Source organism: Gymnodraco acuticeps, unplaced genomic scaffold (assembly GCF_902827175.1).
Source record: "Gymnodraco acuticeps unplaced genomic scaffold, fGymAcu1.1, whole genome shotgun sequence".
NCBI lineage: Eukaryota > Metazoa > Chordata > Actinopteri > Perciformes > Bathydraconidae > Gymnodraco > Gymnodraco acuticeps.
The window spans coordinates 114,902-186,990 of record NW_022991046.1 but is presented as its reverse complement, the minus strand read 5'-3'; the positions used below and the strand labels follow the sequence as shown (position 1 = coordinate 186,990).

General features: G+C 41.1%; 1 protein-coding gene across 1 annotated transcript; it reads left to right on the top strand.

Annotated features, from left to right (window-relative positions):
- The first annotated feature begins 34,631 nt into the window (after positions 1 to 34,631).
- On the top strand, positions 34,632 to 48,706 carry LOC117559850 (uromodulin-like). Its single transcript, XM_034236556.1, has 4 exons — positions 34,632 to 34,654; positions 38,701 to 38,943; positions 39,565 to 39,724; positions 48,384 to 48,706. Exons 2-4 carry the CDS (start codon positions 38,747 to 38,749, stop codon positions 48,465 to 48,467), a joined length of 441 nt encoding a protein of 146 aa, XP_034092447.1. The 5' UTR covers positions 34,632 to 34,654; positions 38,701 to 38,746; the 3' UTR covers positions 48,468 to 48,706.
- Positions 48,707 to 72,089: the final 23,383 nt, after the last annotated feature.

The window sequence follows — 72,089 nt, the reverse complement described above, 5'->3', positions numbered from 1 at the left end:
TAATGGTGCCAATGATTGGTGACTTATCAAATAAGATAGATAGATACTTTATTAATCCCAAATTGGGAAAGGTTTTTGTTACAGGACCAATGTGTTCAACATAAAAGTAGAATAGAGTTAACAATTACAAATACAATGAAAATGAAAAATCGTATATAAAATATGAACAATATAACCACACTTCATCAGGTGCTAATCATGAGATTGTAGGTTGTCGAGTGAAATTCACTTATATAAAAAAAAGCACCTAAAGTGTGTAAAGATATTGACATAATGCTGTGGATTCAAAGGCTTACCTCCAATCTATTAGTATGGTTTAATAGCAAACACTATCTATTCTGTGACCTATAACACCAAGCATGTGCAATAGAGAGGGGGGGGGGGGGGGGTGCCCTCTGAGATAAACACCAACAGTGGAAAAACCTCAGAAGATTATTCAGCTTAGATGGCACAATATCACAGCGATAGTGAGATCTGCTTATGTGTCAATTTGTGCAGAACAAGGTATATTAACCAACATGTAGAAAAGGCACACACACACAAACACACATAGCAAACCGCACTTGGCCTGCTGAATCGAAACAACGGTTTTTGTGAGCGTGTCAACATGTTGCAGATGCTCCCGCCCGATAAGCGAATTTCGCATTATTTCTAAGAAGCGAGGACACCGCAGCACCCTGTTTTTCCGACCCTTCATCCGCTGAATGCAGAAATACAACAACAGCGGAAGCACGTGAAGGCAAGGGCGAGGGCTTCGCAAACATTAGCCGATAGAGATACGAGACCACAATGACCTGATTGAGCCGATAGCGATGTGCACAATGTTCTGCGGAAAGTCTCCGGAGGACGGAGCGCCATCCAGTCGGCAACAGTGGTGTGAAATAACTGAATACATTTAATCAAATACTGTACCTAAGTGCAATTTTAAGGTCTTTGTTCTTCACTTGAGTATTTCAAATGTTTACTAGACACTTAAATAAGACTTTAGTCACACCTGGAGTAAAATTCACATGCTACCCAGCAGTAAATTAAACAATTACAATGTGTTCAACCTACAAGCTTGATTAATGCATCAATGATTTTAGTGAAAACACATCATATATATGATTCTGAAATGGCCCAATCTGCATAGCGTGTACTTTAACTTTTGGTACGCTAAGTATGCCCATACTTTTCTACTTTTACTTGAGTAACATTTTGATTGCTGGACTTTTAATTCCTACACTCTGGTACTTCTACTTTTCCTCAAGTACACGATCTGAGTACTTCTTCCACCTCTTGTCTGCAAACACGACCCGATGTTGAGCGTGAACATCTCAGGTCACCTGGACGTTGCCACTTATTCTCACCAACAGACACCCATCACCTCACGTTGTTCCCCTCTATATATCTGCAGCCCATGTTTCAGGCACTTTGCCCTCAGCTGATGGAAAGCAAATAACAAGCCACATAAAAGGCCCTGCTACGAACACACACACAGTCACACACAAGATAACAGGGCCTCTGTGGGGGCGAGGGAGTTGAGGGTCGAGGAGGGGGGGGGGGGAATATGGCACTGCCCCACACAAAGGCAGCCCTGAAATAGCCCCCTCGCACAATGAGACCTGCCACTCTGTCTATGAGATAATGTCTAATTGAAAACACTGCAGCCATTGTGCTCCTGTCACCGGCTCTATTGTCCAGATAGCCCTCTCTCTCCCCCCCCCCCTCCACCTCTCTTTTTCCATTGACGCGGCGCGATTGTTCCTCGCCATTGTGGCAACCCTACTCTCTCCCTCTTTCTCTGTCTCTCTATCTCTCCCTCTCTCTCTGTATTGTTATAATTTCATTACTTATTTGTTTTTTGTTCCGCTTCTCCTTTCACTCCCCTGCAGACCTTTTGTTCACCATATTTAGGCACTTCATTGGGATCTGCTGCCAATGTGTGTCTCTGCCTCTGTGTGTGTGTGAGCAGGTGTCAGTTTCATGAGGAGATAAAACAGGAAGCAAGATAAAATAGTTCTCCGAGATGAAATAAGGCCCTCGGAGGCATCGCACAGATTGGTTTTACCCGTGTGTTTGCTTGGGGTAATATGAAACATGGCCCTGGTCCTCTGGGAGAAGTGGCTTTGAGGACAACAGGCATTGTCCTGAGTGAATTACAGTCTGTGTTGACATTGTCACAGCTTGCCAGTGTCCAAAAACTATGGACAAGCTGTAACCTAATGACACACCTGGCAGAGACAAGGAAAACGCAGATCATGAATCATGGCTCTGACAAGGCCGTGGACCTGAGGTGAAGTCGGGTAATGCTCCAGAGGCCTGAGGAATCTCCTGCTGCTCATCTTACCGCTGCTATTAATAAGGCTCTTCTCAACCGATACGATAGGTTGTCTGTATTAAAGGCTCTCAATTAGACATCTACTGTATCCACAAAACAACTATTAACAATGTAAAGATGTAGTAGACTCATGTCTTCCTGAGCACTACTGTACCTCTGTGAGTGTTGTAGTCTGAGCTTCTTTATGACTTATATTCTATCTAATATTTAATATTCCATTCCTGACATACTTATGTATAACATCCTGCTTTATATTTTGTTACAGTACATTTGTATTTCAACATGTATATTTTCTACTATTTTTTTAATGCTATTTTATTTATATTGAGATGTTTAGATTTTGGAATGTTTATTTCTAATCTTTTAATATTTAATGTACAATGCCATGTCTTTTTATGCTGCTGCAATGCAAACGATTCCCAAATTAGGATCAATAAAGTAATTTGTATCTTATCTTTATCTTATCTTAGTTAATATAGTCGGGCTGGCCCCTTCTGTGCATGTGAGCTCTTTCAGCACGGTTGTCGTTGTTTTCACTGTTAGCAACGTTGGCACTGTTAGCAGCTAGCTGCCAGCTTTGCCACTGCTTGTCACGCCACCCCGACCCTTGGTGTTGTTGCAGAAACGTTTCTTACCTCCCGCCGATCTACCACCATGTTAACACTGATAGCTCTTTCAGCCTGTTTGCCATTGTTTTTGCTGTTAGCACTGTTAGCTTAAGGTGACCAGATTTTCTAAATTAAAACCGGGGACATTTTGAGTTTTGCGGTCAAAATCTCATTAACATATCCAATTTTCTTCACTGTTAAAGAAAAAAGGGGGACAATTCTGGTTCAATGTAATTTGAACATTTTAACTGTTGGATACAAACAGAAGGACGATAGCCCATATATGAGATTTCAAAAGTGTTTTATTTTGAAACTCTACATCAGAATGTCTAGATTTGTTCTGATTGACTAGATGGGGTGTCCTGCTATCACCCTGAAGTGAAATAAGTATTTAATTGACTTCGAATGACTCTTTGATTATGGACAGTTTCCAATAAATAATAATCAAAATATAGATGGACAATAGATCTAGATTTTAAACAGCATACATTTTAAATTGTGCTTCAGAAAGTAATGTTATTTTAGGAGTGTTGTGAGATGGTGTCAACATCAATTGAAATTAGTCACCGAGTGGAAATATCAGTCTTCATAACTGTATACTTACATTTTACATTCACTCAGTTATAATGTGGTAGTTATACGTAGTTTGTTTTAAATTATTATTGATCACATTATTTGGTACATATTTCTTAATTTAAGCTCCAGTATATATGAATATGTTTGGTGTGTTTTTTAGGTATATGTGTTATTGACCGAGTAAACGTTTTTATTTTGAAGGCAGTTTTTACAGGCCTCTACCGTAATGCATAGGATATTCACGCACCGCAATACAATGTGCGGGCTGGCTTGACTGTGTTTTCCGAAGTGGGGGCTGGCTCGACCACAGTCTGTAGTGTTTACCCAGTGTTTCCTGACATGAAACGTATTATTTCACCTTGCTATGTGTTTTTAACGTATATGAAAAAACGGGGACATTTCCGGGGACAGTTTCAACCGGGGACAGGCCAATACAAACGGGGACTGTCCCCGGAAAACGGGGACGTCTGGTCACCCTAGCTGCTAGCCGCTAGCTCAGCCAGTGTCATGTTAAGGGTCCTCTGGGGGCAATTGCTATGCTCTTAATCCTGTATAGAGAATGTTTAAGTGTTTTGATTATGCTACTAGGATAGAAAAACCAAGTGACCAGTTCCTGATTGTTCAACCCAGTTTCACGGCATTTCGTGTTATAGTCACAAAATGTATTTGATCTATTGATTCGTGTTCACCAACACGATTTTTGCATTTCTTAAGGGTCACACAGAACGATTTAAAAAGCAATGTATTTCTACTGGTAATGTGTTTCGTGCATGCACCACGTCTTTTTGTCCGGTCTTGTCTTGGAATACCGGAAGCTGTGTAGTTCATAAAAACATGTTCTTACTCAATATCTTACCCTAACCCTTTTATTTTAAATTGTATAATGTCAGAGTTTTTTTATTGTCCGCGAGGAAAAGAAATGTGGCTCAGAGCCTCAGAATACTGAAATCTGTATTTTTTGTATCTTTTTTTTCCTTCTAATGTGTTATTATTTGGTGCAGCCACGAAACATATGACTACCAATAGAAATACATTGCTTCTAAAATCGTTCTGTGTCAGGATACTGAAATCTGTATTTTTTTTAATCTCGTGACTATAACACGAAATGCCGTGAGACTGGGTTGGATTGTTAGATGAGAAGATAGATATAATTTTAAGCTAGAGCTAGAAGACCAAAGGAAACAAAAGTCCTGTGGCTAGTGGAACACGCTCAGGTACTGCGGAGCACATAAAGCAGACTCTACACGCTAACGAAGGATCACTTCTTCTTCAGGGGAGGGAAGGTCTACGCAGTACACAGGCTACTGTCCCGCAGCTGCTGCCTCTCTGTTGGACTCCGGTACTGCACATTACTCACGAGACGTTGTAAAAAAAAAAACGAGTCGGGGGCGAACGCACTAACCACTCCGCCAAAGCCACAGTCAAGGATGAGAATGTCTGGCGGGCCGGATGTGGCTCGCGGGCCGCCAGTTGATGGTCACTGCATTATGGTGTCTGAGTAGTACAGCCTCAGAGCTTTTAGCATGGCTAAGACTGTTATTAGGGCCCGAGCACGGAGCGCTAGGACCCAACGGCGTCCTAGCACGAAGTGTAAGGAACCTATTTTTATTGGTGGAATTATTATTTTTCTGCTGGCGTTTCCTGTTTTTGAGGCTTTAGGACGCTTCAAAAGTTGTATAATTTTGCACGGAGGCCAGGACTGGTGAAAAATACAATATTCTGGAGTCAATGGGTTAAATATTCCAACCTGCTCACTAGCGCCACCTATCAAAAGCCCATTTCGGAATACATTTACAAAGTCGCACCGTAACTCCAAATGACCTGAAATTTTGCAAACATATTTGGGTGGACCTGCTCTACAAATAATCCTCTTGAAACCCTAAGCTCCGCCTACATTATTTTAATTAGCATAATGTTCAAAACAGTGAAATATTAACTTAAATTTCAATGTTCTGTTTTTCAACACCAAACTTCGTATACAGCATCGGTGGAGGGTCAGACACATTACCGTAGAAAATTAGTATGTTCCGACGATAAATATTGCCGCCATTAATCAAAACGTACTCGCAAAAAGGCGGGGCTTAGAAAGAAATGCTTATAACTCATCAAAAATGTATCCAAACATCACAGATTTTGGTGGATAGGTTCAGTCTGTCTTGGGAAATAGGCACACCAAATAATTTTCATTTTGGCCTATAGGGGGCGCCAAAAACACCACCAATTTATAACTCAAGAACGGATGGACGAATTTTTTTTTACACATACTCTGGGGTTGACTACGAACTGAGATTTAAAGTGTCGCAACAAATGCAGAATGTGGGCGTGGCCTATATATATATTTTTAAATTGTGATAGCATATGAGCTTCGGACGCAAAACTTGGAACACACGTCAGAGCCCACGACCTTTTTGAGAATGTAAAAAAAAAACGTAATCTTTCAAAAAAAACTGCTCACTAGCGCCCCCTATTGTGTGGTAGTCACATATAGTTTCTCAGACGTTCACACATTTTGGCACAGACATTCCTCATGGACTTGCGGACATATTTGGAAATAGCTTTCATTAGCCCCACCCCCCAGGAAGTCGGCCATTTTGAAAAAAGTGTGTTTTTCATGCATTTTAAGCACATTCTTGCGAAACTCCTCCTAGGGGAATATTCGGAAAAATTCCAGTCCAGGACACGTTAATTCCCTATCCAATATGATGGTAAATTGCGAAGAACATTTTTGATGGCTCAATCGTGGAGGTCGTAAGCTAACAGCGAATACACCATTTTTGACGATTTACATGTCTCAAATTACTCCAAACTACTCGCATATAGTTTTTCCGATATTCACGAAACGCTGTATATACATTGCTCTTATGATTGCGGACATATTTCAAATTTGCTTTAATTAGCCCCGCCCTCCAGAAAGTTGGCAGTTTTTTTTAATGTGCGTTTTTCATGCATTTTAAGTAGGGCCGGGACTCGATTAAAAAAATTAATCTAATTAATTAGAGGCTTTGTAATTAATTAATCGAAATTAATCGCATTTTTAATCGCATATACATATTTGACCTAAGAACAGTGAGAAGCAATTTTTTTTCACATGGATTTTAGTATACCATTAGGCGCATTCACACCGCAGTACTTTTCCCACAAAGGTTCATGAGAATTTAGTTCATGAGAACTCTTTGAACCTGGGGGAGGATTAGGCAAATGAAGCCGCTGACGTCACTTCTTCTTCTTCTTCTGCTTTGGGTTTACTGGCAGGCCGCAAACCACTTCACGGCGTATACTGCCGCCCAAAGTCCCCGGCCGGAAGTCCCCGGAGTTAGGGACTGGCTTCAGTAGAAGCTGCTGGGAGTCCCAGCAGCCTTCCGAGTAAATCGCCAGAACGCCGACACCTCCTCATCTCCACCGCTCCCATGTTTTATTTTGTGTTGCCATAAGTTAGTCTCTCTGCGTTTCTGCGCTGGGCTAATGCTAATGATGCTAATGCGAGGATAATAAAATGGCGGCTTCACAAAACTTTTTGGGAGTTTTACGGGGCGTGGTTTGCAATCAGCCCTGCCAATCAGAAATATAGCTCTTTTCTCACAAGAGAGCCGTACGAAAGTCCCTGCTCTCTAGCAGCTCTCTGCTCTCTAGCAGGGACTTTCGTGGGGGTAAAAAGGTTCTCATTAACTAATTTTAGTACCGGCTCTTTTTGGTGTGAACGCGATAAAAGAGGCTAACGTCCACGCTAGCTTCCACGCTAGCTGCTATATGTTTTGCATTGAGGTGATACTTGAGGCTTGATGTGCTGCGGTGATATGCGAATTCCTTTTTGCATAATTTGCACACAACCGTGCTCTTATCGACGCTTCCATCCGTCCGTTTTTTAAAACAACATTTCCCACTGTTGTTCACTGTGGTTTGTTGTTGTCTGAAGTCATGAACGTTAGTTGGTGCTCCAGTATAATCGGTACGCCTGAAACTCATCCAGTGAGAAACGTTCCGCTGTGCAAAAATAAGTGCGATTAAAATGCGTTAATTTTTTTAACGCGTTAATTTTTGTGTAATTAATTAATCTTAATTAACGCGTTAAAGTCCCGGCCCTAATTTTAAGCACATTTTTTCAAACTTCTCCTAGGGAAATGTTCGGAAAAATTCCAATCCAGGACAAGTTCAGCCCATATCCAATGTGATGCTAAATTGCGAAAGGAATAATCGATCGTTCAAACGATGAGCTCGTAAGCGAACTGAGAATTTTCCCTTTTTGACGATTTACTGTACATGTCACAAATTACTCCAAATTACTCCAAACTACTCGCATATAGTTTTTACGATATTCACGAACCACCGTATACACATTGCTATTATGATTGCACACATATTTCAAATGCTTTTATTAGCCCCGCCCCCGAGAAAGTCGGCCATTTTTAAAAATGTGCGTTTTTCATGCATTTTAAGCACATTTTCGCAAACTCCTCCTAGGGAAATTATTGAAAAAATTCCTTTCCAACACAAGTTCAGCCCATATGCAATGTGATGCTAAATTGTGAAGGAATAGTTGATCGCTCGAACGAGTAGCTCATAAGCTAACCGAGAATGTTCCATTTTTGATGATTTACATGCCACAAATTACTCCAAATTATTCCAAACTACTCGCATATAGTTTTTCCAATATTCACGAAACGCTGTATACACATTGCTCTTATGAATCTGGACATATTTCAGATTGCCTTCCATTAGCCCCGCCCCCCAAAAAGTCTTCAATTTTTAAAAATCTTCGTTTTTCATGCATTTTAAGCACATTTTTTAAACTCCTCCTAGGGAAATGTTCGGAAAAATTCCAATCCAGGACAAGTTAAGCGCATATCCAATGTCATGCTACATTGAGAAGGAGTAGTCCTTCGCTCAAACGGGGAGCTCGTAGGCTAACGGAGAATGTACAATTTTTGACCAATTATATGTCAGATAAGCTACTGAGACCTGCCTGTCTGCCTGGCACATCAACTCTCACACACACACACACACACACACAGACACACAAACACACACACAGACACACAAACACACACACACACACACTCACCTACTGTTAGTCCAACAACACCCTTTGCTGGCGGCATATTCATTACGACACCTATACACTCCCTAACCCTAACGTTTATTTCTAGATATCTCCTAAAGCCTACAAATGAAGTGTGAAATGTAGGCCTGTTACATTTATTATTGAACGATATATATTATACACACTGTTCTGCTTTCTGCACTGACCTCAGTAGCTGTTCTCACTGCGTCACAATGAAAGCAGTTGTATTAAAAAAAAATAGCCTAACATCCAGGGGAGATGTGATTAGTGAGTAAACAAACGGTAAAGGGCAGAAAGTCTGATGCACCTTTGATCATCTTAAATAACTTATAATCACAACGGGAACAGTTTGCAGAGCAGTGCTTCGTTGACAGAAGTCCAGCCATGCGTCACACCTCTTTTAAACATCACTGTTGGCTGAAATCGTCTCCGGAGAATACTTCAGTGTACCCTCGGTTATAGCTCCTCCAGAGAGACTCCTCTCTCCTTTCTCCTCTAAATCAGTGTATCCTCGGTTACGGCTCCTCCAGACAGCCTCCTCGATAATCGATCCTCGACGAGCCTTTAGAGAAATTTGTTTTCCTTCGAGACGGCGCGCCGACATCCGTTTCCGGGTCACGGCCGGAGGACCTGGGAGTCTGGGACGCGAAAATTCGAGAAATGACAAATGGCTAATTTCCCAGGACTCGCGCGCCATGCTGTTCTGATTAAAATGATCTGAGCTGCAAGCTGGGCTACTTTTCCTTTTAAAACTGATTATTATAAATAGTTACTGCTCTTAATGAAGCCAATATGTCAGAAAGCACACACATCTCCATTGACAATTTGTCTCCTCAGAGTGAGACAAGTGAGTTTGACAGTCAGCTGCAGAGAAGACGGATGAATCATTGTACCTGTGCTTCTCTGCTACTGGAATGTATTAAGCTCCTGTTGTGCAACAAGTCAGGCCACAAATGTCACTGATTGAAATAATTGGTCTAAACAATGGTAATTATTTTCCCCTCAGTTGAACTTCCTTACTGTCAGTAAATCAACCAGCTCACTTCAAAACCACAGTGGATATGTGAGCATTTCTCTCTGTGGAGTGACTAGACATAGGAGGCTTACCAAGTGTTGACAGACAATAGCCATAAACCTGTAACACTGAAATGAAGATTCATTGTAGACACAGCAGCCCTTACCATGTCTTCTGATTCCTCACAACGGCTATCTGAATCATGTGTGTCTCACATGGAGCTTTTTTTCAATAGCATCGGTGTTCAATAGTAAAACAATTGATGTAAATGAATAATACTGGCGTGTCGGTTGATTGTAATTACTTATAATAATGCTTAATTTGGAAATGCTTAAGAATACAGCCCACCAATCATTGAGGAATTGTTACAGTTAAGTTTCACATCCACTAAGTGTGGGTTAGTGCAGTTTGCCATAACCTTTCGAATGGTAGTGATAACAACTGATAGTGGCTATTCAGTTGTCTAATAACGTCTGAAACAAGTGGATATGATTAGAATACCTGTTGGGTACCTATATTGAACTTGCAGATATATATATGAAGAACGCTGAACATCCGTAAGCAGCAATCATTACCTCTGTATAACAGCAAAAGCTAATACATGACAAATGGCAACCGCACTGGTGAAAACAGATGAACGGCATTTTGCTGATACATGCACTAGCCAGTGTCTATTATAAACTCAGATTATAATAACAAAACACATCTGATTCCTCATACATTTCTTTATAACAACACCACACATGTTGTTGTTTTTATCTCTCCTCAAAATAAAGTAAATACTAATAAACGTATAATATACTATATATATATTTTCTAATGATAATTACATTGGGGGCTATACAATGAACCCTTACATTGTTCCTTTGTCACTGTAATTATAGTGTAGTTACAGACTATTACAGAGCTAAGAATAGCCCCTCTTTTCAGAAGATGACCAATTGGTTTGAACATCCAGATAAAGACCCGGTCACTCTGCCTGGAGAAGACAAGGATGGTTTGTTAGATTGTGTGAACTGTAAACCTGTAGTCTGTATGTAGGAGGTTGGCTTCAAAAACGGTGAATTTTAAGGTGGATTTTGTGTCTCCACTTCCAAAGTGTTGCATTGAATTTCCTTTTCATTCATTAAACCGGAGGTCACACACGAGCGACACCAGAATACGTTTTGTATGACGAAAGGTGGCGGACCATCAAAGCCAATTTCCTTTTCATCTCAGCCTAGCCTTGGGATTTTATACAACCTATACATGGTACGGACTGCATTACCTCTTCTCATCAGGGTACTTATAGCTACTCATGGTGCCACGTTTTTTCCTTGAGCGGTGATCATTCAACAGAGACGCTTTAAAGGAGATGCATGCTCAAAAGGTGTATTATTCTTTGTTTATTTGTTTATTGGGAACTTAACTTTCTTAAAAGTGTATTGTTATGAGGTTAAGCGTGTACCTCCGCTATTCACAGCTGTTTCATTGGTAAATAGTTGTGTGACAGCTGATGGATTGTGACAAATTAAGCTTAGCGCAAGTTCAACCAGGAAGACCGTCTTTCTCATTCACGTGTACGTTATTACTCTCTCTCCTCTCAATAAGTGATAGGGGGCGTCACTCTTCAGTCTAACCAATCACTTCGCTCTATTTCCAAGAGCCTATCATAGCGCTCTGTCAAACCTTTTTAATCTGCTCTTTCCCCCTCCGACAGCTGTCATTTCAGGTGACTCGACACAACCCTCCTCCACCACCTTTTCTCCTCCCGTCCCTCTGAATCCAGGTTCAAGCTAAACCACTCCTCTTCAGACCGACCCCAACTATCCATTCACCACCACCAGTGTCTAGACCCCAGGGGGGTTTCATCGGATCGGTTCTACCCTCCCGAATGATACTTCCTGCACAACGGGGCCTAATCGCCAAAATTACCATTACATTCATTTGTTCATCCGTGCAATAAATATGCATCACTCAAAACCGTCTCTCCTGATTGAAGTAAGGTGAAAGAGAGTTATACTAAGAGCCAAACAGGTTCAGTAACCTGTAGATTGTCAGCAAGTCAAACAAGGCCGAGTTATGGAGGCGGTGTTCAAAACCAACAATACATTATTAAAAGTGCTAATCACTTCACAGCTATTTGCCTTATTTGACCCGCTGTTCACATACAAAACCTGAGAAATGCAGCTTTGATAAAGGACTAGCAATCTATCAATTATCAGAATTGTTGTTGATTACGTTTCAGTGGACTAGTCAACATATAACTTTTAGAAATGAAAGGATACATACTTTAGAGAGAGAAATTCTGTTTTCACTCTGAAGTTACAGTTGAACTACACATGTGCACAAACAGGACCTGCTACATATCAGGCACACAATACATACATGCACAAACAGAAGTATTCATGGAGAGAAGTCAAAGCAAAGCGGCTGACATGGTCCAGTTTTGGGGGTTCTGTGCCTTGCTCAAGGACACCTCAGCAGTTTGGACTGGTTCCTCTCCAGCTACACATTTTGGAAACACTTTATGGTAAGGCTATGAATCATCATGAATTCATGCGTGACTTAATGCATGAAAAAGAATGAATGAATTCATGTAGTACTTCATAAACTATCAGTAATGTACAGGTATTAGTAGTATCTCATGCATGACTTAATGCAGGAACAATACCTTAATTAATGCATCAACTAAGGTATCTCAATCATCATGACTTCTGAGTTATTAATGATGTCTTCTTCATATAGATCTGCAGTTAAAGTGTCAGGCCAAACAACTGACCAGTCACAGCAATTCAAAGTGTTGTAATCACGATGAACTAATCATGATTTTGTCATTACTGTCATGTTTGTGCCCCTTCAAATAAAGTGGTGACCTGTTCCGTCGTTTACACTGATAAAGAACATTAATGGCCTATGTGAAATCAGCTTTATTAACCATTTGGTGCTCATGCATCAATCATCTTTGTGATCCCTCAAATAAAGTCAGTCCTTATGTCTATTTAGGCATCATGTATTTGGCAATATTACAAATGCAAATTAGATAATAATTTTGGACTTAATTTAAATGATCAATTATTTAGTTAGGACTTTTTTTGATGTATCATACAGTATTATCTTAAAGCTCACAAACCATTTAAGATAACTCATTCATAATATTAACAAACTTTCATTTATAATCCAAAGCCAACAAGATCACATTTTCACATATCATGTCACATAAGAAAGCAATAACATTTTTCGGCAAAGACACAAGATACATGGCAATAGTAAGTTAATAGTAAGTCATACCATGTTTATATTGTTGAATTATTTGTGATTATAACTTGACCACAACAGATGAAATGCACTGAAATTACTTGCGTATATAATGTGATCTTGCACATCTTCCAGCGCAAACTGAAAACTCATCTCTTTCGACTCCACTTCGAGCGATAGAACTATTAACAAAGCACTTATATACTAATAAAGGACTGGCTTATCTAAAGCCAGTTGAGTAGCACTTGAAATGTTTGGCTCTATGAAACCTGATGTACTTATATGATTCTGTTTTCTTCAAGGTTGTGTCTTCCTGGTCGAATGTACTTATTGTAAGTCGCTTTGGATAAAAGCGTCAGCTAAATGCAATGTAATGTAATGTAAAATGTAATGTAATGTATAGATCATCAGGGATTTATTTTTCAGAAAAAAACTCATATGTAATGATAATAGATGTGAGGCACGGACAGGGGCTATCTTGAAATGTCCATCTTCTTCATATCTGAAGTCAGTGAGCTCTTGGTGAATCAGGGAAACATGACCCGAATGTCCTTCAGTCAACGACCGAGAGGTCCTTTCTTATGCCTGTTTCCTTGCCAGTAAGTCCATTCTATAACTGCAAGATGTTCTTTCAAAAGTTTATCAGTTCGGTTTCCCCTAAACCGCCAAATTATTGATTTGTAGTTAATCGTGATTACAACACTTTGAATTGCTGTGACTGGTCAGTTGTTTGGCCTGACACTTTAACTGCAGATCTATATGAAGAACACATCATTAATAACTCAGAAGTCATGATGATTGAGATACCTTAGTTGATGCATTGATTAAGGTATTGTTCCTGCATTAAGACATGCATGAGATACTACTAATCCTTGTACATTACTGATAGTTCATGACGTTTTTTTTGCATGAATTCATGATGATTCATGTACAATTACCATAAAGTGTTACCCACATTTTTTACATTTTTTATTTTGTCCATGTAGGGACTTTAACTGGTGCTTGTCCCGTTATGAAGCCAAGCCCCTAAAGACTGAGCTACTTCTATACTGAATGTTAATCCCATTGGAGTGGTGCAGGAAGCACTAAAAGGAGTCCTGAAACCTGGAAATGAGTCAGCATTTAACAACTCCCGGTTCCCTCATCTTGAAGTGAGCAGGGTTTTTTTACGTGTTTTCGTAAGACGCCTGAAACAAGGTCTGTGGTTAACTCACGTTTTGTTCTACGACATCAAATATGTCAGATACCCCACTCATGAATGTCCGAAGCCTCTAAGTGTAAAAAAGGCGATTGCTAACAAGCACTTAATAAACTACCAAACGTCATCACACCGAACATTAGCCGCCTTTAGCTTAGCTGTGTTGATGGAGGCCAGTGCTACCTACCGTGATGTACGTAGCATTTTTTTACTTGTGGTGGTTGAATTTACGCTGCACAATTCACACAGTGGTGTTAATATGTGGAGATGATCCTGCTGAACAAAAATGTAAGTATCATAAACGTGTGTTGGCCAAATAGTTTATTTTCTGCAATCACTTTGTATCAATGGAGCCCTTCATGGTCGGCCTACAAAAATAAGTCATCACTGCACCGCTCACAGGTAATTATTATTCATCTTCATAGAGTAATAGTAAAGAGCCTCAAACAGCAAAATAATATGTAAGGTCAACACCACACGGTAACATACAGTTGCAAGAAAAAGTATGTGAACCCTTTGGATTCTCCACATACATTCTCCGTTGTGTGTTCCTTCCAAACAACTCAACTTTGGTTTCATCTGTCCACAGAATATGTTGCCAGTAGCGCTGTGGAACATCCAGGTGCTCTTTTGCAAACTTCAAACGTGCAGCAATGTTTTTTCTGGACAGCAGTGGCTTCCTCCGTGGTGTCCTTCCATGAACTCCATTCTTGTTCAATGTTTTACGTATCGTAGATTCGTCAACAGAGATGTTAGCATGTGCCAGAGATTTCTTTAAGTCTCTAGCTGACACTCTAGGATTCTTCTTCACCTCATTGAGCATCCTGCGCAGTGCTCTTGCAGTCATCTATACAGGACGGCCACTCCTAGGGAGAGTAGCAACAGTGCTGAACTTTCTCCATTTATAGACAACTTGTCTTACTTTTGTAACCCTTTCCAGCTTTATGCAAGTCAACCATTCTTAATCGTAGGTCTTCTGAGAGCTCTTTAATGCGAGGCATGGTTCACATCTGGCAATGCTTCTTAAGAATAGCTAATTCAAAACTGGTGTACATTTTTTATAGGGCAGGGCAGCTTTAACCAACACCTCCAATCTCGTCTCATTGATTGGACTACAGGTTGGCTGACTCCTGACTCCAATTAGCTCTTGAAGAAGTATTTAGCCTAGGGGTTCACATACTTGTTCCACCCTGCACTGTGAATGTTTACATGGTGTGTTCAATAAAAACATGAACACATATAATTGTTTGTGTGGTACTAGTTTAAGCAGACTGTGTTTGTCTATTGTTGTGACTTAGATGAAGATCAGAACACATTTTATGACCAACTTATGCAGAAATCCAGGTAATTCCAAAGGGTTCACATACTTTTTCTTGCAACTGTATATGCCATGGATGTATAATAAGAACTGGATATAGCGTGGGAGGCGGGGCCTCATTCATTCCTATGAGAGTTAGCGCATGATGACAAAATGGCCCAACTTTTAAGAGAGTGAAACGTCACAGATTACCCGGCATGCCTGAGAAGTACCTTGCGTTCACGTAACAGCACCGCTCGTTCATGACAGCATGGTACTGGATTTATATTAACGAGGCGGCAGTTAGCAGCTAGCGGCTAGCTAGTAAATTATGCTAAGTTACACATCAATCGTTATGTACTTTTATATTACGCTGACATCAGGATCTAGTGATATCCAAGCAACAGAGCTTCATTTAGCATGATACTTGTGTGGGTTGTACATGAAACCACTTGGTAATATATACAAAATGTATATGTTGAAGCCTGTTATGATCAATTGTGAGTTAAAACTTTATCTAAAAAGTAAAGCTGATGATGGATTACTGTGGTGGAGTTAAAATAACAATAGCCTATTTCTTTTTGAAATGTGATGGAGTAAAAGGATAGTAACTGTGATTATTCATGTTAAGTAGCCCACAAGTAACTAAAACAATTGCAAGTGCAATAAGAAGCTACAGGAACGTTAATCTACGTCGGTAATATTAACTTTATTTTACGGTACAAGATTTACATCATACAGCCCATGTAGTATAATATTTTACAAATGATGAATTACAGCAAACATGTGCAATATATCCATTATTACAGCTCCGTGGGATGGCAGTAAGGCGATATGGTCCGTTCTTATTGTGCATCCATGGGTAAAGAGAAACTCATGTAGTACTGAACACGTAACATGAACGTGCCGGGCGGCGCGGTCCCGTGGGTTAGATGCGCGTTCATAATGCAGAGGGAAATAACTCTCAGAATAACGTTATTAGCACATTTTTACAACTTGAGGAACGAATGTTTTTAATAAGGGCTATACAAACGTTCATACTGGGTAGTTTATTTAGTTTTAAAAAATTATCCAACGAGTTACAGACCACTCTTTCCCAATGTAAGTCAATGGGAAAAAGTGTTTCCAGGCCCAGCAACCTAAAGGAAGTGTAGTACCGCCGTTTGACCACAACGAATATTCTCATCAGACTCCGGCGCACTTCCTGGGGGCTTGGTATATGCCAGTAGAAAATTTGTTACAGTAAATGAACAAAGTATTGCTATAAAGCTAATACCTGCAAGAGTCAGCAAAAATAATGATAATTGATTGATATCTGAGAGCATTTAGCATCTGAGATATGGATGAAACTTTCTTCTTCCTCCTCCTCTACCTCCCCCACTGACCCCCGTCACTTCTGCAGCAGCTTTGGCCGACGTGTTCATCAGATCTCCAGTGCCAACAAGCTCACAATGAAAAATACCTCCACATTTCCCCGGTTTCACAAACACTGTTTGGAACAAAAAGCCCTTATCGGACCTGCGTATTATTCACCGTGTTAATTGGAGGGAAAATAAATGTATTGTGCATCTCGTCGGTGCTGTTAAAACAAGATAAGAACCACGTGAGCATGTTTTCAGGCAGTGGCTATTGAATGAATTGTTTAACAGAGAAAGTGTGAACAAGTTGGAAACGGTTGTTTTCCTCTTTCTGCCCACGTGACCAATCCGGCAATCCCCTGGTAGATGTAATGTATTGATTTTCACTGATTATGGAATTACACATTCAGAAACAAAGGCCAAAGATGTATAGGCATGTTGAAATGGTACACAATAACCACCTGAAACAAGCTGGTGACATGGTTGTACTTCAGCGTGGTTTCCCCTCAAAAGCATTTCCAAAACTACACTTAGCAACCTGCTTGGGGGAATTTCAATTGTTAGCTTATATTTTTCAATTTATGCCGAGCATTTCTTCAGATCCTCAGCAGCCGTCAAACTTTTTTCCACCTCACCTCACCTCTCACTTTTGTTCCTGACAAGCACCTAATCACAGTGTATTTATAACGTCCTTTCTTCCTTTTCTTTTCCCCAGTAGAAAGATCTCAAGAACTCACGAATCATACGATTGGCGCAGTAGGTTGTGCGTTGGTGTTCGGATCAGGTTCAAACCCCACTGCAGTCAGCATGTCGTTGTGTCCCTGAGACACTTCACCCCAAATTGCTCCTGTGGGGATTGCCCACAGTATTGAGTATGTAAGACGCTTTGGATAAAGGCGTCTAACAAGTAACATGTAATGTAATTGTAATGGTAAAATAAAATGCTCTCAAGTATTGTACAATTCTTAGTCCAGTACATCTGCATTTGTCTGACAGCTGCAGATTAAACTGCCCAACACTATTATATATATTACCACAGCCATACACATATGTAGTGGTAAAAGGAAACATAGACAGTAATGCCTCAGTAATATAAATCCAAAAACGTTGTATGTAATTGTAGAACGGCAGGGATATTTCACTTTACGAAAATACTTTTTAATTCTTAATTCAAGCCTGCATTAAGTTGATAATATTCACACTCTTTTAATTAAAGGTTTTGGATAGGATCTGATAACTTCTTCCACAACTGCAATTTGTTCTTAAACATTTTTCTTTGTTTATTCCACCCATGGCAGTTATTTTAAAAGAAAACGTGTACACTTTACAACACATGTACACTTATACTGGTTCTTTTTTTTTTTATAGCGCATGGTGGAAAGGAGCAGGGAGAAGAACATATTTCATTTGACCTGCCCCTTCTTAAAAATATAACAACAACAAATGAAATAACCATAAAAAAGTTAAATAAAAGCAATATAGTCATAGTTGCTTACAAATACTGAAACATAAAACCAGAACACAATCAAAAGTCAACTTCATACTGTCTAATTATGCTTTCTTTATACATTTTCTTAACATAAAAGTTAAAATCATCCCATACAATGATAAGATATAAAGGTGTATTATGTTAAGGGGTTATATTACATGTGTGTGTGCTGTGAGGAAACACGCCACAAACCATAACCTGGTTCTGCAGCATCGACAGATGGAAAAGGCGGTAATTTAAAGTAGTGCAGACAGAATTAGATCATGACTCACATTAGTGAACTCTTGATATGTGTCTATAATTGCTTTCCACATCACATCTGCATTGAATGAAGAGAATAAACAGCACATTTGTTCGGTAGAGGCCTTACTGACTGCTAACACCTCTGATACCATCGACTGGAGAGAGCAGCGCCACAATAGCAACCTGTTTGTAACACTGAGCATGAATAGGTGCTTTAAAAGTAGAAGGGTTACAAATACAGGTTGAAACAACGTGACAACACTATGAGTTTCACTGTCTGGCGCCATGTCTGGAATCCAATTTGTTTAAAGGTCCCCTATTATACTGTTTTCCTCAAATATATTATAGGTCTCAGATATATACAAAACATGTCTCTGAAGTGTTTGGCTCCAAACACCAAACATCATTGCAGCATTACCCATAATCCCCTCTGTTTCAGCCCAAAAGTGCTAAATGCTAACGAGCTGCTGCTGTGTGGCGGGTTTTTATAGAAATGGATCAGGACAAAAAGAGAGAGAATATTTGTTCCTGAAACTTTCAGAATCTCTTTACACAGAGGGGACACATGTTGATGTAGAAGAGACATGAAGAAGAGGGGACATATGTTGATGTAAGAAGAGGGACACATGTTGATGTAGAAGAGACATGAAGAAGAGGGGACATATGTTGATGTAGAAGAGACATGAAGAAGAGGGGACACATGTTGATGTAGAAGAGACATGAAGAAGAGGGGACATATGTTGATGTAGAAGAGACATGAAGAAGAGGGGACACATGTTGATGAAGAAGAGGGGACACATGTTGATGTAGAAGAGACATGGAGAAGAGTGGCACACATGTTGATGTAGAAGAGACATGAAGAAGAGGGGACACATGATGTAGAAGAGACATGAAGAAGAGGGGACACGTGTTGATGTAGAAGAGACATGAAGAAGAGGGGACACATGATGTAGAAGAGACATGAAGAAGAGGGGACACGTGTTGATGTAGAAGAGACATGGAGAAGAGGGGACACATGTTGATGTAGAAGAGACATGAAGAAGAGGGGACACATGATGTAGAAGAGACATGAAGAAGAGGGGACACGTGTTGATGTAGAAGAGACATGGAGAAGAGGGGACACATGTTGATGTAGAAGAGACATGAAGAAGAGGGGACACATGTTGATGTAGAAGAGACATGAAGAAGAGGGGACACATGTTGATGTAGAAGAGACATGAAGAAGAGGGGACACATGTTGATGTAGAAGAGACATGAAGAAGAGGGGACACATGTTGATGTAGAAGAGACATGAAGAAGAGGGGACACATGTTGATGTAGAAGAGACATGAAGAAGAGGGGACACATATTGATGTAGAAGAGACATGAAGAAGAGGGGACACATGTTGATGTAGAAAAGACATGAAGAAGAGGGGACACATGTTGATGTAGAAGAGACATGAAGAAGAGGGGACACATGTTGATGTAGAAGAGACATGAAGAAGAGGGGACACATGTTGATGTAGAAGAGATATGAAGAAGAGGGGACACATGTTGATGTAGAAGAGACACGAAGAAGAGGGGACACATGTTGATGTAGAAGAGACATGAAGAAGTGGGGACACATGTTGATGTAGAAGAGACATGAAGAAGAGGGGACACATGTTGATGTAGAAGAGACATGAAGAAGAGGGGACACATGTTGATGTAGAAGAGACATGAAGAAGAAGAGGGGACACATGTTGATGTAGAAGAGACATGAAGAAGAAGAGGGGACACATGTTGATGTAGAAGAGACATGAAGAAGAGGGGACACATGTTGATGTAGAAGAGACATGAAGAAGAGGGGACACATGTTGATGTAGAAGAGACATGAAGAAGAGGGGCACATGTTGATGTAGAAGAGACATGAAGAAGAGGGGACACATGTTGATGTAGAAGAGACAAGAACAAGTGGACTTTGCACAATTGGTGACCTTTAAAGTTGTTCCAAACAGGCTCACTGGCAAAGAGCAGGGCATGATACAGTATATGTAGAGAAAATGTAAACATATTTCTTACTTTCTTACCAACTCAAGCTGGAAACTTATGCCCAGAAATTGGTGTGAAAGTCGGGTAGTCGGTACTAAATGTAAAATAAACCCTATTATGCGTTTTGGGGGTTTTCTTTTTCCTGAAGTGTGTTAATAGGTTGTTGTGCATGTAAATGGTCTGCAAAGGCTAAAATCTCTAATACGCCTCTATTGGACTCCTTTGTTTACTTCCGCCATATAGTGACATCACTATGTAACAGTTGTGCTTCTATTGGCTAGCGCTCAAGCACATTTGACCTGATAAGGGGCAGGATATCTCTAAGCGGTTGACCATTCACAACAGAGCCGGCCAGCTAACCAATCAGAGCAGACTGGGCTCTGGTTTCAGACAGAGGGTGAAAAGAGGTGCTGCAGCACAGGCAGTATGAGAAAAATAAAGAGCTTTTTGAACATTAAAGGTCACCTATTATGCAAAATCCACTTCTTCATGTCTCTTCTTCATCAACATGTGTCCCCTCTTCTTCATGTCTCTTCTTCATCAACATGTGTCCCCTCTTCTTCATGTCTCTTCTACATCAACATGTGTCCCCTCTTCTTCATGTCTCTTCTACATCAACATGTGTCCCCTCTTCTTCATGTCTCTTCTTCATCAACATGTGTCCCCTCTTCTTTCATGTCTCTTCTACATCAACATGTGTCCCCTCTTCTTCATGTCTCTTCTACATCAACATGTGTCCCCTCCTTCATCAACATGTGTCCCCTCTTCTTCATGTCTCTTCTACATCAACATGTGTCCCCTCTTCTTCATGTCTCTTCTACATCAACATGTGTCCCCTCTTCTTCATGTCTCTTCTTCATCAACATGTGTCCCCTCTTCTTCATGTCTCTTCTACATCAACATGTGTCCCCTCTTCTTCATGTCTCTTCTACATCAACATGTGTCCCCTCTGTGGAAAGAGACTCTGAAAGTTTCAGGAACAAAGATTCTCTCTCTTTTTGATCCATTTCTATAAAAACCTGTCTGAAAATGAGCTGATCAGATTTTGGCCACTTTATGATGTCATAACGATGTTTTGGCTTGAGTAATCATTAGCCAATCAGCAACCAAGGTAACCCCCCCCCCCCCTTATCACCTGAATCTCCTCCTAGAGCACCATTGAGTTCTTTGTAACCAAATGTCTCTCAGAGGGGATGTGGGGAGGGGCTCCTTATTTTCATCTAAAGTACCAGACAGAGAATCAGCACTTTGGAAACAGGGCTGAAACAGAGGGGATTATGGGTAATGCTGCAATGATCTATTTGGTGTTTGGAGCCAAAACACTTCAGCGACATGTTCGGTATATATCTGAGACCTGTAATATATTGATGAAAAACAGTATAATAGGGAACCTTTAAAGCATGCAGACATGTCACAGTAGAGACACAACAGACAAATATGAACCTGGGAATTAGCATAACACGTCCTCTTTAACAGTGAATACAAAAAAATGCCCAACTTTGGCTCAGACTAGTGGTCTAAGTGTTTGAGGCACGCTATGAATATCCTGTCAGTCAGCAGCAGGAAGTAGAGAGCCAGCAGGGGGTCTGGCTGGTTTCAGGTCTGTCAGGCAGGTGGGGGTCAGGCAGGTGAGGCAGATAGTGAAACAAAGACCCCCCTTCCTCTTTCTTTCCCTTATCCCGTCTGCCTTCCCTTCCCCTGCAGAACAATCAGGGCTAACAGGAACAGGAAGTGATGTCGAGAGGAGGGTGATCTAACCGGGCACTTCCTCTGGCTGGGTCACACGGGGAAAGAGAAGATAGGAAACACAGGCGTGGAAATAGGAAAAGATGGAGAAAAAATAACAAGTATAGCGGCAATGTATCCTGTTTGGGTGCATGTGTGTGTTTGTTTGTTCCTATTTATAGTTCGTCTGTTATTTACAGTCAGGGTTTATTTATGATGCTGTTATCCCATTAATAGCAATTTCTGTTCACTCGTGAAAAGTATGTCTGACACATGAGTATTATTCCTCTCTGGTTGCCTATTTAGTTTATGGTGACTTCACTTATTTTGTGATTATTATGTCAATAGGGATTTATGGATAGTGGAGTTTTGAATTCATTTTCGAGCAAGTTATTCCATGTGGCCTTTACATTGATAATAAAAACAGCAACAAGAATTAACAGAAAGATACACGGCGTGCCACAACAACTATATTTTACTATTACACCTTTGCATTTCTGACAGCATCATCTGTATTAACTAGTGGTGCACGATAATTATCGGCCCGATAATTAGGAATTATGACGTCATCCCGATAAACCCGATAACAGTATTAATAGCCCGATAATATACAATATATTTTTTGGGTAAAAAAAAGAAGAAATACTGCGGTGTGGGTGGATTGGGATGAGGGGCGCTTGTTTTTTACTCGGCTCCTCCCGTTTTGCCAGTACTGTGGTATTAGTGGTTTAGGAAGAGGGGAGTTCTTCACTAATCCAGCGCTCCCTAACTCGTGCCTGGCTGTGACGTAAATGGTGTGCGGCCGTGAAGCCAGGACAGTAAACAAACATGTCGTCGGTAGTATGGGACTATTTCAAAGTTTCAGAGTTAGATAGTTCGCTTGCTATTTGTATTAACAAATGCAGAAGTTCCACGAGGAGGGAAAAAGGCAACGAGCTATAATACTTCCAACCTGATTAGTCACCTGAAACATCGCTACGATGCTGTGTTAAAAGCGTACGAAGACGCCTGCGCTGCTAAACTAGCAGCGAATCCAAAGCCAGCTGCAAAGGCACCGGGGCTTTTACCTATCGACGAGGCTTTTGAAAAAGGCAAGAACTTTATTTGGGAAAATAAATATGGTCACTTTGAAGAGTCCAAACTGTTCTTGGCTTTGTTTTGTTCATAGTAGTAATGCTCATGTCATTTGCTCACTACTAGTCTTTTTTTTACCACCAGGTGTGCAAAAACTACAGGTACATTTAATATATATATTATATTATTATCGGTTATCGGTATCGGTCTTGAGAAGCAGGAAGTTATCGGTATCGGTTTCAAAAAACCAATATCGTGCATCCCTAGTATTAACAATGTCAGTTGTAAACAACCTTATATCTCTTGAATGAAATGACTTTAATCTGTGTTAATGTGAAGCACTGTGAAATGCCTTTGTGTCTGAAATGTGTTATATCAATAAATAAACCTTAACCTTAATATGCACAGTACCTTACACTAGGTTCAAGGTTCTTTATTTGTCAAACTAACATAGCTACAGAGTTATGTCGATGGAAATCTTAGGTCACAGGCTTGCAACACAATTATACAGAAAAACAGAAAAATATAGTGCAAGTAATATTAAAAAGTAAATACAAAAAGCAAAAATAGTTTTAAAAAAGTAAAATAGTGAAATAAGAGTATATGCAAGCTATTGGAATGATATATTAGATAAATAGATACATAATTACTAGATGAATGTTATGGATGTTGTTTCAACAGTTCAGGTGTTTAACAGTCTTATTGCCTGTTGTTTGTGCTCGTACAGTTTTTGGTAGGGGTTATTGGATTTAACGACAAATATGTGTGTCAATTTTAACCCATGTGGTTGAATTCTTAGGCTGAATTCATACTGTATGATGTGCGGTAAAAACACTCCGCACTGACGTTGCCGTTGTGTGTTGTTGTGTATTTATCCTGTACTAATCATCAATACTTCTGCAGTATTTTATCCATCATTCTTTTCTTTTTTTTAAATGATAGATCTGGCAACAGATTTAAAGGCTTTCTTCTTGGCTTAAGTCAGTGGTTCTCAAACTTTTTCTGTCAGGCCCCCCCTTTGGAGAAAAAAAAAAGTCGGGCCCCCCCAACACAAATAGTCAGGCTCAGTGGCGGCACCAGAGATTTATTTTGGGGTGCTGTGGGGTAGCTTGACGTTTCATAGAGGGTGCTCAAACATTTAGGGTTTCACATGAATGTACCGGGCGCTACAGTGGAATGTTCTACTGCAACACTCCCCACGCATATGCACAACGTACCCACAACTGTTACAATGAAGGCTCGATAATCAGCTCACGGCATATAGGTCTAAGCAGGGGTAAAGTGCTATAGGTGGGGAGTGGACTTAACATAGTGGGGTCTGGGGGCAAGCTCCCCCGGGAAGATGTATTTCTAAATATTGAAGTTAAATGCATCAATCTGGTGCACTTTGAGAGCAACATGAAGAGATCTATGGATATATCTCTCAACACCCATATGAAACAGAACTGTAAACAGATTTTCTTTTTCTTTATGGATATTTTACAAATCACCCTTTTAAACTTTATTCTTGTTTTACTGTCATATAGTATTTCATAGCTGTTTTTCATTGATTCTCTTATTTTTTTATAACTATAATTATCATATAAACGTGTGCCTCGGAAATAATTGTTTACATCAAAACGTTTGAGACCCACTGATATAACTAGGGATGGGTATCGTTAAGGTTTTAACGGTACTACTACTTTTATCGATACAGCTTATCGGTCCGGTCTTTTAACGATACTTTTATCGGTTATATTGGAGAAAAAAATAAGGTAAACTAACTAAACAAATTGTGAACAAAACTAACAAAATAAATAACTCAGTTACCTCTAATCATTAACCCATGTTTGTATAATGTAGTGTGTTGCTGCTAGCATACATAACACCGGACGTGGAAACGTTACTCGTGGATGGGGCTACAGAGCTACTAGAAAGACAGTCGAACCCGGTGCATTCCTCCGTCTGGATGTGGAGCACTTTTGCTAAATGTTTAGACAAACTGCTCGTGTTACCGCCCTCACATGCTAAACTCTTATTGCACTTTAGGCAACGAGCATCGAGACGGGTAAAGTGTAACCACACCTCGGAGCGCGTTATCTCCGCCGTCTCCTCCGTGTGTGTGTGTGTGTGTGTGTGTGTGTGTGTGTGTGTGTGTGTGTGTGTGTGTGTGTGTGTGTGTGTGTGTGTGTGTGTGTGTGTGTGTGTGTGTGTGTGTGTGTGTGTGTGTGTGTGTGTGTGTGTGTGTGTTGCTGCATGTAGCAGCTGCGTGTGTGTAAACTGCCCCGCCCCCTCGCAAGCAGGCGGAGGAGAGAGATCGAAAATACTAAAAATAATCATAGAAGCATTTTTGCAGTCTTTTTGCATGTTAGAAACGGAGTTGGCGACACTAAAACTGCAATATAATGTTTGTGTAGCAATGATACACATGACATATATTTTGTACATGTCTCCAGTAGCCTACCGATAAAAAGACCGCTAATGTCGGAGCTTAACGGTACCATGGTCTTTAATCATTCAGCCCCGGGGCCCGTTTAATACGGGGGCTCGGTACCCATCCCTAGATATAACTTAGACTAAAGTTAACTATCTAAACACTCAGAGAGTCCCTTAGTTCACTGAGCCTCTCAGTCTGACAGGAGAGAGTTCTCCCTTCACCTTGTTGTGGAAACAGCTCCTTATATCCGTTAGCGTAGCTCGCTAGCACCAGAAGCTAACAACAACAATCTCCGGTACCGGTGCGCTCTCTCTCGCTTGCGCACGCACACAAAATGGCTCGTTCCACACACACACACAGAGCCGAACTTTAATGAAACACAGAGACCCAGACGTAATAGTACTGTATCATATTATTTTCGAATCAATAATCTTTCAAATTATGATCTTTTTTTTCTTTTTTTAAATATTTTTTTTTTTAATGACCATTTTTCCTCCTGGTCTCTCGCGCCCCCCCTGTCATGCCTCTGCGCCCCCCACTTTGAGAACCACTGGCTTAATTCCAGGAGAAGAAGCGTTTTCACTGTGGTGTTTTCTGTGATTAAAGATTAAGGGAGAGGTTGCTAGGTGAGATGGTAATCTGAAAATGAGTAACAAATATGTAAGAGACGAATGCTAATGATCATCAATACTTCTGCAGTATTTTTAAAAGTCCTCAGTCTTCCTTCAGAATGTGAGTGTGTCATTGAGAGTCAGCAGCTCATTCCTGTTCTCATAGCACAAACACAAGCATTTGGCACTTGACAGCGATGCCACCGCAGGCCTCGGCATAGCCTGTGTGTGTGTGTGTGTCTTTTAAGATGTGGCCTAAGGGGTCCCTGCCCTGTTATTTGACACCTCGTCCTGTGCCACAGAGGCTTCTTTACGTCTTTCCTTTCCCCCCACTTGCGAACTCTCGTCTGTCCTCGGCTGCTAATTTCCATCACACTTTCTCCAGCCTGTGTTCTACTGAATGTTATTAATACTATTGTTAACTGCACACTCAAGGCTGGCCTCTCTGACGCAGATCATCATGTTACAGGTATATTGTGCACAACAGAGAAATTGCCTTTATATAATACCAGCTATTAATATCAGAGGGAATACCATGGCCAATTATGGTTGGATGCAGGCTGATTGTCATGATGGATCTGGCAGCAGACTCAAAGGCTTTCTTCTTGGCTTAAATCCAGGAGAAGAGTTTTCACTGTTGTGTTTTCTCTAAAGATTAAGGGAGAGGTTGCTAGTTGAGATGGTAATCTGAAAATGAGTAACAAATATGCGGGAGGAATGACAAATCATGTTTGAATGCTATTATAATTGTACTTGTCATGGTTTGAAGAAACTTCTTAGAGTTTAGACTTGGTGTCAGACTGCTGCTCCACTGCCTGCTGTCACTTTTGATATGACACAGCACCCTCTAGTGGCAAACATATGGAAATTATTTTTGACTCAATTTTTCTTGTTTTGTGTATCATTTAATTTGTTACTGAGAACAAAGAATTTACAGATAATAAGGGCCACATTGGTTTTGTTTGTTTAGGTCTGTCCAAAAGTTAAGATTTTCAGACTTTTTCTTCAAAATGCTGAGATTAAAGTAAAAATTTAGATTTTCCAAGAATTCTGTCTTTTTCCTAAACATTCTGACATTTCTTTCACAAAATTCTGACATTTTTCCCTCATCTTTTTCTTCAGCATTCCCTCTCTTTAACGGAATTCCGACTTTTTCAAAAAATTCTGACTTTTATATATTTGTTTGTGTTTTTCTAAAAAATGTATCATTATAAAAATTCAGATTTTTTTTACAAAATGTTTACTTTTGTCCAAATTCAAAATTCTGCCTTTTAAAAAAAAATATCTGGAATGTTCTCAAAATTCTCTATTTTTTTTATCAGAGTAAGGAGTTTTTTCTCGAAATTCGGACTTTCCTAAAAGATCTTACATTTCTCTAAATATTCTGTCTTTTTTTCAAAAAATTCGAACTTTTTTCTCAGAATTGAGACTGCAGAGAGAAACTTTGTATAGAAATGCACCCCACAGCTTAACCAGCACTTTTATATTACCTCTGATACATGAGGTCTATTACCTTTGCTCAAAAGTATGTAAACTCTTTTCATATATTTCATTTTTTACTGTCTCGTTATGTGTTTATTTATTCATGTTTTTACTCATTCTGTTCACATTATTGTTGTTTATTATCCTCTTAGTCCGTCAATGCATGTTAGTGGTGCCATCTAGTGGTCATACTTTACAACTACAGCTGCTGAATGTAATGGCTTTCTGTTCAGGTGTTTGCCATCACCTTAGAGGCTTCTCAATACTCAAATGTCCCCTCCTCGACTCCCCTCCTCGGTTCCCCTCCTCAAGACTTAGACCCGCCCACAGGAGATGCGAGCGGAGGACCGAGGAGGGGAACCGAGGAGAGAGGAGGGGAAACAGCAGACGTTTAAAGAAATGAGAACTCCTCTCCTCTGAGCGGTCATATTAAAGCGACGTCCGTTCATTATTACGTGGCAACAGCTGCATCAGCTGTCGAGTGTGTTGTCATAGCGCTGTATCTCTGTTAGATCAGCTGAACATTGTTCCCCCACATATTTACTTTGAATTCATTGAGAGTGCGGTATAATGAGACAATAACAGGCTACAGATACGGAGACACACACACAAATATATTTATATAAATATATACAATTTAAAGTATGAGAGCTCAGCACTCTCATAATAACGTAACACAATCAGAGACTGGATATATCCCCCCCCTCTCTTTGGTCGCTGAAATGGGGAATTGAAATTACGGGCCAAAAGTTGTATTTACAAGTATTAACTTGTAATAATAATAAGCCACTTACAATTCTCCGTGAGATCAGGGAGCAGATATAAGATGGAAGTTTCCCTAACATACATGTTAGGGAAACTTCCATCTTATATCTGCTCCCTGATCTCACGGAGAATTGTAAGTGGCTACTGCCTGAGATCGAATGCTGTGGTTTTATTAAATGTGCCAACTGCTAGGACTGTCTTAGGGAAGACAGCTTTTCGATGCGCAGCTCCTCTGTCTTGGAATAGTCTGCAAATTAAATAGAAATTGAACAATCTGGTGCCACTAAATGTTTTTAAAGCTCGGTTGGATGCGACTCAATCGGAAGCTATTGGTACCTGTTTATGTGGATAATTATGTAAATGATGCTGTATGATGTCCTTTTGTTGTTCTATTTATGTTTCATGTGGAACTACTTGAGCAGGTCTCCCTTGAAAAAGAGATCAATGATCTCAATGGGATTTATCTGTATAAATAAAGATTTGAAATTAAATTAAATTAAAAGTAAGCAGAGGACACCAAACCAACTGAGACCCGTCTGTCCCCCGCATCTACGCACTGTACAACACACACCTACATACTGTACCACACACACACATACACTGCCTACAACACACACTTATAGCTCCTAAAGCATAATCAGGCTACAGCCGTTGTGTATTTTATTATGTGACGCACTAAATGGTCTTAGAAAAATATCGACTCTTTGTACTACAGCAAATAAAGAGAGTAATGTAGGCCTGTTATACTGAGTGATATTGTACACTGCTCTGCTTTCTGCACGGACCTCACAGCTGTTCTCACTGTAAACATCGCAACGCGATGAAAGCAGTTTCTAAAATAATATCCAGAGGATGCATGCAGAGCTGTCATTGGCTGAGATAAGTCCGGCCGTGCGTCACGCCTCCACCGTTCCCGGAAATGCATCCGCGGAGGAGCCGTGGAGGAACCATCAGTGTCTCCTCGGTTAGAGCTCCTCCAGAGAGCCTCCTCGACGCTCGATCCTCGGTCCTCGGTGTGCATTTAGAGAAATGAGACGTCCTTCAAAATGGCGCGCTGAAATTCATTTCCGGGTCACTACCGGAGGACCGAGGAGTCGAGGAGGGGAAATTTGAGTATTGCCTCTCTTGTATTCAGGGGTGGGGAACCTTTTTCCTCTCAAGGGCCATTTCACATCCTCCGAGGGCTGTGCAAATTATTGGCCTCTGCTTAAAGAAACTAAAATCACAGCCCATTCATTTCGCCTTTCTTTCATGCTGTGCAAAGAAAAAGCCACCTCTTAATCCAGATATCTTTCTGTTTTATTTTCAAAGTTTTTATGTTACACTTTGGAGAGAGTGTGTAAAAGGCGTAAGGACCAAAATGCAGACACTCACTATGACTCGCGCATGCATGCATGTGCACGGTTGTGGCATGGCCACCAAAACAGAAAGATATGGACACTACAGTGCAACATTAAGAGCTCTATGGATACATCTCTCAATACCCATATGAACTGATTTTCTTTTCCCTTTATGGATATTTTACAAATCACTCCCCTTTTTAAACTGTATTCTTGTTTATTAATAACAATTTTTCTTTTTTTTACTGTCATATTGTATTTTATACCTGTTTTTCATTTTTTTTAAACTATAATGATCATATAAAGGTGTGCCTTTACCTCACTAAGCTGAGGTTATCTCTCTCAGTCTGACAGGAGAGAGCTCTCTTCCACCTGGTTGTAGAAAAAGCTCTTTATATTCGTTAGCATAGCTAGCTAACCAGATGCTAATAACAACAATCACCGGTACTGCTCTCTTTCCCTCGCTCGCTCGCTCACACAAAATGCGCTTGTGCCACACACACAGAGCTGAGCTTGAATGACACACAAAGACCCAGAACTAGTTGTACTGTAATGTAGCATATTATTTTCGATGGCGTTATTGACTGTATGATCAGTAGCCTATGTCAGATGAACAGGGCTTACAACTAAAGACACAGCCACGCAAAAACTGCAGCATGTGTACGGCTCCTTAAAGGTAGGTAAGAATGGAGAAACCAGCTTGAGTGCGCTAGAATTTGGAAAGTATCTTCCTTCAGACTTCCTTCCATAGCCCCTCCTCCAACACACACGAACGTGCACATGACCAATGAGGGCATGAGATAAGTTTGTGCACAGATGGAAGGCTGACAGGCAGGTAGGCCATCCAATTATCTACCGCGGGCCGAGGCAGATAATTGGACTTGCTTTTTACAGCACCACGGCTTCCACAGATGAAATATTTGTATGTATTTATTGTCAAAGCATTTAATTGATCCATTGCTATCGGGATGTTAAGAGCATTCCATGGAATATAACAAAAAGGGTTTCTGAAGTGAATTACCTACCCTGCCTTTAAGGTACCTTTAAGGTATGGGTAGGTAAGGTATTCACACCTAATAGTCCGTTTTCAGGTGCGCACCAGTTTGTTACATTCATGGCAGTTTCTTCCTATAGGCGGACTATGCGGGGGCATAGGGCCCCCGCGGCCACTAGGGGGCCCCCAAGCTGAAAGTATTTTTTTTTTCTATTCATCCGAAAAACAAATAAAGTTTAATTCATACACACAAAGATGAACAAAATTAGTATAAACGGGAGGGCTGAAGCATAGCTTCTGGAAAGTAGCCCTCCCGTGCATCATCCTAATACAGCGGCATTATTGCGTCAAAAACGTATAGAAATGAAGGAGTACAAAGAAATAAAGAAAACAGGAGAAAAAATTAAATAAAAGTTAGGGTAGGAAAACAACAAATGCATATATACGAAAACTAGATATAGGGTCATTTTCTGCACATGTCAATAGCAGTTTCAACTATATCTTTTTTTGGAAATTAAAATACTATCTATAAATATATACATAGGTACACATGTACTTGGCAAATTAATAATAATAATAATATATGCATAATTGCATATAAACATTGTGAACACTTATTTTCAAGTGACTTTTTTTACATTCATATGTTCAGGCTGTGGTTTGGAACTGATTTTGAATGTTATTAGGCATTTTGTTTTGGAAAATGTTGTGGATCAGTACTCAGTACTGTTTTAAGCTGTACTATCTCAACACATTTTAATAGATTGAGGTTTTTTTTATATGGGAGTTGTGTGTTCATATTTACCAACACCACAGACTATTCGTAATACTTTTTTTTGGGATGTTATTATTTTTTGTAGATTTGTTGAGTACTGTTTCCCCATATTTCGGAGCAGTAGTAAAGGTAAGGGAGAAATAGACTGTTATAAAGAGTATATTTTCTTCAAGAATGTTCTTAGTATGATACAAAATACTTATGGTTTTTGACAGTTTAGTCTGTACATAATTGATATGGTGCTTCCAATTGAGTTTTTCGTCAACAAGCAATCCTAAAAATTAGACCCTCCAGAAAAACGCCGGCAAAAATCCTTGATTATGCGGGCTAAAATCCTTGATTATGCGATCAAACATGCGGGGGTTTATGTGATTTTATGCGGTGAAATTGCGGGAAGTTGTGAAATATGCGGAAAGTTGCGAAATATGCGTACAAAATAAATATTGGGATGTCTTATTTATTTATTCTCTCTCACACACAACCTGCCACTAACGTTAAACCCCTTTACTATACAATTAAACACATTCAATGTTTATTTATTGTGAAATAAATTGGGCTATTTTAATCACACTCTCTCTCTCTCACACACACACACACACACACACACACACACACACACACACACACACACACACACACACACTTCTCCGCCTCATTCTGTTTTCATTTACTCGTTCGTTATCTGACCAGCTTCAATCTTGTAGGCTTCTCACCTCGTTTCTTGTAGCCCTCGAAAGGGTTTTGGAGGTTGATGCCTCGGTGAACGTGAGTTGTTTGGCTTTCTTGTTCGCAGCAGCAGAAAGCATTTTCGAATGTTTGAATGAATCAAAGTGGGTCGTCACCGTCGATGTTCTCTTATGCTCCAACACACAGTTGCACGGGGTGCAGAATAGTTTCCCCCAACTTTCGTGCAAGACATCGGGGTACTGCTTTGACCGGTCTTTAGCAGAAATATTTGTCGGTAAATGAGATGGATTAGATTTTTTCATCTTGGTGTTTTCTCTCTCGTGTGAGCTCTACACGTTCACTCTAGGTGTTGTTTACCTTCTGTGATGCGCGAGATGATGACTTTGCGTCATCATCATCATCACTTCACGTCAAGACGAGTTAACTTTTTTTTCCCTCAACTTTGTGTGGAAAAATGCGGGGATTATGCGGCCTTTTGATAAATATGCGGCCTTTTAAAAATCTGCGCCATTTTGCTGATTACGCGGTAAATTCTGCGATCGCAGAATCGCGTTTTTCTGGAGGGTCTAAAAAATGTACATGCAACAACTTTTTCTATCTCTGTATTGCAAATCCGTATAATGCAGTCATTTCTACTCTCAGACTTTGTATTGAATAACATGTCATTTGTTTTGGACACATTAAGGGATAATTTAAACTGCAAACCAGTTACATAGTATTTTTAATTCTGCCTTCACAATTTTAACAAGATTGCCAAGATTATGATGAGAGCAGAGAATTCAAAGTTCAGGTTCATTCTCAATATATTTGGGGAGAATTAAAATGAGCCGTCTTTATTTGTAGACAGCCAAGCCCCCTCCTGTGTTCGCAGTGGCGTTTTTATATGTACAAAAGTGGTGGGGCACAAAAACCGTAGATGTCTATATATAAGCTTCTGCAGTGAGGTTCATGGCTGGTGAGGCTCTGACTCTTCAGGTTTACAAATATTATATTTTGACCTAAATCAAAATATAATATTATTTTCAAAACCTTTTTTTGGTCTGATGCTTCGATTAATTTTAAACCGACAGTTCAACAAAAGGATACCCAAAAAAATTAATTGTATCATTTAAATATTGAATTGTTCTCTCTTAGTAAGATCCCATTTTCAATCAAATTGCAGTCTTACCTTGACTTGAAGATGAAGTCCATTTGCCTATCCTTCTGGACAAAAATCTCTATTACTTTTTTGTAAAAGTCCTCCTTATCTTCTTGTAGTTTCAAAAGTCTATCATAAATCTAATCGATAGATTTATGATTAGAAAATTATAAAAGTAGGGTAGACATGTGGATATTATCCGGCTGAACAAAACGTGCATTTATCTAACAGGTACGTTTCCCACAGATCTTATTTTGAGCTATTTTCTAAAATCCTATGGAGAAATATCATTGCTTTTTTGTGGAGGGAAGCCATGCGCAGCTTACTTCCGGGTTTTAGGACGTGTCTCTCGTCTCCTCTTCACACACCACACTTGTCGCGGCACACGTACTTACAGCCAATCAGCTTTGAATTATGTGAGATGACGTATGGTGGGGATGGCAGCTCTATGCCCCTATGGTCATTATTTGTTTGCCATACACATTAAATAGGACAATACTCTGAGCATGCGCACACTGCGCAGTATAGTTTTTATAGTCACCGTTCACTTAGACAGTGAGAGGGAGGGGCAGGATCGGGTTTTATCCCACATGGCTCTAAACAGCTCAATAGGCACACACTGTAGACACTAATTAGAAGAACACAGACTAAAACAGCAATGTACAGACGAATCAGATGATTAACCATGTGCCCCACCTGCCCCTAATGACCAGTCACCACTGTGTGTTCGGTGAAGCATTATATGCTTACAAATCCAATGTAGAATATAAACACGACTAAACTGCAATGATAGCAAAGCTGTGGCTTGGGTTTTTGGGGTAATAGTCCAAATCATCGTTCACTGACAGCCAATGAGTGACGTCTGAGGAAGATGAAAAAAGTAAATTAAACATTGTTGAGAAAATGCTGCATCTCTTGCATTTATTGACATAGAGGATGTCACGATCTGTCTTTATGGTGTTTTGTCTTGTCTTGTTTCATGTTTTATTTTGAAAGGTCTTCACCTCCTGTCTTGCTTGTTTCTGTCTGCGTTGTGTCTTGTTTGGATTTGTCTGTGGTTCCCTGTCGTTAGTTTCCCTGGTGTGTCTGATTACCCGATTGTGTTCACCTGTGGCCCCTGTGTTTTCTCCTCCCTCCTCACCTGTGTCTTGTTTGTGTGATTAGTCTTGTGTGTATTTAAGTTCTGGTTTTTCTGTCTGTCTTTGTCGGTTCGTCTTTTGTCATGACTAGTTCGTCGGTAAGTGTTCTGTTTTGTCTTTGTTGTTCACCTAGCCTTGAAATAAAGGAAGTTTCACTTTAATCTGCATTTGGGTCCTACCTGCTTCACACACCGTGACAGTACGAACCGACCACAAAATGGACCCAGCAGATGATCCATGGGAGGTTGAATTACAGCATTTAACTTTCTATCTGGCTTGTTGCTTCGATTGGTGGAAGGGAGCGTCCAGTGTTCGGCAGAAGAGGGCCGCTCTGGTAGAGGCGCTCCGGTTGGCAGCAGAGAAACCATGTTTTGTTGAGTTCTTACCTGACTGGATTTTGGACTTCCTTCAAGCATGTGATTCCCGGCCTGCTAGCCCCAGGCATGCTAGCTCCCTGTCTCCCAATTCCCAACCTGGCACCATACGCCTTGGTGGGTTCCGCCTGAAGTCAACCCGTGCTTCTGCCCCAGTTCCTGCTCCTGTCCAGGAGTCGTATTCCGGACCTCGTCTGGCTTATGGAGGTCCACGGAGTATTCAGGAGGCTGCTAAGAGGAGTCGTCGCAAGGCCAGGCTAGCAGCCCGAGCCCCAGCAGCCATGGTTCCGGCTCCAGTACAGGCCCCAACAGCCATGGTTCCGGCTCCAGTGCCGGACCCAGCAGCCATACCTCCATGCTCCAGTACCGGCCCACGCAGCTTTGCGTTCATACTGGATTACCTGGCTTACACAGCCAGGGTCCAGGCTTCCGCGCCGGACCCAGCAGCCATGATTCTGGCTTCAATTCCGGCTCCAGAGCCGGCCCATTTAGCCATGTTTCCGGGCTCCAGAACCGGACCTTACAGCCATGTTTCCGGCTCCACAACCAGACCTTACAGCCATGTTTCCGGCTCCAGAACCGGACCTTACAGCCATGAGTCTGGCTTCAATTCCGGCCCCCGCAGCCATGGTTCCGGCCCCAGCAGCCATGGTTCCGGCTTCAGTACCGGCCCCGGAAGCCATGGGCTCGACTCCAGTTTCGGCTACAGGGCTGGCTCCCCAGCCGACGCCAGCTCCCCGAGTCTTGTCGGCGTATCGGCCGACTCCAGCACCTCGTCTTCTGCTGGCTCCCCAGCCGACGCCAGCTCCCCGAGTCTTGTCGGTGTACCGGCCGACTCCAGCACCTCGTCTCCTGCTGGACCCCAGACGACGCCAGCTCCCCATGTCCTGTCGGCGTACCGAACGACACATGTCCCCTCTCCAGTTCCTACCCGAGTCCCCTCTCGAGTTCCCTCTCGATTTCCCTCTCAGGTCCCCTCTAGGGTCCCCTCTCGAGTACCCTCTCTAGTCCCCTCTCCAGTCTCCTCTCAAATCCCTTCTCGAGTCTCCTCTCAAGTCTCCTCTCCAGTTCCCTCTCAGGTCCCCTCTCGAGTCCCCTCTCGAGTCCCCTCTCGAGTCCCCTCTCCAGTTCCCTCTCGAGTTCCCTCTCTAGTCCCTCCTCTAGTCCCTCCTTTAGTCCCAACTCTAGTCCCCTCTAGTCCCTCCTCTAGTTCCCCTCTCGAGTTCCCTTCTCTAGTTCCCCTCGCGAGTCCCCTCTCGAGTTCCCTTCTTGAGTTCCCTTCTCTAGTTCCTCCTCTAGTCCCTCCTCTAGTTCCCCTCTCGAGTCTCCTCTCGAGTCCCCTCTCGAGTTCCCTCTTGGTTCCCCTCTCGAGTCTCCTCTCGAGTCCCCTCTCGAGTCACGTCTCGAGTTCCCCCCTTGGTTCCCCTCTCGAGTCACATCTCAAGTCCCTACCCAATGTCCTGGTCCGTTGGAGGTTCCTGCTGGGGGTCCTGCCAACTCCATGTCCTGTCCCGTTGGAGGCCCCGTCGACTACTCCTCTGCCGAGGGTCCTACCAATCGTATGTCTGTCCCGTTGGAGGTCCCGCCGTCTACTCTCCTGCCGGGGGTCCTGCCAGCTCATTGTCCTGTCTCGTTGGAGGTCCCGCCGACTACTCTCCTGTCGGGGGTGCTGCCAACCCTTTGTCCTGTCTCGTTGGAGGTCCCGCCGTCTACTCTCCTGCCGGGGGTCCTGCCAACCCTTTGTCCTGTCTCGTTGGAGGTCCCGCAGTCTACTCTCCTGCCGGGGGTCCTGCCAATCCCGTGTCCTGGTCCTCTTCCGTGGGGGATCCTGCCGAGGCCTGTCCCACCAGCTCCGACACCGGGTCCTGCCCGGCCTCCGGCACTGTCCCGTCAGCGCCTTCCTGCCCGGCCTCCGGAGCTGTCTGGTCTTCGCCCTCGAGACCGGCCCTCTGAGAGCCGCAGTCTTCACCCTCGAGCCCGGCCCCCTGAGAGCCGCAGTCTTCACCCTCGAGCCCGGCCCCCTGAGAGCCGCGGTCTTCGCCCTCGAGCCCGGCCCCCTGACTCTTCCTGCCGCGGTCCTCGCCCTCGGGCCCGGCCCCCTGACTCTTCCGGCCGCGGTCCTCGCCCTGTTTAGAGTCGGAGAGGTCCTGATAATTTATTCCGGTAAATTACTCTGACCTACTAATTGACCTTTCCGAAGTTATTGAGTCTATGTAAGGTTGCTGCTTGGCTCAGATCCACCAACGTCAGCAAGATCTCACCTCTATAACCCCCCGAAGAACCAGGTTCAATTAACTGCTGTTTCAATTCAGACAACTCTTTTTTAATCTGTTTAAGCGATCCCGAAGGATTTTGATATCAGTAAATGGAGTGTGCTCCTACCTAAGTGTGTGTGGCAGGGTGCAATCTTACCTTTGACGCAGGAGAGGAGGGCACAGGTGTCTTTTAAATTATCCCAATCCAACAGGTGGGATTCAGTTTATTTGAAGAAAAATAGGTCCAAACTAATACAGGGTTTTTACCTTCTCTCTTTACAACATTATAATCATACTAAAAACCTGGTGCTGTGATCATGTTCAAATATGAAACTTTAATTCACAGTCTTACATTTATTACCAAAATGTTTTAATTTCAACTGCCCATTTCAGTTGTGACATTTTAAAATTCTCCCGATAGAATTTAGAGGTATTTCCTCGTAAAAAGACCGGTGACAATAAAAAGCGCATTCAACTTTTTCATTTCACCAACCAATTCACATCAGTTTCATACCGTTTTTTCCGACACAGACGGCGGGTATAACATTTAAAAACCCATACCTATCCGCAATTTCGGAGGGGAGATTTTCCTCACAGATGGCGGTATTTATAATATTCATACACTTTTTCCGACACAGACGGCGGATTAACACTTAAAAACCCATACCTATCCGCAATTTCGGAGGGGAGATTTTCCTCACAGATGGCGGTATTTATAATATTCACAAACACATCTCTCATCAAATCATTCCACTCAGTCAACAACCAAGAAATTCGAGAGATAGTTACCCCGTCTGGCAGAACCTTACCGAGAGCTAGTTACCCAGCTCTGGAGCTTTTTACTCTCAACCCCTGTCTTTATGCACAAAAACCCCGATAGCATTTTCCAAAACGCCTCTTCCACACCCACATCAGGAAAAACTGGGCATGGCTTCTACTGTACAGGGCTAAAACATGACTCGACATGTTCCATAGCTATATGGCATAAGACCCCCTTCTTATGTTAGTGTGAAAAGGACATGAACTCTTTTTGGCCTCTGTGTTTTTCCTTACGCCTGGAGCCCCCCTCCCTGTGTACTGCTGCCAGAGGAGAGAGAGAGAAAAACGGCCTACTCTTTTCAGAGACACCCATATATCATTTTCCCTTACACACTCAACCCAAACAAACCACTTTGTTTTGTTTATACTGTAACTATAGAAAAACCTAAAATATGAAGCATTTTCATTGTGGGTTATACAAGAATATAATTGATTATATTTGATTATAACTAACTTTCGTTTTTAAGTATTAAACATACTATGAAAACTCACAACACCACCCTCCAAGTAACGGTTCCCTGGTTCTACCTCAGATTATTCCGTTCTCCTGTGCATATCCCTTAGAAACCAATATCAGCCTGAATGCTGCAATCCGACCACTGCTGTGAGTCTATAAGTGAAACAACACACTTGACAATCTATTATCATTTCAGGGGGTAAATACATCTCTAATGGTCCTTCTTTCTCTTCCCAAAGCAATGGAGGTGGCCTCATTGGGTCAGGAAACAGAGCCACAGCCTACATGACGCTTTTCCACGACTCCAACTTTTGGTACAGTTACCGATCGGGCCTGGTCACTCTGCCAATGGGTTCTCCCTTGTATGTGGCAGTGTTTGTGCCTGAGAATGATCCAAACTTTGCTGTTGTTCTGGAGGACTGCTATACCACAAACTCCTCAAATCCTCAAGACCACATGCGATACTATCTCATTCATTCCAGGTATGTGTCTTTCTCAGAGGTGGGAAGTCGTGGAGTACAACTACTCTGTACCTAAGTACATTTTTCTGGTATCAGTACTTTACTCCACTACTTTTTCTGATAACTTTTTACTTTGACTTCTTGCATTTTTAACACAAATACCTGTACTTTCTACTTCTCTCATTTTCCAAACAGCTGGTTCCTTTAGTCTGAATGTGTGTTTGGTGGCGTGGTCATTATTCTTTAGAGTCATTGCGTGCCTATTGATTTGAACACGATCCGTGTATCCATCATTTCCTGGTCTTCTCTAAAGAAGAGGGACCAATGGAAACGTTGCCGTTGTTCAGCATGGAAACATTCATTAGCTAACAATGACATTATTGTTCTATGAATATAAAGGGAGGTCAGGTACTCTTTAAAACAGATGGTAGTTATGGGTACTTTTTACTTAAGTACTTTTACTTGAGTAAAGTAGTTTAGTCAGTACTTCTACTTTTACTAGTATTTATTAGTATTTTTAAACACGAGTATCTGTACTTCTACTTGACTAAAGGATGTGTGTACTTTTGCCATCTCTGGTCTTTCCAAAAAGGTACTGAAGTGGAATCTTGGATCCTAATGATTCAGTTTAATCTTTTCCAGGTGTCCCACTGACCCTCGCCATGTGTCAGTGATTGAGAACGGTCAGTCTCTTCGTGCCCGTTTCGCTGCCCTGCTCTTCCCTCTCCACGGTGGAAATCCATACGTCTTCCTTCACTGCACCCTACGTCTGTGTGACAAGAGGACCCAAAACTGTGTTCCCGTGAGTCAGACTCTTATTCAATCACAGTGGCGAGCCGTGACTTTTCTACCTAGACCCTCTGACCCCCCCCCCTTTCCCTCGAAAAAAAAAGAAGAGTTATTACGTCACAGCAGGGGCGGACTGGCCATTGGGAATACCGGGAGTTTCCCCCGGTGGGCCGGTGCTGTGTGTGGGCCGTTTTGATAGGCTACCTTTGTTCTATCTAAAAAAAAACACACATTTGTAAGTGTTCCGGCCCAGCCCAGTGGGGTGTGGCCCGCTGGGCTGGGCCGTTTTGATAGGCTACCTTTGTTCTATCTATGAGTTTCAATTTCACACATCAGGCCCGTAGCAGCTGTCACTGCGCAGTGAACGATCAGGAATGAGTGACTGAGAGACCTAGCTGGCAGTTGCTTACAGATGGCTAAACAAGCTCCAACGCGTAAAGGCGTTTTTGTATAGTTTGTGTATACAGCAGTGACGTGCGGTGAGGTTCATGGCTGGTGAGGCACTGACTCTTTCAGAGTCAGATTTACAAATATCATATTTTGACCATAATCGACATATTCGATTATTTTCAAAAGCTTTTTTAGTCTGATGCTTCGATTCATTTTAAACAGACCGTTCAACAAAAGGATACCCACAATCTAAATATTGGATTGTTCTTTCTTAGTAAGATCCCATTTTCATTACAATTGGGGTCTTACCTTGACTTGAAGATGAAGTCCATGCTTTCCTTCTGGACAACAATCTCTATTACTTTTTTGTAAAAGTCCTCCTTATCTTCCTCTAGTTTCAAAAGTCTAGTTTGTTGTTTGCGTCGCGTCTACCGCCATGGTCTACCCATGGATGTATAATAGAGAGGCGAAGTCCCTCCCCTTCCGAAAGCCTCTATGGGACCCCGGAAGCGGAAAATTATACATTGAAGTCAATGGAGAGAGAAAGGTTATCTTTTGATCCCGTTTGAATTGTGCCACGAATGACACATATGATGTTTGTCAATTTAAAAGAACATTTTGCAAGTCAAAAAAATAAAAATGTGTCGTAAAACTGTGAAGTTACACATTTTTTCGTGTGAAACCGCTCAGTGAACTACAGGTCTCTGGTCTCGCACAATACGCGTCACCAACATAAAGATGGCCGTCACGTTAGCACATTTCACCACATTCTTTCAGAATGAGAATAAAAGTATTTTACGAGGTGAAAATTACTACAAGTCTGGGCACGTTGAGAACTGTACCTATATGAAAGGGGAGTTAGTCGGTTCTGTAAGAGCAGCGGGACCGGCTTTACAAGGTTTCGGTGAGTAATATGAGTGCAATGTGTAACGTTAATGTCAGCTAGCTAACATTAGCTAACAAGGTACACTAACGTGTTTTGTTTTAGCAACTAGTTTTCTCCTTAAGAACTTCGTAGTCTCTGTGTATGCTGTGGATAACATTAGTGTTCACAAGAACAAGGTACACTCCCGTGTTTTGTTTTAGTTGCTCTTCAGATTGAAGCGGCCAATTTTATATCGACTATACTGTATGCGTGATCTCCTTTTTCTCGTTGTGTCATTTGAGTTTATTTGCTGTGTGTAGATTCAAGGATTTTGGTTATCTAGGCACAGCTGTGTGTGACTCCCTCTGGTACACCGGTATGTGTTTTCCTAATGTAGAGAGCATTGATTAATTAATAAACTACACACTGAGTCTAGATCCTGACCAAATCCTTTTTTATTGTTGATCAAATGTTTTTCAAAAATGAATTCATACACATTTAGAAAAATACAATGTACAATCACAACCAATACAGCACAAATTACAAAAAATACAGAAAAAACAAACAATAACAACAGACAAGAGGACAAAACTATGGAAAAATAAACTCTCCCACCCCCAGATCCGGACCATCCTTGTATTATTGCTCATTCAATCTATTATAGCATGCTAACAAATGGTACTTACTTTATTTTTACAGATCTGCATGGGAGACGATGGCGCGATGCAGAGCGCTGTCTGTGATTGTGCACAGGAGATGTACAAATGCAGCCACGCTGCAGCATTGGCAATATTTGCCATGTGGCAGATCAGCTCCACAGATGTTGAGTGCCAGTGGAGGAAGCCTGGCACTTCCAAAGTAGTCCAGCCGGTGTCTCAACTTTACCAACAGCGAGAGGAGACATACAACCCACTGGCCAGAGACATCGCCAACTGTCAACTGGGGGGTTGTAAACGAGGGGTGAAGGCTTTTGTGGAGGCCTATCAAGTGACAGTGTTAGAATCGAGTCTGGTCTCTTTGTGAGTGAGTCGGGTGTTTTGGGAGCATCACCCGATGGTCTTGTGCAGCCATCTGCCCTGCTGGAGGTGAAGTGTCCACACAGCCAGAGGAACATGACCATCGCGGAGGCAGTCCAGTTACCATCCTTCTGTCTCCGTGAGGAGGGTGGGTCATATATTCTCAAGGAGAATCACCCATACTGGCACCAGTCCAAGGGCAGCTGCATATCACAGACCGGAGTCTCTGCTACTTTGTTGTGTGGACCACGAAGGAGGCGATCATCATCCCCATCCCCAAAGACCCTGCATGGCATGGAAATCTCCTCCTCCTGGAACAATTCTACACCCAGCATATGTGTTGGCCAGTAGAGAGGAGGACATTTCAATAAACATATTCTTAACACCCTCGGACTCTGCGTTGTGTTTCGTATGTGTGATGGGGTGTTATGCAGAGGGGAGGAAAACGGGACACAGCAGATTGGGATTGTGGTGGAGATGCTGAGCAGTTATTTAATTGTTGCATGTAATTATTATTATACTGCGTGCTTCTGAGTTATTCCATCTTTTGCTGTAACATGGATCTGTATGTAACTCTATATTTACTTGTTATCTACCACACTTCCTTCTACATCATACACCATCATTATACATGATGGTGTATATAGGATATATATATTTGTATACATATCTGTTAATTGTATAATTTTATTTAAACGTCTTTTTGATCTCTCAAACTGAATAAGATTGACAATAAAGTTGACTTTGAAAAATATATATATTCTTTATGAAAATAGTTGACTGTTATCAAATGAATCCAAATGAAACGTTGGACTGAACTACAACTACGCCTTTAAATCTCTACGGACTGTTTTTCAGTGGGATGGCAAGTTCCTATCTTTAAACATTTATTAGTTTTTTCTCAGAACAGATTTGATTTTCTGAAGGTAATTTAACTTTGCTGACCATGTAAGGTCATTATTAAAAGGTACAATCAATTTGTTTAGGGTTGACTAAAATAATGAAAAACATTCATTTGGATAATTTACTGACAGAATAAGAAACTCAATGATGCTCTACTCACCTGTTCCTTTTTTATAAAGTGAAACAGTTGAAACGATAGATTTTAGTAAACTTAAAAACAACCTTCTCCAAAAGCTATCAAGGAATATACCGAATACTTGTTTTAGAACTTTATTACATATTTTTATATAAATAGTTTGAATGATCCATAATTGACAGAAGCTTGTGTTTACACTGACCTGTTACTCATATATTAATGTCTGTAACCTCAGTAAACCACTACCTCACTCATTTCACTTTCATTCATCACGGTTCAGTAAACTAAGTGATACATGAACCAGTTTAATCATTATAATAACGTAGGATTGCAACTCTTTGAAACTGTAGGTGGCTCTTAAAAGAGCCGTTGTGTTTGGGTGTGCTGGTCTCAGGTCAGTCTAAGCCCTCTCTCCGCGGATGCGGCGGGCCAGCTGGATGTCCTTGGGCATGATGGTGACCCTCTTTGCTTGGTTCATCTTACTGGGGGGCAGCTACATGGATGTCGGTGCAGTCCACAATCATTGCGCAGTTGAAGGCAGAATGAATTTATTATTGACTCCGAATGAAGCACAACTTCATGTCAAACAATACAATGACTTTATTTGTAATTGTGTAAGAAAATATGAGCATTGATTAGCAAGCAGGACCTGCAAGAACAGAGAACGGTGATGGATGGAGTTGGGAAGAGAGAAGAATAAAGAAAACAGATCAACTTTATTATCGGATATTAAAAATTCAATTTCAAAACATGTTGCCGCTCCTACAGTTTTCTAGTATGTAAAGATGATTTCACATGACCTATGCAAAATATCACACTCAATACATGTGTGTCTCTGGGGGGTGCATTGTGCCTTTGATGTATATAAATAATATACCATAACCAAATACTATTACGTACAGTGGAAATCAGGTTGCCAGAGCAGGTCAGTGCATGTTCCTCAACGTCTCAGCAGTTACAGGTGAGGTAAAGAAAATAAAAGAGAAAAAGGTCAGTAACAACACTTTAAAGTAACAACACTTTGAATAATTATCTCTTCTAACAATTGTCTCTCAATAAGCACACAACGACTGTCTTTCCAACAAACAGATTGTCATCACAATGAAACACGTCCAGAAGAATGTCATGCAAAGCTCCCTGCCTGCCTTCGACTCTCCCTGAACTGCTTCCTTAGCACCCGGTGGAGGGCGCAGTAGGCTACTCTTCAAATGTTTCACGAAATACTTACCATCATGTTTGGTTACTGTTTAACATTTTGGTTTACTTCATGTAATAAAATAATAACTTCATGGTAAGGCTACTAAAAATGACAAGGCTAAGTAATGTAATGCTAACTAACGTGCTCGCTACTCGTCGCTACTAGCTAGGTAGCTAACTTGACTATGTTCCATGCACAACATGTATATTACCTATGATATTACCTGATATGTCTGATCCAGCGACTCCTGGTCCTTTCATCAGACGGGAATCGATAGAAGGAGCAAGTGGTATGATCACTTTTATGACTACAACCTGGTACAAAGCACACAGGCATCTTGTAAAAGTGAATTTATTTTTAGCGATCTATAATTTATTGGAGGGAATAAATCAGTTATGAGATCTTCTTCTTCTTCGCTTTAATTACGAGTCTTATTATAAATCACCGAGCATGCCTGTGACATCACTTACGCGACCCAGAATGGGATTTGGGATTTGTAGTCTTTGTAGTAGCGTATTTTTCATAGTCTTATATTTCAGCAGTTTTACGACAAAATGTGACTTTTTTGACATGGAAATGATTGTTTAAGATTGACAAACATCATATGTGTAGTTCGTGGCACAATTCAAACGGGATCAAAAGATACGTGTTCTCTCTCCATTGAATTCAATGTACATTTTTCGCTTCCGGGGTCCCATGGTCCGGAAGTAGATGGGCGTGACTTCGCCTCTCCATAAGAACGGGGCTGCTTCTCAGGTCGACTATTTTCATTTCCTCGCTCCTCGGTCCTCGGTCTCACCGGAAGTTGATTTGCCTGCGCCATCTTGAGTACCGTCCCATGGCTCTTATTTCTGCCGGAGGACCGAGGATCGAGGAGCGAGGAGCGATCATGGAGGAGCGATAACCGAGGAACCACCAGACCATCCTCCGATGAAATCCTCAGATACTCACCCCGCCCCCTTACTGTGTATCGCTCACTGATTGGACGAGGCAGTGCATGCACTGATCTGATGCTTCTTGACATGAGAGCAATACCCCAGCGGAGTGAAGAAAATACATGAACCCCACGGGACTCACTCCTCAGTTTATACTATTTTTTTATTCATTTATTGGAAACATTTTCATGATCGCTTTTTTCGTTTATACATTTTAAGAATGGCGTTTATCTTTTTTGAGAATGACTTCTTATTTTATTTCATGTATTTGGATCTACAACAGATGATACTAATGTTTATGTCAGTAAATGTGCACTAACAGAGGCGGGGGTGTTTGTGGAAATAACGGGTACAGAGCTGCTGCCAGACGAACAGCTGTGCAGCGTCATCACAAACGGACGTCGCTTCACGTGACGCTCCGGAGGAAAGGACGTCCCATTGCTCTTAAAACTCATTTCCCTGCTTCTCGTGGTTTCCTTGCGTCCCTCCATGCTTCCCTGGTGGGAGGGACTAAACGCAGGGAAACGACGCAAGTGAGGGAAGCAAGGATTTCATTTAATCGACCTGAGAAGCAGCCTGTGTCTACCCCGTCTCTACGTAGAATAACAGTAGCAACAAGAACCTGTGGGCTCACTTGCGCCCCCTTCAGTGCGGCAGAGGTTATGGCTGCCTCCCCTGGTGCTTTTTTCATTGCCGTTGTATGATGAGACCAGCGAGCCTAAATATCATACACGTGAAATAAGTTATTTAGAGACTATGGATGGCGAGGATAAATGTAATAAAGGGATCTACAAACATTACATTGGTGACATACAGTGAGATGGTGCAGGCATGTGCTTAGGGCCCGCTTTCCAGCCAGTTTCTGTGGGGTGACGCATTCTGAGGTGAGGCAGAGCTCATCTGTGCCTCACCTTACCACACAGTAACTGGCTTGAGCGCGCTCACAAAATAAGTGCCCGCGTTAAATTAGTGCCCGCGCTCCAGCCAGTTACTGTGGGCTTACGTGAGGCAGAGCTCGTCCCTGCCTCACTTCTCATCGCTACCCGTAGTTGTAGCGGAGGAGCTCTGCAAATTTGCTGATTTTGACTATAAAAAGCGATTGGAATCATACAGAAATCACATTTACAAGTTACAACACAGATCAGTGGAGACATTTTATTATTATTACTATTTAGTTTTTCTTTAGTTGTTTTTCCGTTACATTGGAGTATGACAGGTGAGGCTCTGCCTCCCCTGCCTCCCCTGACTGCACGTCGCTGGTATACAGTATACAGTATTGTAGCGAGCCCTGAGTTCAGAGGAAGGGGCTTGCATAGGGGAGGGGGGGGGGGGGGGTTGGCAGGGAAACGGGGTTCAGTGGGAGTGGCTGTATCCGTAGGAAAAGGGGGAAGTGACGTCTGACTCAGAGGTCGCGCAGCTGTGGAGAAGAACGTGTTGCCCACATTCTGTTACTGAGTTTAGGCTAGTTAGCTAGCAGGTTTATTGTTTTGGGTGCAACATTAAAATCACTAAATATATGCTGTAACTATTTTGCTCTAGGCAACTCAAGGGCTCAGGTAATGTGATTACCATATGAATAATTGTCCAAAATAACATTAAATGCATAGGGTTTTTTGTTAAGTAACATACTTTCGTGGCCAGCGGCCGATACATGCCGCGCATTAAGTGGGCCTGTCTGTCAATTAATCCCTGGGCCACTTTTTCCCCCCAGTCCGCCCCTGAGTCGCAGAATATACTTCAGCGGATTATCAAAACAGCGGCCCGGGGTGCAAAACGCATTAATGACAGCGACCCTCTACCACTCAAAACAACACCATTTATATAAACACCTATCATGACAGGGCACCCACAGCCAAGTAACAATTAAAAATGAATTAACTCAATCTTGAAAATGACTTGGTTAATAATTTCGCAAAGATGTCATCACTCATCACTATCACTGACATGAGCCATCATGAACGAACTGATGCTAATCATAAATCTATCAATTAGATTTAAGATTCAAAAATAATAAAAGTAGGGTAGACATGTGGATATTATCCGGCTGAACAAAACGTGCATTTATCTAACAGGTTCGTTTTCCACAGACCTTATTTCAAGCTATTTTCCAACAAGCTCTCCCGTCTTCACATAACTCACAGAGACGACATTTAACCCTTCACATTCCAACAGAAACTGAACTGGCAGATTCGAAGGATTTTTTTCTTTGGAAATGTTATTTTAAATCAAGTTATTTAGGTAAAACTAATGACAAATATAATAAAAAATATATTTAAAAAATATATATATCATTCAAATATGATATTTTAGAATATCTTAGGCCCTCAGAGAGAGCCTAGAGGGCCCTGACGGCTCGCCACTGCTCAATCAAAATAATGAACTAGTAATCCATGCTTAATTGACCCTATGTTTTTTTTAGAAAGGGGCAGGTCATATAAGATTGTATTCTTCTCCCTGCTCCTTTTCGCTCAATGGTGTGTTTATAGAGACATGTTTTGTTGGCAATTATTGTACATTTGGGTATGCGTACCATGAGCGGGACAAATACAAATGAAACAAAACTAAATTAAATATGTAGCCCCGAACCTTTTCCCACATCCGGTTAAAACGCTTGATTTTTATTTGGGATAATTTACAGCTACACAGCACCAATGGATTGGTTTTAGAGAACCACACAAGTTATCTTTTAGTGGCTGGCAGGATGACATATTTCAAATGGCCCAGCATTTTGTATGAGCACATTTGTATTAACTCTGTAGTGTCTCTTGGTGTAGATGGCACCGCTAAGATAACCTACAAAACTACAGAGCACATCGACCTATCCGACTCCATATAACCTCATGTTAACAGTTTATAATAACTCTCACTGCCAGAAGTGCTATTTGGCTATTGCACTAAGCGAACGTTAGCTATCTATCTATCTAACAAGTTGACTAGCTATCAGACTAGCTATCAGACTAGCTATCAGACTAGCTTGCTAATGTAAGCTATCTACCTAACAAGCTAGCTAGTGAACAATAGTTATCTTGCTATCAAACTAGCTTGCTAAGCTATCTCTCTAAAAAGCTAGCTGAACACGAATCAATAGATTAATTTCGTGACTATAACACAAAATGCCGTGAGACTGGGTTGGGCCATGTGGAGTCTCTCGAGAGCAGATGAAGCATAAAGTGAATATCTTAACACTGTCTAAATGTGTCTAATCATTATATCCCCTCTCACATCACAGCACTGCAGAAGAAGGACATATCGCTCTGTTGACAGCCAAGATCAGCTCCATCCCGTCACCATTGGACCAATCACGTTCGAGTAATACATTAAACTTGGTAACGTGGAAGATATAAACTAAAGTTACATTTCCTTTTTCATTTTCATTTTGGACCTTAGGGGATAATTGTAAAATGATAATTGAGTGAGCCGATGATGATGTATTTATTCCGATGTATGATTTCAATCATGTTTAATCTCATGTAGAATTAGTCTCCTTGATTTTATTATCAATAGTTGTAAACCCTGATTTTGATATATTCATTTGTTCATAGAGGATAATCTTAGTACCATGACTAGTGTTAACTGTGATGGTTATTCTCGCGTCCAGGAAAGAGAAGCTTAAAAAGGAGACTAAATGGAGTCTCTGAGATGTTTTCAAATTGGTACTTTAATTAATAAAAAGCGTGGTACAGTCACAAACAGGATATTGTCCGACAGGAAAACAGCTGTCTCTGGCTCTCGCTAGCAGAGAAAAGAGGCCGAACCGCTCAGGTGCTGCTCTTATATAGCTTCTGTAGGCTCCTCCCTGCGGGCCGGCCCTCCACATCTTAATGTCCGTTGTTACGTTTAAACAGAGGATTCAGGCATTGTACATTCAATACATACTTAAACACGCCTCTTCTCCTCATATTGTCTTTCATCACTTTTCCTTTAACACATTCTAAACGTTGTAGTTAATATTCTAAAAAATACAGAAAATACTTCACGGCTGGTTTGGTTTCTGGTCATTCCGGAAGTTGTCACATCTTACCCACGTCTGTAAACAATAACTTTATTCAAATAAACTATACCTTCATTTAATATTCAGCAATAATAATACTTCTATAGTTGCAGTGTTAAAATCAGTAGGTTTCGGTGTGCATCACTCCATGTCATTTCGCTACTAAATTAACCTCTATAAGAAATGGTAAACTAGCCACATGCTAACCGGAGATGAAGGATTTTCAGAATAAAAGCTTAACTGGTTGTGCACAATAATTTTCTGGTTTTTCAGTATAAAACAGCATTTAAACTGAAGGTACATTTAAGGTACATTATGCCATCAAAACATTGATTTTAATTTCTAACACTAGCCGTCTGTCTTTCTGCTCGTAGTGTGTTTCCTGCGGAGCAATTTTAAGCCGTTTGCAGTTTTACAACAATATCATGTTTTTACTTCGATCACCAATCCAATCCAACTTCAGTTGGTGTATATGATATAATATTTGTATTCTAATGACCTGAGTGTTAAGGTAACTCATCTACAACACACCCTCTGACGTCCTACCTGTCACTGCATTGTGTAGGCTATGATTAAAGATGGTTCTGTGTGAGCTAAACAACAACAAGATTGTCATGTCTTACCTGTAGGCCTAATTGTATTTTCTGTTATAGAATTTCTAAACTTATTTTATCCCGATGTATGTCATTTAATTTCTTGAAAACTTGAAATCTGGTTGTTCAGTCAATAAGTAGCCCACATAATATTTAAGATAATATAAGATAGAACTTTATTTATCCCCACGGGGAAATTGAGGTGTTTTAGCAGCAACAAGGTCAGAGTGAAAAAAACAGGATTCACACAAGGTACAAAATAAAGATAAAATATAATACAAATACAAATAATTAAAAAAATATTAAAGAATAAAGTGATCAAGTGATATAGTAACTGTTGATTTAAATGGACATATACATATTTGTATTGTTAAATATATTTACATAAATGTTCAGATATGAGCGCAGGTTTAAAGTCAACACTGCAGGTAAAAACATATTTCATATACTCCTGTGTGAAAGAAAATCTTAAATTATCTATCCTCATTAAATTAAGAGCGTAAGAGTGAATAAATAAATGAGTTAATACAAAAAGAAAATCCTGCATACTGCTGTTGGAAAACACAACAAATTATTCACCCTTTATTATGCAGAGAGAAGCCTTCCCTGAGCTGTAATCACTTTTGTATTTTAATCAATATTAAAACTATTCATCTATAAACTCATCATGGATATACCTTATATTACTTATACTAAAGCATAACAAAATGTCCCAATTTGGGATCAATAACGTACATCTTATCTTATCTAAAAGGAAGGAACTGAGAAGGCCTGCCCCCTTGTGGACTGAAAGGTGTATTGCATGCTTTGATATGACTGCTGGGTTTGATGTTTGATGCCCATACTGCTCCCTAGTAGAATATATACCTGAGGTTTTTTTTTTGTGTGAACTAATTACAGTTTCCATCCAGAGCACTGTGTGTATTCTTCGAACTGATACATTCTAAATGCATTTCCATTTTCAAAAAACATGTATTTTTTTAAAGAAAACAGGTAATTTTTGACACAGCTGATCCTCTACACCAGGGGTGGCCAACCCGCGGCTCTCGAGCCGCATGCGGCTCTTTGCCTAGTTTCATGCGGCTCTTCAGTTCATATCGAATTTTATATGTGTGAGTTTGGGGGAGAGACACTGACTCCTGACTAGTGTTGCACGGTGTACCGATACTTGAAAGGTACCGCGATACCCTGCCGTTAAAAACGTTACGATTCCTCCGTTTCATTAGTATCGGTACTTTAAGAATAACGGGGGAAAGTACTCCGGTGAGAAAGCGCCGTTTTAATAAGAGCCGTGTGTGTTCAGCGCTCTGCTTCCACTCCCTGCACTGCAGCCGTGCCTGCAGTCCCGCCCCTCTCAAGCACGCTCTAAGTCCCTCCCCTCTCAAGCACGCTCTAAGTCCCTCCCCTCTCAAGCACACTCAAGTGCCTCCCCTCTCTCGTGCACGCTTTAGCTGCCAGAGCATGTGAGAAAACGAGAAGCATGGCTGCAAGTGGGAGTGCAACTGCCGCTGCGCTTCGGCTTGTTGACAAGAAAGACGCCAGAAGCGAAATTTGGAAGTATTTGAGCGATATCTCTGACAGTGAGGGCAAGCCTACGGACACCACGAGGCCTGTCTGTCAGACATTTATTAATTTGATTTAATACGAATTCTTGTCATTTATTGTATTTATTGTTCTCATTGTTTAAAAGTGTGTGTTATGGTTATGGTTCTGGTGTGAAATAAAGCACAATAATTACATTTAAGACTGTTTCCCTTTTTTAAAGAAAATATCGAAAAAGAATCGGAATCGCAATTCTTGACTTGGTATCAAAACCAAAATGTTGGTATCGTGACAACACTAGCTACTCCTGACAGTTAAACCTGATATTTAGTAGGTCTGTTAAGTATTGAATGCTGATAATTCTGACGTAATTTGGCCGGTCAAAGTTGTTTGGCCTCGGATAAAATCGCTCCGTTACTTTCGTCCCGTGTTATGTATGTGGTGTATGTGTGGTGTCAGTATGAGAGGATGACAGCGCGTATAATTTGTATGTGGCCCAAGAGCCAATCACAATAATACCTGCGATGCAGTGAAACAATCACCTTTGAAGGGGGGAAAACCTATCGTTGATTAAACATTATCCAGTGTTTCCCCTACCATTGTCTTGGAGGGGCGCTGCGCCCCGCCAACGGAGCCCCGCGCCCCGCGCCCCGCGCCCCGCGCCCCGCGCCCCCCCCTGAAATTCAAGGTGTTTAAAAAAATATATATATAATTTTTTTTTAAAATATATATATATAGCACCAAATTGCAAATAATCTATAACTACTGTCACTTTTCACATTGAACATGTGCTCTTTTATTAAATAAACTAAACACTTTCATTTTAAGTTGTGAGTTTTGTTTTTGACCCTAAGAAACACTGATGCATTATTCAATAACAATAATCCACAGCTCCTCTCTGCTCCAGAGGATTTAAAAAATATATATCCCAATGCCACAAAAATGCATCAGTGACGTGGTTGAAATCTTGTCTCCAGAAAACAAAAAACTGAAACAAGCGGTATCAGTGACTGTGTGTTTGATGTGGCTCTTTGAAGTAACATAGAAAAAATGTGGCTCTTAACCTCTGACTGGTTGGCCACCCCTGCTCTACACATTAAACTGTCAACCATATACCATGATAAATGAGGAAATTAATTGGAATTACTTCTACAGTGTCTACAACTGTTTCCCTCTACTTGACCTGAACCAGTCCTTATCCCTATCCCCAACCAGCTATCTCTGTGAGGCCTAACCTATCCTGAACCCTAATGCAGGTTTGTGATACACTGAAAGCACTTTTATACTAATAAAGGACTGGCTTTTCTAAAGCCAGTTGAGTAGCACTTGAAATGTTTTTGCTCTATGAAACCTGATGTACTTTTATGATTCTGTTTTCTGCAAGTTGTATTTTGTTGGACGAACGCACTTATTGTAAGTCGCTTTGGATAAAAGCGTCAGCTAAATGCAATGTAATGTAATGTAATGATACAAGGACTGGGACACTACTGAAAAGGGGGAGTGTCAAAAGTTGTTTCACTGAGAAAACAGACTTTATCAAAAGCTTAAAACCAGTGGTGCCAAAATAACAAATCCACAGTCTACAATCTACAGTGCATAGATGCGGCGGACAGACAGGTCTCAGTTGGTTTGGTGTCTTATGCATACTTGTAATACTTTTGGCCCGTAATTTCAATTCCCCATTTCAGCGACCAGAGAGGGGGGGGGGATATATATCCTGTCTCTGATTGTGTTACGTTATTATGAGAGTGCTCTCATACTTGTTTGATTCCATAACCGTGGGACTAATAACCTATTTACCTGGCCTATCTTCAGACTCATAATGGTTCCATAAAAGGCTCAACATTAACATAAAGAAGAGGACAAGGTTCACCACCAAACAGGAGACACACATAGAGAATAGCAGGTGAATAAAGTGGAGTATTAAGCAGCCAAAGAGAAAAATATTTACCTCAGGAGTTGGTAGAGAAAAAATAGACTACAGAAACCGATAACAGCAGTGTTTTTCGTCATGATAGAGATACAATTATCTTTAACATATGATTATATTCACCTTATGACTGTATTTATTCTGTAGCCTATTTGTATTTGTCTGTTATCCACTCATATGTCTCAGAGTCCTGTATATCAGTGGTTCCCAACCTCGCCAAAGATCGCAGGGGAGGCGGCAGGCCTCAGATGATTTCAGGCCAAATATCATATTCATATTCTTTTTTTTTTACATATAATTGTAACACAATACATGATTGTCACTAAAAGCCTTGTCTCTACATTACAATAACATGTAAAAAATAATTGATTAATTAATTTGAATAAAAATGCAAGTTAGTATTAAAGGCATAAAAAGACAGAAATGTATAATTCTTTCTTTAATAGAAATGTTTCTTCCGCCCGTAAAGTGTCCAAACCGGGCTTGTCTGGATAAGCACATTTTTAAAACATAGTCATTGTCCATGCCGGTTTCAGTTGGATTATTTGTCACAGTTGCTCCGATCAGATCGGTCTCCTCCATTTTGTAGATTATTTACGACTTTTGAATCCACATAAACACATCGGCAAAATCCGGCTTACTTTGAACATGTGTTTTAAACAGTTTAATCCCTTTGTGAATTGTTTCCACTTCCGCCGTCCTTTAATTTCTTCATACAGCGGGAATCCAAATGAATTAATCCTGAGTCTAATAACCATCAATGTCACTCCAATAGTGCTCCTTAATTACGCTTTCATCGTCCTTTAACAAAATACTTCACCCATCCAGTTTGTGACAGTAGTTGTAGCATTTGAGAGTTTTAAACTTTAATTACCATTGTTGCGCCCCCCCCCACCCCCCTTGTGTGTGTGTGTGGGGGGGAGGCGCAACTTCCAACAGGAGTCATTTAGGGGGGCTCTTGGGGAAAAAGGTTGGGAACCCCTACTGTGGTACATATACAGGGCTTTGTGGAAGACAATCCTCTTCACACATGTCTTTCATGTCTTACTCCAGGCCTTCATTCAATTCATATAAGATTCAGTTCAGTGGGAAAATGTAACTAAGAAAGACCCAATTTTCTCAACAAGTCCTCCAACTCATACGACCAAATGGGTCGATTGTTCAAGCCCTTATTACGACCAAATATGTCGTTTGTTTAAGCGCTTAATACGACCTATAATTACGTTTTAAAGTTGTCGGCCTCTAGTGCTCCCGTTGAATGCAAACGTTACAGAGGGTCGTTTATTTACAAATAACCCTCTCTGTAAAATCCTAAATTGTAGGATAGTTTGGCCATTAAAACGCTTTTTGATTCGATTTCTAGCGAGAAGTGTATATTGTACTTTTAGAATCCACGTCCAGTCGATATGTAGGATCTATAGTTTGATAGATATTACGAAGATGATTTGAGGTTTCGTCAGGAGAACGTGTATATGCGGCAAGCTTCCATGTAAAGTTACGGGTTGAAAACAGTATTTCCGGTCTCAACGTGTTCATAATAAAACCAATGATCAAATGATTTAACAGTGATATCTGCAGTTTTTCTCTTTCGATTCTGAGAGACACATCGCAATGCACGTCGGGATATGGTGTTTATGTGATATGAAATCAGAAAACATTAAAAAAATAAAATAATAATACTTTATTCCGAGTGTGCTTGCTTTTCTCTTTGAAAGTCATCACATAACGGCATTGTAATACACGGTTCGGCTGCATTAAATATTACATATCTGCCGTAGATATGTATGTATAGAGCCCTGATCAGAAGACCTTTTGACAAACTGGAAGAGATGCCGCCAAAACTGAATACGTGACGTGAACCATAAATATATCAACAATTAAACAACATCTTCCATTTCTTTTCACACAATACGTCTCCTTGCAGTATCAACACTAATTCGGCTGACTTTTATATTTGATCCAATTAGTAGATAGTCTGTATTTACACCATAACGGTGCACAGCTGATAGAAAGGGACTTTTTTGTAGTTTTTAAAGATATTACTGATTTTCTGAACTACCTTTCCAACTCCTCATGCAGTTGACTGTTACAGGTCTATACAAGTTCATGGTACAATGCATAAGCTTCACATCGAGAGACTGAAACTGTATTTTCCTTTACCGTTCTGTTTTAATTTCACAATAAGCCGCTGACGCTGACGTCACTTCTTCTTCTTCTGCTTTGGGTTTACTGGCAGGCCGCAAACCACTTCACGGCGTATACTGCCGCCCAAAGTCCCCGGTCGGAAGTCCCCGGAGTTGGGGACTGGCTTCAGTAGAAGCTGCTGTCCCGATCCGAGTAAATCGCCAGAACGCCGACACCTCCTCATCTCCACCGCTCCCATGTTTTATTTTGTGTTGCCATAAGTTAGTCTCTCTGCGTTTCTGCGCTGGGCTAATGCTAATAATGCTAATGCGAGGATAATAAAATGGCGGCTTCACAAAACTTTTTGGGAGTTTTACGGGGCGTGGTTTGCAATCCTCCCAGCCAATCAGAAATATAGCTCTTTTCTCACAAGAGAGCCGTACGAAAGTCCCTGCTCTCTAGCAGCTCTATGCTCTCTAGCAGGGACTTTCGTGGGGGTAAAAAGGTTCTCATTAACTAATTCCACGCTAGCTGCTATATGTTTTGCATTGAGGTGATACTTGAGGCTTGATGTGCTGCGGTGATATGTGAATTCCTTTTTGCATAATTTGCACACAACCGTGCTCTTATCGACGCTTCCATCCGTCCGTTTTTTAAAAGAACATTTCCCACTGTTGTTCACTGTGGTTTGTTGTTGTCTGAAGTCATGAACGTTAGTTGGTTCTCCAGTATAATCGGTACTCCTGAAACTCATCCAGTGAGAAACGTTCCGCGGTGCAAAAATAAGTGCGATTAAAATGCGTTAATTTTAGGGCTGGGCTGGGCTGGACCCGTCCAAGTCCAGTTTTGGCGTGGTTCCATTCCATTTCAAAGAGCTGTTTGACACTCGGCGTAACCTTGTCGCACTGCCACTCCAGCATTCAATCACAGAGCTTGAGGGCTAATCACGGGGTTTGTAAAGCAAGGTGGATGTTGTAGTCCCAAACGATAGCTGGGGATTCTGGGTAGTGTAGTGTCTTCGGAAACTCTGTAGTGTCTAAACTCCAAAAAAACAATTTGTTTCTCCGAATCAAAGGTCAAAAACACAAAAGCATTGTACACAATTTAAACCAATCAATATTGTGTAATTAACAAGGATAAACTGATGTTTTTTAGTGGATGAGTAATGGAGATATCACTGTGTAATCATTTGACAGTGTGGGGAATACTTCCGGTTTTATTATGAAAACTTCGAGACCGGAAATACTGTTTTCACCCACGCTAAATTTACATGGAAGCTGCCCCATATACAGTACACGTTCTCCTGGCGAGACCTCAAATCATCTTCGTATATCTATCAAACTGTAGATCCACACATCCACTGGACGTAGATTATAAAAGTACAATATACACTTCTCGCTATACATCTAATAAAAAAGCATTTTAATGGCCAAACTATTCCACAATTTAGGATTTTCCAGAGAGGGTTATTTGTGAATAAACGACCCTCCGGAGCGTTTGCAATCGACAGGAGCATGTTGTTTCTTACACGACCACTAGAGGTGCTACACTTTAAAACGTGACTCTGGGTCGTATTTAGCTGCTGAACAATCGACCTATATGGTCGTTTTTTGTAGGACAGGCTGAATTTTCTGCCAATCACAAACAATCCAGAATCCAATGCTGCCTTCAAGGAATGTAGGACATATTGGATTTATAAATTGGGTACAAATAGGAGCCATCAACATGTGAAGTAATTATCCATAAAAAGGAGCAAATTTGCTTTGCTTATACACAAAGACATGGACTGAACAGTTCACAACAGCAGATTATTAAAAAAATAATCCATATGTCTATAATGAGGCTGTAATACATTGTTGGGTGATGCTTTAACTATATTAAACTCATATTATAGGATAATCACACCTATAACTCGATGCTTGTTAACAAAGCCGCATCACTGTAATTGCAATTGCTTTTATAAGGTGTGTCAATACGGCATTCAAGGATTCAAGGATTCAAGGCTTTGATTGTCATGTGTGCATAGCTACAGTGTAGTCATGACATGAACATATTAGGTCACAGGCTTTTCGAACAGTGCAACACAATTAAATAGTGCAAGTAAATAAAATAAAAAAGTATAGCCTATAATAGATATAGTGCACAATAGTCTATATACAAGTAAAGAATAGTCTATAGTTGGCTTGTTTTACACAAGCGTCATGACTCCTGGAGCTACGCAGCAATTTCAACAACAAAATAAATACAAATAGACGTCAAATGAAGTTTAAATGTGCAGCAGTGGGGACTTCCGAGCTGCACTTGAAGGTGGCATGATGCTGAGCGCGTAATGGGTTTCCCAGCGCTGATGCTGCTGCTGCTGATCGGGGAGCAGGAGCTGCAGTCCGGCATCATTAGACCACTTGATGCCGGTGACCTTGGATAACGGGGATCCCGCCTTCCTCTCCGGTATATTTCTTTTCTTTTTCCAACCATGGCATCCTCGGACGGGCTGGATGAGGAGCGCGTGCTGCAGCGGGGCAGATCTCAAAGTGACCCGAGCACCGAGGTCCGCCTGGGAGAAGCGCACAGAGCAGGTGAGAGGTGTGAGAAAAAAGGAGGAGGGGTTGGATGAACGGATGCTGCTGGACATCTGTCATCTGCTGGTTATTAGTTTGCGCTTTTGTGCAGGTGGCTGGTTACGAAACACATCCTGTTGTCGGTGATCCCTTTCAATTTGTATGCATCAAACGTAGGCAGTGGTGTAAACGTGCGTCATTTACTATGCTTAGACTACTGACTGAGTGGAAGGCCTTGTATGTGAAATGGCTGTAATACAAATATCAATATTGTGCAATCAACCTAGATTAGAAGATGGTGTCCAACTGGTGTCATACCAGTTACATCCATATCCATTCTATCTCTATAGCATGCATTGATTTTCTGATTTTGGTCTTTTGCAGACCTCTTTTCTTACTGGCAATGATATATAATCATGTCACCTCTGCATATAATCAAGCTAGGATTCACAACCTTAAATTCATATGGTTGCTTTCCTGCGATTTCTTCCTTTAGTGCAATACAAATCAGCACGCCCAAACTAAAGGATCTATTTTCTGCATGGGATGAACCAGTTGACCTCACACATGGACTGCAGTGTGTGGAGCTGATGAGAGTGGCTGGTTGTGTATTTGGTTGTTTCCATGGTGATCCAAATGGCAGAAGGCAGCCCTTGGCTCTCCCACCGTGAGCTGACATGCTGTTTGTCTGCTCCACTTACTGATCCCTCTCAATACACTCGGTGATGTACAGCGGCCAGCTATTGAAAGTGAAATGCCACTACGGCGGTGAATCGTGTTTTATATATATGTGAGAGAGGGGGATGTACATTTCCAGTGGGAGTCCAAGGGCAGGCTTTAGACCACTTTAGACGAACTGTTTGAAATGTATTGAAGTGTGGATCGATGTGGAGGCTTTAATAACACATTTTAACTGTCAGGCCCTTGACGTTTGCCAGCAGTTAACATCATACTGTACTGGTTAGAACAAAGTGATGTTTTACCTGAATCACAGTCTGACGTGAGTTGCATTTGTAGTAAATCTTCGAGACAGGAGTCCTGGCTTCATAGGCTGCAGCATTACATTAGCACCCATATTGAGCTCCTGTGTTATTGTGCAATGCTACGGTCTGTTTGAACATCAGAGCATTTGACAGGGCCGGCTATCTTTAGACACGAGGGCCACAGAGAGACTGCAGGAAAAAGGATCTTCAAGTTCTCTTGCCAACGGCGGATATTGTTGTGTTCATGCTCTCACTTTTCCAATCCAGTGCTTGTGACATTGTCGTGGTTGTTATGGTTGTTATGGTTGTTATGGTTGCGTAACAGTGTTGGTGTACGTGTAGCCCTGACACAGCACTTGCAGGATTGTCCCGTTATATATAAAATACCGTCTTAAAACGTACATTTACAGAGATCTCCCCCCGGGTTAGACGCCATAGAGGATTTCACCTAAAGCTGACGTTTCCTGTGCAATATTTTAGGCAAGAAGGGCTCAATGCAGCAGTGAAAACCCACCTGTCCTCCCCTCCCACACCCCTCAATTTCTGCTCAGCTCTAACCCTTTCAGAGCCCAGGCACCTCTACTGCAGCTTTGATCCTGCACTTGAAGAACCATCTCCAGTAAAGGGGAGGACAGGGGGGAGTGACAGGTCCCGAATGTGCATTATCACAGCACCCAGCTGGGTAATGTCACAGTAGATCAGCCGTACTAAAGACCACACTCAAGACACAAATGGCTTCTTCGTCTATCTTGATGCTTTGATATGGATACAGAAAGAATAGCAGAAAAATCACTGGTTATTAGTTTGCGATTATGTGCAGGCGGCTAGATAGGAAACACATTGACCCCTTTCAATTTGTATGCAACAAACGTATAGGCAGTGGTAGATAGATACAGAAAGAAGAGCAGAACAATCATTTTTATATTTGTGTTAAGACTCATTTTATGCATCCAAATCAGATTCCCATGCCGCTCATTTCCACGCAGTATTAAGCACACAGAGTACCGAGCACTGATTTAACTTGAATACACGATTCGCCAAACTTTCCGCCTGGTTGACGATGCTTTGCTGTTACAGCTAGAGACGGCAGACCGAGAAGGAAACAATGTGCTGCTGTGGATTAAAATCTCTTTGAAGTTTCACTTGTAGCCGGCGATAAGCAGCCACCTTGTTCAGCACAGGTTACATCACTGCGATGTTGGAGATGATGCAGAACTGTAAAGGCAGCCAGACTGATTTAGCCCAAAGGTGCAACTCATGCGGCATTCAAATGTTGTAAGGCTAATCCCGAAATGTATTACTTTCATCAAGAGAGAGTTCCTTCAAACACTACTTAGAATGACACCACTATCTGCTGATAAAGAAGTAAAGTGTGATAAGGCCAAATTAGTGTGTTACTTTTACACCATAATAAACAAGCTTATATACCCACTTATTACACGGCTTAGTTGAATACTTGATTCTGATTGGTCAATTTGGACATTCCAGTTGCCTGTTGACTTTTGCTAACACACCGCTGCTAAGGAGAACAGACCGTTGCTAAGGAGAACCGACCGTTGCTATGGAGGATCAAGGGACTATGTGCAGTCATAAACGTCCTGTAAATGTAACATCAGCTGTTGACAAAAAATCATTAGTTTTCCACATCCAATGATATGACTGCACATCGTCCCTTGATCATCCATAGCAACGGTCTGTTCTCCTTAGCAACGGCCAGTTGGCAAAAATGAACCACCTCCAAATTGACAGAATCAGAATTGACTACTCTACTAATCTGTTTAATAAAGGTAGTTAAACAGGCTTCTATAGTGTTTTTATTACGCGTCATGCCTACAGGAGCAAAGTATCTTACCCAAGGACACTTTGACATTTTGACTACAGGGGCTGGGGATCTGTTGGGAAAATACTGAATGTACTCTTCCAGCATCAGAGTAACATGATAACAAAGGTATCCCAACTGTAGCTGTGAACATGACAGGATGTTTGATTACGAAGAAGAGCATCAGGACTGTTTGAGGCATATGATAGCTATGTGATTAACATGATGATTCAGCCTCTATGGAGATAGACATATGACCATAGACTGTATATAAATGGACGTAGGGTCCGTGACGTCACCCATAGGATTCTGCAGAGTTGCCGTGAAGCCCTTAGTAGGCGGAGTCGGCCACTAACGGCTCGACAGTGACGTCAGAGTTCAACTCCCGCCTGCTCCAAATAAGGGCAAAGAGGCGGAGCCGAGGCGGGACCTGCTGCCACCGAGCTGAAAGTTCCAGAGCTAGCTGAAGCTACCAAGCTAAGCTAACATTTACGTTTCTAAGGTAAGCGGACATGAAACTATAAATAATAATCTAAGTTATTGAGTTTTTAGCATAATACTTCAGAATCTTAAAACCCCTTAACGTTTGTATGCAATTGTGCTAAATTCAACACTGGAATCAAGCACATATTAATATGTTTGCTGTTTGCATGACATTAGTTATTTATATTTTGATATAACTTAACTATACGTTTAATACATTTAAGTCAAGCTAAGGTACATGTGATGGTAGTTAGTTAGTAGGGATGCTCCGATCGATCCGTCACCGATCGATATCGGCCGATACTCACTCTCTACCGATCGATCGGTGCTCTCTAAACATGCCGATCGCGAGAGCCGATCGCATTACGTAAAATACATGACACTTTTCTCTGTGTAGCAAAACAAGCTCGCCAAAATGGCTTCACCGGTCTGGCATTATTTTAAGGTGTCCGAAAAAGACAGTAAAATAGCGGTATGCAACGTGAAGCAGAAATCCTGCAGCTCCGCCCGCCGGACCGGTGAGCGCAGCGAAACACACACACAGGGAGAACCAGACCGCAGTTAATTTCCTCATATTCCAAACGAGAAATTACGGTAGCAAATCACCCGGTTCTTTACGACCAGAACTATTAACGGGATACAAACCGGAGGAACCAGGCATGGAGGGAGGTGGCAGAGACAGTGGGTGAAACTGGTAGGTTTTCGCCTGTTTGGGGAGTTTATATATATATATATATTGCTCGCATAAAATCCCCGGGGTTTTTTGCTTTGTATGTCGGGGGCGGGAGATTCATGTGATTGGTTGTTGGTCGCGTTGCTCGCAAAAAATCCCCAAGCTTTCAGACACGCCCAGCTCCAAGATTTTCAAGATTTTTGAAAAGCTGCTGTGTGGACGTACCCTAAGAGTTAGACCTAACACACTTAGCTATTTTATCTACCTCTGGAACAAGCTAAACTAGTTATTATAAATATATGTAATCTTCATTGTCGGGTCACTCATTACTGGATCAGTGAGCTGCATGAGATACTGACAGGCTGTCAGGAGAGGGAGAGAGGGGGGAGAGAGAGAGGGAGAGAGGAAAAGAGAGCGCTTCCGCTCATTTCTCCCGTGTTATTATCCAAAGTGAATGTAAACTTGAATAATGTACATCATTTGAATGTAATAATTAAGTTGATTGTTGTTTGTGGAAGCTCCAGTGAATGAGCCCATTAACTGAGTTTTAAACATCACTTTAAATGGAAGATTTAAAGTGATGTTTAAATCTTCCATTTAGGCCCCGCCCACTCGATCGGATCGGCGATCGGTATCGGCCGATACTGATTCCGGCGATCGACGATCGGCAATCGGCCCCGAAATTGGCGATCGGAGCATCCCTACTAGTTAGTGCTCTTACCTGTGAGGCCTCCTCCAAACAGCATAATAACCAGACTGTATCATTAAAACTAAGTACCAGTTCTAGATCATTGACTTTAGACAAACAATTCAAAAGATAAAATGTATTTAAAGACCAATCTTTATTTGAATGTGCCTCTTAACCTGAGATATTAGTTATACAGTAATAGTATTGACAATCTAAAAAAACTGAGCAACTCAACAGTCAACTTTATGTTTCTTATTGTCTAAAGCATTTATTATTTTCATTTTCCCCCTCTCATATTCAGTGTGGACGGATTGAGACAGCATGGTGTCCAGAGAGCTGCAGAGACTTCAGGGAGAAACCTCCGTGTGATGGACGTCCTGTCTGTTGGTTTGGAGAGGACTGAGGGTCTTTCCTCAGCGAGGAGGACTGAGGGTCTTTCCTCTGCGAGGAGGACCAGGCCTGATGGAGGAGCCCATGCTGGGCAAAGCTGATACCAACTGCACAGGCCTAGTCGGTCACTTTATTTGACTAAATGTGTTTACTTATACATTTAATAGGTTTACACCTTCTGTCCATATGTGCTTTTGGTTCACATTTCAATAAATTGTATTTGTATTTGCACTCCTTTTGTCCATTATTCTTACTGAAAATGTTAGATTACACATTCACATCTGACTGAAGATTGGCCCCATTTATTTGTGAAGTTGCAAAACAAGGTACATGTTGTGAAGCTCATAAAGTGAGGCAAATAGAAATAATCAGCTGATGGAGTGTAGATGTGGAAATAGCTGCATTCGATCAGCTGACTGTTTTTACAATAAAAGTAGTTTCTTAGTGAATGTCCTGTACTGGTCTTAAAATCTCATAACATCAGCTCTTAATGTTCCTCTTGGATGTTCTTCTTGACCCTCAGAGAAGGAGAAGATGTCCTGTCTTTCAGGCATGTCCTTTCCTAACAAAAATGACAGGAAACATAAAACATATTATTGCAGAACAAGTGTGTTATTTATGAAAGCAGTGCGTTTGTGTGTTTAGGGGCTGTAGATATCATTATTTTGTAATTGTAATTGTAATGTTTTTTTTTTATTTCAACAATGAGCTACAAAGACAATCAGATTATGAATGAACAGTATGAAGTTCATCAACATTGAAATATATGTTATCAAAATAATATTGAACTGTTATCAAAACGTAGTGCAGCTGTAGAAGCTTGCTCTGTTGTCTCACTGAAAGAATCACTTTTACCACGTTTTTACAGACAATATTGAGAGATAAATAGTAGCAGTTCTCACTGTGTTAAATATATTTGCCTTCAATACATTACATTAGAAAGCTGACAAAGTCATATTGCTAAATATCTAAATGTAACTTTTTGCATGGAAAAAAACCCTCAACTTCACTGATGTGTTAGGTGATCTAGTATTTAGTATTGTTTAATGGAATGTATATCAGTGTATTCAAGTCAATACTTCATTCATTTAAAGCCAATATCTTTCTTGATTCTTTGTACAGTATGAAAAAAGAGTCTTTGTACCTGAGCTGAAGTTCACTGCTGTGAGGAGTCCAGTTCTGTCTCTCACTCTCTGGTCCAGCCTGTCTGCATCACCTGGACACCTTAAACAAACAGATATATATATATATGTAAAGTACCATGTGTACAAACAATATAACTGATTATCTTCTGTTGAACATGTTGGATTGTGTATTGTCCGAGTCAGGGTCCTTTTTATTTTACTGTAACTTTGACATATGACATTAATAATTGTAATATACACACATCTTATTGTGAGGTTGATTTCACATACACTACTTCGACATTAGCTTGTCTACATACTTGAGCATAGCCAATTTAAATTAACCTTAGATGCATACAGTTCTACCTATATAATAAAATATCTCTAAGTTACAAGGATGACCTTATTTTATCAACCTCAAACAGAAGCCGTTTGTTCAACAGTATTATCCCACTTAACACTTGTCTATTTAGTTTTAACCTTTATATATACAGTCTATGATTTTAACTTGGAGGCTACGATTACAATCGTTAGCACCGATGTAGCTACCACTAGCCACTAACTAACCCAAGCCTTACCATTCATTACGTAGCCGATTAAAATCATTAACACATAAATAAAGCACTCGAATTTCACTTACCTCATTCATGCACCGTCTGTTTTAACCGCAGAGCGAGTCACAATAGTCCGATATATAAGCATGAAGAACAAACAACCACGGCCGGCTACAAGTTGTGTTTCCTGGATGAGCTGAGCAGGCAGAGTCCCTGTAGCTAGCTTCACGGAGCAGCTAGCAGAGAGACAAGAAGCTAACAGCGGCAGGCACTTGACAGAGCCGTCACTCAATGTGACCACGCCCTAATCTATGCACAAACTTTAAGACCTAATATAAATAAAAGGGTCGCGTTAGAAAACAATTCACTCACAGATCCATAATCATGAAGGTGGAATATAACTATATCGCTAATAAAATGTATGGAGCCAGGGGTAGAAACATGTTTTTTTCTGCTGTAAAGTTGGGCATTTTAACATGGGGGTCTATGGAAATTGCTCCTTTCTGCAGCCATCGCCTATCGGCCAATATATGAACTGCAGTGTGTGGCACTTCCGTATTGGCTTCCCGGCTCTACCCCACAGTTTGCCGCTTGCATATGACAAGCATGCTCATTTCTGACTTGGAGCTAATCTGAAGTAAACATTGAATACTGCTTTCTATTCCTCCATCTTGTGACTGTGTAACTCCCTCTCTTGGATATCAGCATGGGAAGGACACTGTTCAGGAACTAGTTGATGCTCTGTATGTGATGACTACTTCCATTCTGGAGAGGATCATAAATACATGGATCCTGAGATTGAAGCTCAAGCCGGTGACCAGTGATATTTTTCGAACAGGAACCAACCATTGACCCTCCGATGGTACATGCCCACAGCCACCCCTCTTTTATGTTGCACAGTGAGAGAAATGATGGAGGTGACGGCAGGAGTCTCTCTGGTGCTGAGCTACTAATTTGACATGCTGCTCTAACATCAAAGGCTTCCTCCCTGGACTCCTTAACTGTCAGACAACCACTGAACCCCCCCACCCCAAACACCTGCAACCCTCATTACTGATAGGCCTCCGTTTAAGCCTCTCGTTCAGGCTCAGGGGGCCTGATTAGGAGATTAGGGTCCTTTTACATGAATGATGAGGCCTCATGTTTTATTAATCAGGAAGCTTATACATAAGCTAGTTGTGTCATTCCACATTCAGAGCTGTGATTGAAGAAAGAGAGGAGCAAAACTGGCAACACTGGCATCTCACTTCTACATATAGTACATGTTCAGAAAGCTTACCAAAGCCACATGAGTCATTTAACGACTGCAGTTAGATATGAGATGGGAGGTAAGGTGGTGCACTGATGATGTATGTTTCTAAGCCGACCCAGAAGTTAGCATCGCAAGGGTTCCCTCAGAAAAAAAGCATTATATGAATAAATGTTAGCTTCTCATCTAGGCTAACATCCACCGCAAAAATCAGGCAGGTTTGATATATTTTGCATCCAGCACAGGAAAAAAGCGTCCTTTTTTGTTACAAGAACGGGTCCAAAAATTCTGCTTAGTGGGATCAAGAGCAGTTAAAAGTGAAACAGCCACAAGAGGGCTCTACTCGGCAGATACATCGATGTAGCTTAAATGAGGTAAGCTGCCTCTGTCACAAAGTACCCAGCACTGCAGTCACCTCTTATATACTGTAGGATGCAGGGACAAATGGACTGTCCAAGGTTGTGCTGCAGTATATAGAGAACGGACAACCTCTGAGGATTACTCAGCACTTTTCTGCAAGGTTTACCATGAGTTGGAATATCCTGAAGGGACATGCACTGGAAATAAATAGTCTATCAACTCTCAAGCTCTATGAGAAAAAGCTTTGTGATATTTTGAAACGTATTAGAGGAGGTTCTCCTACAAAAAAGTGTAAAAACGTTGCTTAATTCGTGGTATTTTTAGAGCTGATTCAACTCCTTACGGTTGTTTTGGATCTCATGTCATCCCATTCCAAAAGCACATGGATTTAGCCTAAACAGCACGGTGATGATTCATGTCGAAGTGACTCATCTACAGACGATGATGTGATTTTGCTGAGTCGTTAATAGCTTGTTACATCAGTGAGTTTTACCCTTGAGTCTTTGCTGCATCGGTGATTTGTTTTTATTAGCGGGCCACGACTCACTCGTACAGTGGTTAAATCTAAAGCACCTCTTTTTATTTATTTGTTGCCAACTCATCTCTCATGCCACGATGCCGAGACGTCCCCGAGCCGCACTGACTACAGCAGAGCAGAGGCAAAACATGACATCACCCTCCACCAATGAAACGAAAGGACATTAACTCCACTATAGGGACATAAAACCTCCCTTGCTGATTACATATATTATAAGACAGTTCTTTTTTAACAGTAAAGTTAGCTGAAATACTATGTTTATATAAAGTCAGATAGACTTTTGAGTCACTTGAGTCAGCCCTGGTTGGGGCTCAATACTACAATAGTAAAAAGAGAAATATGTGATTTATCAACTGCTAAATGCTTCATTATGTTCACCAGATTGTCTCTAACTTTGTCTTCTTTTTAAAGTCTTCAAGTTGTTATTGTCATATGCAGTGGTGTAAAGTAACTAAGTACATTTACTCAAGTACTGTAAGTACAATTTTGAGGTACTTGTACTTTATTTTAATATTTCAATGTTTTTCCAATTGTATCCCTTTAGTTACTTCACAGATCTGGATGAATGATGGTAAATATAATCAAGTGTTGAATCAGACTTTAGTTCCACCTGGAGTAAATCCACCAGCTACCCTGCAGTATACAAAGTCATTCAAACTAGCTGCTCCTTTACCAGCTTTGAGAACACTTTCATGATCAATCATTATAAAACATATCATATATATTATTCTGAAATGGACCAATCTGCACAACGACTACTTTTACTGTCGATACTTTCACTATATTTTGATGAGAATACTTTTCTACTTTCACTTGAGGAACATTTTGAATGCAGGACTTTTACTGTAACAGAGTATTCCTACACTCTGGTACTTCTAAGTACAAGATCTGAGTACTTCTACTGTTACTCAGGTACAAGATCTTAGTACTTCTACTTTTACTCAAGTACAAGATCTGAGTACTTCTACTTTCACTCAGGTACAAGATCTGAGTACTTCTACTTTTACTCAAGTACAAGATCTGAGTACTTCTACTTTTACTCAAGTACAAGATCTGAGTACTTCTCCCTCCTCTGGTCATATGTTCAACACTTACAGGGAAGCCATTAAAAATATTAGATCTCTGAGTCCCTCTAATAACCAAATAATGCTCATTATCTATGTATTAAATTCACATTACACCTATGATCTGTTGTTGATATAAAGATGATGTGTATAACTGCTTTAAGGGACGAGTGAAATGTGTCTCAGTTTTAAACCTCAGGTCTTAAATGTCCTTAACATTTATGTTCTCAATCAGCTATACAGTTTTAGTTAGATATTTTACATTAGATATTTGTGATTTGTCCTGCATTAATCAAGGACAAATTGTCTGAAATAATTAGCATTGATTTCCTCATTTTGTCTCAAGGCGGGTCTGCCCTTTCAGAGAACAGATTAATATTGAAAAATGTGTCTCCATGGGCAGACATGATGGCTTACTGTATGACCCCTCCCCCTCACACACACACACCACACACACACACACACACACACACACACACACACACACACACACACACACGCACACACACACACACACACACACACACACACACACACAAACAAATACACACACACACACACACACACACACACACACACACACACACACACACACACACACACACACACACACACACACACACACACACACACACACACACACACACACACACACACACACACACACACACACACACACACACAGCCTCCCATCCCCCAACTACCAAACACTCTGGTATCTCTGACAAAAAAACAAGCATGTCTCACAGACAGTTGGACCTACAAAATGCTGCTTTGGTGCGTTCAGGTGCTCCAAAATACAAATTAAAAAGGGAGTGGTGGTGAAGCTAGGCCAAAGAGATAACATAAGGATTACTCCACCGAAAAAACTCCACTTTAATGCTCATCGTGCTCTTCAAGTCCATGATTTAAACTACCAACACTACCTTTATCAATGTAAAACCATAATATACTTTATAAAGAAATACATTCTGTTCAGTATGTGTCTGCAGAGACAGATCTACCGAATTACTGAGCTAGGCATGTCAGAGAGAGCTACTTGACTTAAGCTGTCAGCCATTTACACATAATGTACTTTTATGAATGTTTCATGGGCTGACCTAATTCCTTTCAGAGCCGAGTAAAAGCAATATGCTGCTCACGAAAACACAGCAGCTGATCCTTTAGAGGTGAGGAAGAGCCAGACAGATGGAAACAAAGCTGTGATACGGTCACTTCCTGGATGACCTGGTAAACTGAGAATAAAAGCTGTAGACCAACTCGGCTTATTTTTACCAGTCGTTTGTTTTCACTAAATCAGCACTGGATCCCAGAGGGGATGGAAACAGCCTCGTGAGAGTTTCATCACAAAAGAGAGAGATACTTTGCTCTCAGATGTAATTAAAGCAAACCCTTAAGCCCACGAATGGAGAGCCTGATCGCTGACAGACTTGAATTTCTCAGCAGTGGAAAAAAGAATGAAGGAGGAGGAGGAGGAGGAGGAGGAGGAGGAGGAGGAGGAGGAGGAGGAGGAGGAGGAGGAGGAGGAGGAGGAGGAGGAGGAGGAGGAGGAGGAGGAGGAGGAGGAGGAGGCGGGGCAGCAGCTGCAGAAATCTGCTGAAAATGCTGGTTGCTGGATTTGAAAAAGTAAAAATGGAAGCTGCTAATTAGCACTGAACTGATTTTCTATGAAATACATGCAATTTGCCGTTATGTATCATAAACAGTGGTGAATATACTCAAGGACTGCAAGTAAAAACATAGAGTTCTTGTACTTTACTTTACTGGAGTATTTTCACATTACTGTTCTTTATACTTTTTACTCCAATACATTTATTTTACACATATTTAGGCTATGTATACAAAATATAAATCAACTAATGCATTATCACATTTGTATTATAGGCTAAGCTACCCACTACGCCACATGTGTCAAACTCAAGGCCCGGGGGCCAAATCAGGCCCTTGGTGGATTTAATTTCGGCCCGCAAGATCATTTCTAATTCCTATTAGATCTGGCCCGCCGGTATATTACACGCACACCTTCACTCCACCCTGAGGGTCTCCTCCGCTCAGAGCCTGAGCCCAAACATTGATGAGCTTGCTCCCAAGATGAGATGCCAAGTATCTGAGCTAGCATCACAGAGCAGCAACACCTTCTGCACTTTCTCTCAGGACAACAGGGCATGTTTGGTTTTCTCTTTGAGGGAAATAGTTTTTTTGAAGCTGTTGTTGGCCTGTGGAAAAATGTAATCATAAGAAATGACTCTGGAAAAGCTGCAGATAGAGCCATAAGAAATGAATGCAGCTGATTATTTAATGTTTAATGTTGTTTTTATAGGCAATCATTTAAGCTTTGTTAGTTCCAGGTTTAATATGTGCAATAAGTTCATTTCAATAAGTTCTGCAATAAACATTGAACCAGTCCGGCCCTCGACTAGTACCCATTTTTACATTTTGGCCCACTGTGTATTTGAGTTTGACCCCCCTGCACTAGTATATCAAGCAATTCAAACATTGAAGTAATAAACACATACATCCTTATCTGGATTCTGTACAGTTGTGTGTGTGCAAATAACAATAACAAAAGAAAGCAGTAAATAAGAACAGATGTTGGTGTGTCATCTGGAGGGAATCTGATTGCAAACAAACTTAAGCAGGAGACACATTTTCTGGCACCAACATTTCAAATATGAAGACTAGCTGCCATTTTCTGTTTTTGAAATGATTTAAAACTGAATATCTTTGAGTGATCAGAATCAGAATCACTGTATCCGTTCCACAGAGGGGACATTTACATTTGTTACAGGAGAAAAGAGCCACAGGCAGCTTAATATTAACTAAGAAGCATGCATACAATAATATTAAAGATACACAAATTACACAATTTACAAAATATACATTAGTCAATCATTCTGGAAATGTGTGTTGGGTCATTTCCAGGATTTTCTGACCACCTTTAAACCAAAGAAATCAGTACAGTCCTGCAAAGTCGAGGCAGCACCAAAACCTGGCCTCCTTCCAACCTCGCAACATCTCCTCCTGAGGAATCCCACACACTGTTTGCAGCTCACACACACACAATAGTCGAGTGTGTCTTCCCCATAATCTGTCACTGTGACACTGCATTGGCTCGCTGAAGCAGAGGCTGTTGCTGCACCTGAGGAATGATTCAGCAGATTAAAAGGGGAACACAGCCAGATTCAAGGCTTTTATTGTCATTCATAGCTACAGTGTAGTTATGTCATTGAACATCTGAGGTCACAGGCTCCTCCTCCAACAGTGCAACACAATAACGCAGATACAATTGTTAAAAGTGCAAGTAAATACAAATAGAATAGAGCAGCTGGGTTTATGATAGTAACATGTGTTTAAACATGCAGCACCGTCATAATGCAACGCCTGTTTAGGAGTTAAATGTCGAACACATCATGAAAACACCTTATTGCCTCTGGAGAGACTCCAAGCTTAACACCATGTCCTGCTATTGTCCTTGGAGACAATATATTCAATACTCATTTAGTTTATCTTATTACTGTTCAGCTGTTGTGCCATCGGGTACATATTTAAATGATTTAAGCTCCAATAGAGTCATGCAGAGTCAGACGAGTCTTAAGATTTTAACGTTTTGTTCTACGACATGATATACTGTACGTCAGCAAATACAAGTGACTAAATGTCGTCACACCATGTTGGCCATCTTTAGTTTAGCGGTGGTGATAATCAGCCATGACTGTGATAGCTTGTTTGTAGCTAGCTTTTTACTTCCGATGATGGCATTTACGCTTAAAAAATCACAAAATGGTGATAATATGTGGAGATTATTGTTAATCTGTGATGGTTATTCTCGTGTCCAGGAAAGAGAAGCTTAAAAGGAGACTGAATGGAGTCTCTGAGATGTTTTCAAATTGGTACTTTAATTAATATAAAGCGTGGTAAAGTCACAAACAGGATATTGTCCGACAGGAAAACAGCTGTCTCTGGCTCTCGCTAGCAGAGGGAAAAGAGGCCGAACCGCTCAGGTGCTGCTGTTATATAGCTTCTCCTGGCTCCTCCCTGCGGGCCGGCCCTCCACATCTTAATGTCCGTTGTTACGTTAAACAGAGGATTCAGGCATTGTACATTCAATATATACTTAAACACGCCTCTTCTCCTCATATTGTCTTTCATCACTTTTCCTTTAACACATTCTAAACGTTGTAGTTAATATTCTAAAAAATACAGAAAATACTTCACGGCTGGTTTGGTTTCTGGTCATTCCGGATGTTGTCACATCTTACCCACGTCTGTAAA

Excerpts from the sequence above, each read along its gene's own strand:
- LOC117559850 (XM_034236556.1), top strand. The coding sequence starts at position 38,747 with ATGACGCTTTTCCACGACTCCAACTTTTGGTACAGTTACCGATCGGGC. Across the intron at positions 38,944-39,564 it reads TACTATCTCATTCATTCCAG|GTGTCCCACTGACCCTCGCC; the intron begins GTATGTGTCTTT and ends AATCTTTTCCAG. Across the intron at positions 39,725-48,383 it reads GGACCCAAAACTGTGTTCCC|CACTGCAGAAGAAGGACATA; the intron begins GTGAGTCAGACT and ends CTCACATCACAG.